The 69,499-nt window shown below is 56.4% G+C and overlaps 2 protein-coding genes and 2 pseudogenes across 4 annotated transcripts; 2 read left to right on the top strand and 2 right to left on the bottom strand.

The window, feature by feature from the left end:
• Positions 1 to 11,894: 11,894 nt before the first annotated feature.
• On the bottom strand, positions 11,895 to 14,017 carry LOC100675034 (tryptase alpha/beta-1-like; annotated as a pseudogene).
• Positions 14,018 to 22,401: 8,384 nt separating this feature from the next.
• LOC100675315 (tryptase alpha/beta-1-like) lies at positions 22,402 to 23,633 on the top strand (annotated as a pseudogene).
• A 2,509-nt stretch (positions 23,634 to 26,142) lies between these two features.
• TPSG1 (tryptase gamma 1) lies at positions 26,143 to 30,708 on the top strand. Its single transcript, XM_064294776.1, is given in 7 exon segments — positions 26,143 to 26,188; positions 27,260 to 27,431; positions 28,036 to 28,301; positions 28,945 to 29,087; positions 29,167 to 29,349; positions 29,351 to 29,409; positions 30,609 to 30,708. Coding segments are annotated over 7 exon segments (969 nt in total).
• Positions 30,709 to 30,880: 172 nt separating this feature from the next.
• CACNA1H (calcium voltage-gated channel subunit alpha1 H) lies at positions 30,881 to 60,578 on the bottom strand. 3 transcript variants are annotated; one of them, XM_064295313.1, is made up of 33 exons: positions 59,981 to 60,578; positions 59,615 to 59,748; positions 59,135 to 59,232; positions 58,782 to 58,941; positions 57,181 to 57,499; positions 56,891 to 56,983; positions 55,407 to 56,151; positions 54,315 to 54,754; positions 53,518 to 53,669; positions 52,549 to 52,734; positions 52,179 to 52,296; positions 51,839 to 51,994; positions 51,323 to 51,413; positions 51,015 to 51,223; positions 44,508 to 44,918; positions 43,939 to 44,039; positions 43,666 to 43,789; positions 43,269 to 43,337; positions 42,990 to 43,174; positions 42,769 to 42,895; positions 42,520 to 42,645; positions 42,089 to 42,145; positions 41,645 to 41,837; positions 39,718 to 39,869; positions 38,054 to 38,163; positions 37,807 to 37,940; positions 37,422 to 37,492; positions 35,931 to 36,009; positions 34,540 to 34,661; positions 33,959 to 34,201; positions 33,663 to 33,846; positions 33,236 to 33,417; positions 30,881 to 32,675 (listed from the first exon to the last, which is right to left on the bottom strand). In XM_064295313.1, the coding sequence occupies exons 1-33, from the start codon at positions 60,530 to 60,532 to the stop codon at positions 31,641 to 31,643; spliced, it is 7,158 nt and encodes a 2,385-aa protein (XP_064151383.1). In that variant the 5' UTR covers positions 60,533 to 60,578; the 3' UTR covers positions 30,881 to 31,640. The 3 variants fall into 3 exon arrangements, with proteins under 3 accessions (XP_064151383.1, XP_064151382.1, XP_064151384.1); XM_064295312.1 differs by having other exon boundaries at positions 42,089 to 42,178; positions 59,981 to 60,564; XM_064295314.1 differs by having other exon boundaries at positions 42,089 to 42,178; positions 59,615 to 59,815; positions 59,981 to 60,079.
• Positions 60,579 to 69,499: the final 8,921 nt, after the last annotated feature.

The following is a 69,499-nucleotide window of genomic DNA, read 5'->3' as shown; positions in this document are numbered from 1 at the left end:
AAAACTCCTGGCACATCCCCTTGCTGTTGAGTTGATTCTGACCCATATCAACCCTACAGGGCAGCTGCATATAAACAGTAGCCCCCAGTGTCCCTGGCCTGGGCTCCAGTGACGGTCCTGTGGCTCCGACTACAACTAGGGCCTGTTCAGCTGGGGACCCAGCAGGAGCAGCATGGAGCCCGCGTGTGGAATAACAAAGCCCTGGTGGTTTAAGCTGCTAAAGGTGGGTTTTCAAACCCTAATCAGTGCTGCATCCCTTAGCCCCGCTGGAGTACCTCTGGGGCCGAACGTTCACAGCCCCACGAGCAAGCCCCTTCTGGTTCTGGGAAGCCAGACCGCCTTGCCCGTGCGGCTCTGACTCTGGGGCTGGTTCTGCCTGTGGGGCCGAGGGATTATTCCTTTGACTCGTCACGGTCCTTGAAGACAGGCATGGGGTTCCATGGAGACCTCTCCAAGACAGAGATCCCTAAGGGCCATCCTGTAGACTGCGGGGCTGAGAGGTGGGCTGGGGTCTGACTGTTGTTCTCGTTTCAATTTCTCAAAGCCCACAGCTCGACACATTCTTACTGCCGGCCTGGGATGCGTTCTAGCAACGTTGCTGTTTCTGGTTTTTAACTTTTGGCATTGAGATAATTGAAGCTACACATGCAGTTGTAAGAAATCATACAGGCCATAAAGAGAAATGAAGTCCTGATGTGTGCTGCAGCACGGATGGACCTTGAAAAGATGATGCTGAGTGAAAGAAGCCAGACACCAAAGGACAAATACGGTATGATCCCACTTACATGAAACAGTCAAATAAATAGAAACCAAAGCTTATTAGTAGTTATCAGAGGTGGGCGAGAGCGAGAAAGGGTTGTGTTAATGGTGGTGGAATAATTAGAAAAGGATAATGAGAATAGTCGCACAGCATGAAGAATGCGATCAATGTGACTGGATTAGACACATATAAATTGTTGAATTGGTAAAAGTTTTGTTATGTGCATCTGTACCACAATCAAAAAAGAAAAAATACAGAGAGATCCTGTTATTTATCCTTTAATTGCTTTCCCTGGATAATACCTTGTAAAACTATAGTCTAAGGTCACACCACGATATTGGCATGGGTAAAACCCACCCATCTTGTGCAAATTTCTCCAGTTCTAGCTGTACTCGTGCTCACAGTTTTATCACACATGTAGGTCTTCGTGGCTTCTGTGGAGCCTCTGGGAAGTAGAGTCAACGGCTGCTAACTGAAAGGTTGGAGGCTCGAGGCCATCCAGAGGTGCCTTAGAAGAAAGGCCTGGTGATATTCTTCCTAAAAATCAGCGATTGAAAACCCTGGGGAGCACAGTTCTACTCTGATACACGTGGGATCTCCGTGAGTGGGGGTGGACTCCGTGGCAACCAGCACTGGTGTGTTTGTGTGTCTACCACCAGAGTGAAGACGCAGAACATCCCATTGTCCTAAGGAGCCCCCATGCTGCCCTTCTATGGCCACATCCCCTACTCTCCCACCCCATCCCTTCCCTCACCCTTGGCAGCCACTGATAATGCTCCCCACTTCTGCCATTTTGTCATCTCAAGAATGTTATGTCATTGGATTCATAGACTATGTGGCCTCTGGGGGTTGGCTTCTTTCTCTCAGGAAAATTCCCTGGAGATTCATCCAAGTTTTTACGTGCGCCAACAGCCTGTTCCTTTTATTGCTGAGTAGTGCCCCAGGGGAGTCCCTGGTGGTGCCACTAATACAGTAGACTGCTAACAGAAAGACTGGAGGCTCAAGTCCACCCAGATGCACCTTGGAAGAAGGGCCCACAATCTACTTCTGAAAAATCAGCCACTGAAAACTCTATGGAGCACAGTTCTACTCTGACATATGTGGGCTGGCTATGAATTGGAGTTGACTCAATTGCAAACGGGTTGGTATTTTTTGGTTACGTAGGTTATGAGTCCCTGAGTGACATAAACAGTTAACATACTCAGCTGTTAATCAAAAGGCTGAAGGCTCAAGACCACCCAGAAGTGCCTTGGAAGAAAGGCCTGGAGAGCTACTTCTGAAAAATCAGGCATCGAAAACCCTATGGAATGCAGTTCTACTCTGACACACATGGGGCCGCCATGAGTCAGGGTTGACTCCATAGCAACTGGTTAGTGCTCCACGGGATGGAGATTCCTCATTTTATTTAGTGCTTCACCCTTTGAAGGACATCTGGCTTGTCTCCAGGTCTTGGTTATTACAAATCAAGCCACTGTGAACATGTGTGCACAGGTGCTTGTGTGAACATAAACCTCCACTTCTCTGGAATCAGTGTCTGTGGGTGCTGTTTTAATCCCATGTTTCAGGTGAGAAAACTGAGGCTCCCGAAGAGATTAAGGATGGAATAAAGAAATTCATAGAATCCAATGAGAACAAAAACACTTCCTATCAGAACCTTTGGGACACAGCAAAAGCGGTGCTCAGAGGCTAATTTATATCAATAAATACACACGTCCAAAAAGAAGAAAGGGCCAAAATCAAAGAACTATCCCTACGACTTGAACAAATAGAAAGAGAGCAACAAAAGAAACCCACAGGCACCAGACGAAAACAAATAATAAATATTAGAGCTGAACTAAATGAAATAGAAAACAGAAAAACAATTGAAAGAATTAACAAGACCAAAAGCTGGTTTTTTGAAAAACTCAACAAAATTGATAAACCATTGGCCAAACTGACAAAAGAAAAACAGGAGAGGAAGCAAATAACCCGAATAAGAAATGAGATGGGCAATATTACAATAGACCCAACTGAAATTTAAAGAATCATATCAGATTACCATGAAAAACTATACTCAAACAAATTTGAAAACCTAGAAGAAATGGATGAATTCCTAGAAACACACTACCTACCTAAACTAACACAAGCAGAGGCAGAACAACTAAATAGACTCGTAACAAAAGAAGAGATTGAAAAGGTAATCAAAAAACTCCCAACAAAAAAAAAAGCCCTGGTCCGGATGGCTTCACTGCAGAGTTCTACAAACTTTCAGAGAAGAGTTAACACCAGTACTACTAAAGGTATTTCAGAGCATAGAAAGGGATGGAATACTACCAAATTCATTCTATGAAGCTACCATATCCCTGATACCAAAACCAGGTAAAGACACCACAAGAAAAGAAAATTATAGACCAATATTCCTCATGAATGTAGATGCAAAAATCCTCAACAAAATTCTAGCCAGTAGAATTCACCAACATGTCAAAAAAATAATTCACCATGACCAAGTGGGATTCATACCAGCTATGCAGGGATGGTTCAACATTAGAAAAACAATTAATGTAATCCACCACATGAATGAAACAAAAGATAAGAATCACGTGATTTTATCAATTGATGAAGAAAAGGCATTTGACAAAGTTCAACACTCATTCATGATAAAAACTCTCAGCGAAATAGGGATAGAAGGAAAATTTCTCAACATAATAAAGGGCGTTTATACAAAGCCAACAGCCAACATCACCCTAAATGGAGAGAGCCTGAAAACATTCCCATTGAGATCGGGAGCCAGACAAGGATGCCCTTTCTCACCACTCTTATTCAACATTGTGCTGGAAGTCCTAGCCAGAGCAATTAGGCTAGACAAAGAAATAAAGGGCATCCAGATTGGCAAGGAAGAAGTCAAAGCATCTCTATTTGCAGATGACATGATCTTAGACACAGAAAACCCTAAGGAATCCTCCAGAAAACTACTGAAACTAATAGAAGAGTTCAGCAGAGTATCGGGATACAAGATAAACACACAAAAATCAGTTGGATTCCTCTGCACCAACAAAAAGAACATCGAAGAGGAAATCACCAAATCAATGCCACTTACAGTAGCCCCCAGGAAGATAAAATACTTAGGAATAAATCTTACCAGAGATGTAAGAGACTTATACAAAGAAAACTACAGTACACTTCTGCGAGAAACCAAGAGACTTACATAAGTGGAAGAACATACCTTGCTCATGGATAGGAAGACTTAACATTCTAAAAATGTCTATTCTACCAAAAGCGATCTATATATTGAATGCAATTCCGATCCAAATCCCAACGACATTCTTTAATGAGATGGAGAAACAGATCACCAATTTCGTATGGAAGGGAAAGAGGCCCCGGATAAATAAGGCATTACTGAAAAAAAAGAACAAAGTGGGAGGCCTTCCTTTACCTGATTTTAGAACCTATTATACCACCACAGTAGTGAAAACAGCCTGGTACTGGTACAACAACAGATACATGGACCAATGGAACAGAATTGAGAATCCAGACATAAATCCACCCACATATGAGCAGCTGATATTTGACAAAGGCCCCAAAACAGTTATAAATGGGGAAAAGACAGTCTTTTTAACAAATGGTGCTGGCATAACTGGATATCCATCTGCAAAAAAATGAAACAAGACCCATACCTCACTCCATGCACAAAAACTAACTCAAAATGGATCAAAGACCTCAATATAAAATCTAAAACGATAAAGACCATGGAAGAAAAAATAGGGACAATGTTAGGAGCCCTAATACATGGCATAAGCCGTATAGAAAACATTATAAAGAACGTAGAAGAAAAACTAGATGACTGGGAGCTCCTAAAAATCGAACACTTAAGCTCATCCAAAGACTTCGCCAAGAGAGTAAAAAGACTACCTACAGACTGGGAAAAAGTTTTTAGCTGTGACATTTCTGATCAGGGCCTGATCTCTAAAATCTACATGATAGTGCAAAAAGACAAATAGCCCAATTAAAAAATGGGCAAAAGATATGAATAGACACTTCGCTAAAGAAGACATTCAGGTAGCTAACAGATATATGAGGAAATGTTCACGATCATCAGCCATTAGAGAAATGCAGAGCAAAACTACAATGAGATTTCATCTCACTCCAACAAGGCTGGCATTAATCCGAAAAACACAAAATAATCAGTGTTGGAGAGGCTGCAGAGAGATTGGAACACTTCTACACTGCTGGTGGGAATGTCAAATGGTACAACCACTTTGGAAATCAATTTGGTGCTTCCTTAAAAAGTTAGAAATAGAACTACCATACAGCAATCCCACTCCTTGGAATATATCCTAGAGAAATAAGAGCCTTTACATGGACAGATATATGCACACCCATGTTTACTGTAGCACTGTTTACAATAGCAAAAACGTGGAAGCAACCAAGGTGCCCATCGACGGATGAATGGATAAATAAATTATGGTATAGTCACACAATGGAATACTATGCATCGATAAAGAACAGTCAGGAATCTGTGAAACATTTCGTAACATGGAGGAACCTGGAAGGCATTATGCTGAGTGAAATTAGTCAGTTGCAAAAGGACAAGTATTATATATGACCACTATTATAAGAACTTGAGAAATAGTTTAAACTGAGAAGAAAACATTCTTTTGTGGTTACGAGAGCGGAGAGGGAGGGAAGGTGGGAGAGGGGTATTCACTAATTAGATAGTAGGTAAGAACTACTTTAGGTGAAGGGCAAGACAGTACACAATACAGGGAAGGTCAGCACAACTGGACTAAACCAAAAGCAAAGAAGTTTCCTGAATAAACTGAATGCTTTGAAGGCCAGCGTAGCAGGGGCAGGGGTCTGGGGACCATGGTTTCAGGGGACATCTAAGTCAATTGGCATAATAAAATCTATTAACAAAACATTCTGCATCTCACATTGAAGAGCAGCGTCTGGGGTCTTAAATGCTAGCAAGCAGCTGTCTAAGATGCATCAATTGGTCTCAACCCACCTGGATCAAAGGAGAATGAAGAACACCAAGAACACAAGGTGATTACGAGCCCAAAAGACCAAAAGGGCCTCATGAACCAGAGACTACATCATCTTGAGACCAGAAGAACTAGATGGTGCCCGGCTACAACCGATGACTGTCCTGACAGGGAACACAACAGAGAACCCCTGAGGGAGCAGGAGAGCAGTGGGATGCAGACCCCAAATTCTCGTAAGACCAGACTTAATGGTCTGACTGAGACTGGAAGGACCCTGGCGGTCATGGCCCCCAGACCTTCTGTTGGCCCAGGACAGGAACCATTCCCGAAGCCAACTCTTCAGACGTGGATTGGACTGGACAATGGGTTGGAGAGGGATGCTGGTGAGGAGTGAGCTTCTTGGATCAGGTGGACGCTTGAGACTATGTTGGCATCTCCTGCCTGGAGGGGAGATGAGAGGGTGGAGGGCGTTAGAAGCTGGCGAAAAGGACACAAAAAGAGAGAGTGGAGGGAGAGAGCAGGCTGTCTCATTAGAGGGAGAGTAACTGGGAGTGTGTAGCAAGGTGTATATGGGTTTTTGTGTGAGAGACTGACTTGATTTGTAAACTTTCACTTAAAGCACAATAAAAATTATTAAAAAAAAAAAACTCCAAAAAAAAAAAACAAAAAAACACTTGTCTGGACAGCTTCACTGCAGAGTTCTACCAAACTTTCAGAGAACAGTTAATACCACTACTACTAAAGGTATTTCAGAGCATAGAAAAGGACGGACTACTACCAAACTCATTCTATGAAGCTACCATAACCCTGATACCAAAACCAGGTAAAGACACCACAAGAAAAGAAAATTATAGACCTATATCCCTCATGAGCGTAGAAGCAAAAATCCTAGCCAATAGAATTCATCTTGGATAGATATCTTCTCATCTTTCACAATACCAGGGAAGTTTTCTGCCAACAAATCTTCAACAATTTTCTCTGTATTTTCTGTTATCCCTCCCTCTTCTGGTACTCCAATCACTCGTAGCTTATTCCTCTTGATAGAGTCCCACGTGATTCTTAAGGTTTCTTTTTTTTTTTTTTAATTCTTTTATCTGATTTTTCTTCAAATATATTAGTGCCAAGTGATTTATCTTCAAGTTCCGAAATTCTAGCTTCTACTTGCTCGATTCTGCTCCTCTGACTTTCTATTGAGTTGCCTGATTCTGGAATTTTATTGTTAATCTTCTGAATTTCCGATTGCTGTCTGTCTATGGATTTTTCCAGCTTATGAAACTTTTCATTATGTTCCTGAATAACCTTTCTAATTTCTTCAGTTGCTTTATCTGTGTGTTCCTTGGCTTGTTCTGCGTATTGCCTCATTTCCTTCCTGATGTCTTGAAGGGTTCTGTACATTAAACTTTTGTATTCTGCATCTGGTAATTCCAGGAATGCACTTCCATCTAGAAGATCCCTGGATTCTTTGTTTTGAGAGCCTGTTGAGGTGATCATGGCCTGTTTCTTTATGTGATTTGATATTGACTGTTGTTTCCAAGCCATCTATAAGTTATTGTATTAGTTTACGCTTGCTTACTGTGTCGTAGCTGCTTGCTTTGTTTTGTTTTGGTATACCCCTATGGGTTGCTTGAGTGAGCTAGCTTGATTATTTTAGCCTTTGGAGCTCTGGTGTCCTGTCCCCAGCTGGCTAGAGCTGTTATCAGTTATATCAGTCTAGGAGTCCATTCAGTTTTCTTGTATGAATTCGGCTCAGGTTTCCAGGTAGGTGATCACCAAGTGTGTGGTACAGTCTCTGTCCTACAGTCTTAGAGGGGCAGAGGTGATTGGCGTATATACCTGTATCTGATTGTAGCAGGGGGTCACGCTCTGAACAAGGCAGGGGGCTGAGAACCGACCCCCAAGTGTCTGTGAGGAAAACGTGTCTCTGTTCCCTAGAGCGTGCTAGTGGGTGGGTTCTGCAGAGGGACCATGGGCACCCAAAGTTTTTGTCGTAAGGACTGGGAGGTACCAGTTATCTTTGGACCCCTGTCATGGGTGGCTGGGTGACCTGAGTGGAGCTAGCAGTCCTTAGGTCCCTGTTGTGGGTAGGTGAGGACCTTGTTTAATAGGCAAAGCAATGTCAAATGTCAAACACCCACCTCTGTACCACACAGCTGAAATGGTTGGAGTTTGCCAGCAAGGGCCTATTCTCAGTAGGGAAATAGGCCCACACAGGTCCATGCAGAAGGGAAAGGTGCTCAAGGTCCGTGAATGGTTTATGCCCGGGCAGGAGCCGCTGCTGTCCGGAGTCCCCCCAGTTAATGGAGCTAGCAAATTATCTTTTCCCCCAGTTGCAAATTTTTTCCTTCCCCAATGCCGGGAGGACGGCTCTAGGTGCTCACCAGGGTCTATCTCAGGCCCAGGGATTCGGCAGCTGAAGCTGGCTTGGGGGTGGGTGGGGGGGCGCGGTAAAATATTCACAAGTACTTAGCTGTTGCTGAGAGTGCCCTTGTGTTCAGGTTCTGGAGGTGTGAGTGGGCTGTGTGGCTGGCTGCTTCTCCCTGAGGAAACTGCGGCAGAACGCTAGGACCAGCCCGCCACCGCCGCAGCTCTGGGAGTGGTGCCTGAGGGCTCCCCACGATTCAGGTCCGGTAACTCCTCTCCACTTCTGAACCATCTCTTCCTCCCCCTGTCCCTCAGTTCATTGTCTAAGCTTGCCTTTGATGCTCAGGGCTCCCAGCTTGTCACAAATATACTCGTTTCATTTTTTTTTTTTTTGGTCTTTGTTGTAAAGAGGGCTTGCCGGAAGCATCTGTCTATTCCACCATCTTGGCTCTGCCCTCGGTGACTGATTTTTCAGAAGTAGATTGTCAGGCCTTTCTTCCAAGGCAAACCTCCAACCTTTTGATTGGCAGCCAAGTGCTGAACTATTTGCACTCCTTGAATGTGTCACACTGGTTCATTAATGATAACAAATGCATTGTAATAACATAAGGTGTTGATAACAGGGGAGAGGGACCGGAGCTGGTTGAATGGACACAGGAAATGCAGGGCGGAAAAAGGAGTGTGCTGTCACATTGTAGGAAGAGCAACTAGGGTCACATAACAATGCATGTACAAGTTTTTGTATGAGAAACTGACTTGAATTGTAAGCTTTCACTTAAAGCACGATAAAAAAAAAATAACGGGAAACTGGCACAGGGTATATGGTATCTGTACTATCTTTGCAATTTTTCTGTATATCTAAAACTAATCTAAAATAAAAGTATATATATATGAATACACATATTTAAAAAGAGAATACAGAGATAAAGTCCTAGGCCCAGACGGAGCCTGGATGAGACAGCTCAGGCCCCCGTGACTGGCACCCTCACCATGGCCCTGCCCCACATCCATTCCCAGGTCCCATAGCCCCACCACAGATCAGAATGATGACTGAGGTGATAGGATCCGTGGCAGGGCCAGGATGTCCCTGCCCTCCAATTCCATGCCACAAGCAGGGTCAGAGCAGCCCTCTGAGACCATCTAGTCCAACGATACCCTTAGATGAGGAGAAACTGAGTCATAAAGAGGTGGATTGCCTGATAATCCACCAGATGCAGTTTTACAGGCAGGACTTGGGTTCCTTTTGGCCAGCTCCTGTGGCCAGAGCCTGTTGACTGCTGGTCTGATTGCGGGTCATGGACACGTTGGCTCCATCCTCTGTAGGCACCGGAGAGGGTGGAGCAGGGTGAGCCCAGTGAGGCCCCACGGCCCAGGCCACCCTCACCCAGCCCAGGAAGCCTGATGTTGGGCAGAGAGGGGGCAGGGGTCTTCCGCCACCCCGTGCCATCCTGGGCCCCATAGGAGGGCATTTCACAGTCCTCCACTTCTCCCAGCTCCATTTGCCTCTAGCCTTGAGGATCTTTTTCCTCCACCGGTACCCACAGGCTCCCTGCAAACCTGGAATGGGAGGTTGTTCCAACTGCAGTGGCCTGACTACCTGGGCCCCTTCTCCTTGGGAGGACCCCGGGGCCTGGCCGCCTCTGGGCTGGAAAGAGGGAAAGATTGGACCCCTCCAATCTTGGCACCCCCCCCATTACAGCCAGCGATCTGTTATCTGTCAACTGTCACTGCCTGAGTTGGCAACCTTTATCAGGGATCCTGGCCAGATAAGGGAAAATCCCTGGGTACCAGCCCTGCGCTGGGCCCTGCTGCCCCCTACGAAGGCCCATGGCTTCTTGTAAAACATGGATTCTCTGGGAGTCAGAAGCCTTTGGATACTCCAACGATAGGGTGTGCAGGAAACGTAGAGCTGTGGGAAGTGTGGGGGGGGGGCAGGGCAAGCGATGAACAGGGGAACCGAAGGGGAGGGGGAAGGGGAGTGGGGGGAGAGGAACGAACGAATGGGGGAACCTGGAGGAAGAGGGAGGGAGTGATGAATGGGGGAGCCCAGGGCTTGAGCAGGATGAACAAGAGGAGCACAGAGCTGAGCAGAGTGGGATGAACAGGGGAGCCTGGGGGAAGAGGGAGGGAGAATGAACAGTGGGAGCCTAGGGCTGGAGGGAGATGAACAAAGGGAGCCCAGCACTAGGCGGGGATGAACAAGGAGAGTCCAAGGCATTTTCAGGGCAGTGGGACTATTCTGTCTTGATGCTGTAATGGTGCACACATGACATGATGCATTTGTCAAACCCACAGGACTGCAGGAGGCAAAGAGCAAGATTGCCCTAGTGTGAACTCTGACTTCAGTGAATTGTTGTGTATCAGTGTTGGTTCATCAATTGTAACAAATGGACCAGGAGAAGAGGAAGTTAGTATAGGAGGAACAGTGCAGGGGAGAGGGATGGGGATGCTCTGTGCTTTCTGCTCAATTTTTCTGTAAACCTAAAACTGCTAAAAAATGTTGTCAGGCACCTTCAAGTTGATTTTCAACTCATAGTGAACCCATGTGACAGAGTAGAACTGCCACATAGGGGTTTCTAGGCTGTAATCTTTACAGGAGCAGATGGCCAGTTCTTTCTCCCATGGAGCCACTGGGCAGGTTCAAACCGACAATGTTTTTTGTTAGTAGATGAGCGCTTAATTGTTGCACAACCAAGGCTCTTTGTTCTAAAAAACAAAGCCTACTTAAAAAAAAAAATCTTTCTGAAATATCAGAACTCAGGTACCAGAATGGAGAAACAGAGAATGAGGCCACTGGATCACTCCCCCACATTGCTGGGGGTGGGAATTTGGCATTTTCTACAATGATCTGAAGCCCAGCAGCCCCCTGGTCCTCTCCCCGCCAGCACATCCACACAGGCAGCCCTTCATGAGAGCATGAATCAGAAACAACCCAGGTGTCCACCACCAGCAGACTGGATAATTTCACAAAAGGGAGGGCTACACATCAATGAGAAATGCATGCTTCAGCATGTGCTGTGGAAGAATGTCACAAAGGCAGGGCTCAGTGAACAAAGCCAGGTGAGAAAGAGTATCACAGTGGGATGGCACTTCCATAAACGTCAGAATGGGGCAAGAGGGAACCCTTACACGCGGGTGTGTGCATGGGAGTGAATACTCAGAGAGAAGCATGGGGATGGTTATGTGGATGTGGGGAGGGGCTTGTGATCTGATGACGTTCTGTCTCTTGCCCTGACTGCTGGCCCTGGGTGTCCTCTGTGACCATCTTCAATGGTGCATGTTGTTTTGTGGTCCCAAGTGTGAGGTGCCACTCATGGAGGAAGAAACACCCACTGTGTGTGGAGAGGGGGCCCGTGGTTGGCCTTGGGGAGATGGCTGTTGAGGGGGGCACCCACAGGGACACACGGTGCCTTGGAGACTCTGCAGTCCAGCTGAGCACCACGCCCTGGACACGTAGTGACACCCACGACCAGAAGCACAGTGACAAGAGCCACACCTGCTTTCCATTCACTTTAATGAGACACAGCAATGGGGAGAGGATGAGGGCCCTCCACCCCCTGCTACCTGGGCAGGTGAGGGTCAGAGGGGATGGAGAGGGGGCTCAGGGTGCAGAGGGGATGAGTGGTTCTCCACCCCCTGCTATGTGGGCAGGTGAGGGTCGGAGGGGTTGGAGAGGGGGCTCAGGGTGGGGAGGGTCATCAGGATGGGAGGGGCTCTGGGTGAGGGAAATGTGGTGGGGCCAGGGGGAGGCCACCTGGGCAGGAAGCTGCAGTGTGGGGGACAGGAGGGAGTGGCAGCCTGGTAGTTCCGGCTCAGGGTTCCTTAGGGACATAGCAGTGGATCCAGGCCAAGTAGTGGCTGACACAGGTCTAAATGCCTGGCTGGTTGGGCTGAGCACAGCCATCACCCCAGCTGAGCATGCCTGCCTGCATCCAGGTGCCATTCACCTTGCAGACCAGAGGCCCTGTGGCATCCGCTGGGGGAGAGGAGGGTTAGCACTGGCTCAAGAGGCCAAGGGGCAGGCAGGGCTGCAGGAGGGTTCACGGGTCTCACCTAGCGGGAGTCGTGCCCCTCCTTCCCAGCACACAGCATGTCATCAAGGACGATGCGGATGTTGTTCCCTGTGTACATGCCACTGTGGCATTTGGTGTCACAAATGGTGTTTTCAATGATAGAGACCTCCACCTCCTTCAGGGGGAACAGTGGTGGCAGATGTACTGAGGGGGGAGAAAAAGGATGGAGAAGGTGGGGCTGGGATCCATGGCACCAGGATGGACTCGGCCAGCCTGACATCTAGTGTGAGGGATGAAGGACTGGAAGAACCCAGAAAAGGACAGTTACAGCAGAGGTATCTGCTGAGTATCTCCACCATACCAGGGCCTCCAGCTCCAGCGACATGGGTGACGGGCACTGCAAACCCAGCCCCTCCCTCACAAGACTCATGCTGGGGTTTTGAGAAGGTCCCCGAGGTGTTGAGGTGCAGAGCTAAAGTCACTGTCTTCCTGTGGCTTGGCTGACTCCACCTCAGAGGGCACCATAGGCCCTGGGTTCAGCCCTGGTTCAACAAGCACAGCCCGGCCCTTGCCCAGGACAGTGTCCCCTCTGTGCATTGGGGTTGGGCAGGAAGCCAAGTCCCACTGGCCCTTCCAGTGACCACAAACTCCACGTGCCAGCACTTAGGGGATATCTTCAGGGCATATGTCACGCAAAGCATCCTGAAGCTTCACCCTTACTTGTGGAAGGAATGGGGACAGGACTTTACAAGAAGTGAGGATGGCATGCTGGGAGGCTCCAGCCCACCCCCAGCACCTCCCTGACCCCAATCCGTGGACGCAGGGGTACAATGTGTCAGCTGCCTGCAGGGGCCTGCCAGGTGCATCGATCTCGCCTTCCTGATTGATACTAAGACCCATGGCACATCTTGGCTCACCTTCTTCTCCTATCTGGTCCAGGAAATAGGAACTGCAAGGGGGCCAGTTCGTGCACAGGAAAGTGAGGCTCAGAGGCACACAAAGTGGGACACCTGGTGAAGCCCTGGGCTCTAGCCCTGCTCCCAGCACATGGGCCTTTCTGGGCCCCCCTCCCTTCCCAGGGTATCCCATTCCCTGAGTTCGCCTATCCAAAAGGGAAACCCTGGAGCTGGGGATGAGGGTGTAGCTGGGTCTGAGTCCTCTGCCACCCTTGACAGTCACTGATTTCCCCCACACCATTCCAGCCAGTCATCCAGTACGGCATCCCCAATGGGAAGGTCTCAGAGGCAGGAGGCAGGGTGACCAGGTGCACATGGCTGGAGATGTTCATGGGGTCCTCAAGCTCCAGCAGGCGATGTCGCTGCCCCCTTGCATGGAGTAGAAGTTGGGGAGCACAATGACCCTGTTGACGGGCAGCAGCAGCTGGACTCTTGGTAGTACAGGTGCTGCTTGCGCAGCTGCACCCTGAGTTTTCCGGGGTCTGCGACCTCCCTAGAGAGGGGAGGGACCTGCTCCAGGGTCTGGTCAGCGTGGGTGCAGCCCTTCACAGCCTGTCGCCGCCCAGCCCCCCAGGCACTCAGGATCCCAGGCAGTGTGCTGTGGGCAGCACCCACTGGGGGTGCATGAGGGAGCTGCCACAGAAGTGTATCCAGTACTCAATGTGTATCCACAGCCAACCTGCCATGGCCACTTGCTCCTGGGGGCCTCCTCACCCCCCACAATGCCCACTCACTCCAGGACTAGGGCTGGGGCAGGGGACAGGGTGGTGTCAGGGGTCAGGACCAGCTCCAGCCCTGGTGCAGCCCTCCCCTGGCCAAGACAGTCCTGGGTGTCACCAATCACCCCACTCCTCTGGGTGTCAGGGTGAGGGGCAGGGACAGGGAGAGCCAGGGTCAAAACTCACCAGGGGCCACGTGGGCCAGGCTCACCAGGAGGGACAGCACCAGCACCAGAAGGGTCGGCATTTGAAGGAGAAAGGAGAGGTGGGTGAATCTGACTGGGAGTCTGCAGAGGACAGGCTCAGAGTGGGAGCTGAGGCTTGGCTGCTGGGCTGCACAGTGGCACCCACCCAGTTGTTGGGGTCTCTGAGGCTGGGGGCCTACCATGACCAGTCTCTGCCACTCTTTGCCCAGCTGCTCTCCCTTCCCCATTTACCCTTCCAGGGGGGATGGAGGAGGGAAACCTCCTCCAATCCAGAAGGAGGCAGGATGAGTCAGACGAATGGGACTCCGTCCACTGGGCCAGGATGGGGGGGTCTGCTCCCCATTAGGCCCAGCAGCAGCCATGACTTGGGGTTATCTGTGAGCCGGGGGGTGAGGCCTGTTATCTGGAGATCAGAAGCCCCAACATCAGAGGAAGTGAAGGGAGAAGGCAGAAGAGGCTAGCTCCTACTCGGGACCCCACCTCCTCTCAGGCCCACAGGCTCCTCCTTGTCCCATGATGGCCAATGTCCCTTCCCTTCCCTCCATCCGTCCCCTGCCTCCCCCTTGGGCCTGCTGGTCACCAGGCCTCCGGCTCCCTCCCGGCCCTGCTCACCCCCTCCGAGTTGGCACATCAGCTGAAATTCCTCCGGGGAGCCTCCCCGGGTACTGGCAGGGGCCTTCCCTCAGGGGAAAACTGCCCCTCATGCATTCATGATGCAAACTCTCCCAGCTCCTGGGTCTGACCCGTAGCCAACAGATGGTCTGGGTACAGGCGCGGGACAGGCCAGTTACAGTCCCAGCACTCAGGCCCACAGGGTGTACCAACAGCCTGCAAGACTGTAAGTCAGGGGGCTTCCCGGACCCCTATCCTCCAAGGGACGCTCTGATTGGCTGAGGCCTGGGAGGCGATGGATAGGATTGGTTCATACTGGACCAATCAGGGCCCGGTTTTGAGGCTGTCCCTCCCCAACAACCTGCCTCTCACCTAGAGGGGATTAGGGGCTGGGTCCTTCTTCTTCACCTAAAGGGGTGGCAGAGGGGGTAGGGAAGAAAGATGTTTGAGGATAGGAAGGACCTGTATCCAAAGTGTGGATCCTGCTGGGAAGACCCTCTCAGACAAATACCCTCAACACCTAAGTACACTCTTAACTCTCCAAAATTCAATAACAGAAATTGAACTCCCTTCATGTAAAATTAGTAACAACCAAAAAGTAAAGATTTCATTGAAGAAATACAAATGGCCATAATAAAAAAGATATAAGGAAGATAAAACAAGGATAATAAACCCATTGCCATTGAGTCGATTCTGAATCATAGTGGCCCTATAGGACAGAGTAGAACTCCCCCACAGGGCTTCCAAGGAGTGGCTTGTGGATTCCACCTGCTGACCTTTTGATTAGCAGCCTGAGCTCTTAATCACTGCACCACCAGGGCTCCATAAGGATAATCATAAATGTATAATAAGGACAATGTAAAATGAATCAGGCAGTCTTTTTTTGCGTTCAAATATACAAAGGCTCTGAGACATAGTACACCTCTGCAAGGATCTAGGGTCCCCTGGACTTGGGATGAGATGATATGGGGCAGGAGGTGTCCATCAGCCAGAAGGATCCATCCCATAAAACCATCTGGGTCTTGAATTTTCTTTGTTTAAAAGGTTTTTGACTACAGATTTAATTTTAAAAACAAGTGTAGGACTACTCAGTTTCTCTATTTCTTCTTGAGTGTTTTCTGGCAGTTTGTCTCTTTCAAGGGAGTTCAGTTCATCCAAGCAGTCAAATTTATGGCTTTGGAACTGTTCATAATATTCTTTATTATCCTTTTAATGTCCCTGGGGTCTGTATAATGTCTCCTCTTTGATTCCTGATATTGGTGATTTGTGCCTTCTCTCTGGCATTCTTCATCTGTCTGGCTAACAGTAATCGATTCTGTTGATCTTTACGAAGAACCAGCTTTTGGTGTCCTTGATTTTTCTGTAGTTGTTTGTCTGTAGTCAATGCCATTGATTTCTGCTCCTATCTTGATTTTTTCCCTTCTTCTGCATGCTTCACATTCAGTTCACTCTTCTTTTCCCTGTTTCTCCAAGCAATCAAGTGCTCACATCTTGTCTCTCCCCTGTGCCTCCTTAGATTTCAGGACAGTTGGCTGCCCTGTGACCTCAGGTCTCTGTGGGCTCAAGAAAAGTCACGAACCCGCAATTCGTCGTGTGCGTGTGAGTGTGCATGTGTGTGATGGTGGGAGTGAGGACCTTTCCAGGTCTCTGCTCCCCTGGGCAGCAATGATATCATGACTTCATTTTCTGTGTGCTCAGTGCCTCCAATTCTAGTCCTGAAAGGGGGACCCTCAGCATCTCAGGGGTCTGAGTCCAAATCCCCTCAATTTTCCACACTTGCTGACCTTGTAACCGAATGAGGCTTCTTGTTCTGTCCGATTAGCTGACTGAAATAAAACGAATGCCACACCACTAGTTGCAAGGGAAAGAGAAAGTGGAAATTTATTGTCTATGCAGACAAGGAGCAACACGGGGTCTAAGGACCATAAGGCCTCGTGCTCACTGTCTGAGGGGGTTGGGGAGCTTTGTATTTCTAGTGGTGCCTGGGGGTTGGGTTTGGTGCCCTGAATCCTCCACCCTTAGCCCTCCTATGTCCACATTTGGAGGTCCGGGATGTTGAATCATGTCTGTGATGTTCAGGTCCAAGGTCAGACTGAGGATACAGCTCTTCAGGCCTTGCGCATGCGCCAAAAATCTCGGTTCACACATGCGCAGGATTCTGGCACCAAATTCAAAATGTGGTTATGGCCGCAGCATGGTCGGGCCAAACCGCAGTTAGAAGCTGTGGCTTGGAGGGCTGTGAGTGGGGGTCAGAGAACCGCGGCGGAGCGGAGGGAAAGCCTCAGGGGAGGCTTCAAACTCCTGCAGTCCCCTCACATCTGGGGGCGTATCATACCCAGGACTATGTCCACTTAAGAGGACACCTGTATGAGGCCTGGGGAAGCATGTGTGTGAGTACCTCAGCCTGTCCCCATCTGGTGTTATGGGCCTGCTGGTCCCTGGGGACACAGGTGGTGGTGCTGAGAAAAAGGCAAACAGCCTGGATCCAGCTCTGATGATGACCCAGGGGAATCAGGGCTGCAGTGGAGATGAGGAGAGGCAGAGGGGGAGGCCTAGGCCAGAAGGGCCAGTCTGCCCTCCTCAACTTTTCTCCCACCCTCTGCATGCTCAGCCCTGGGCATCACAGACCTCTGCCCCAACTAGCCATATGGTTTCCTGTATAAGGACCACCCCTCTGTGACACTGGCCTTGATGTCTCTGACCACGAGGACCCCTGCCCCAGATGAACAGAGAGGAGAGTGTGGCCTGGAAAACATGAGACCAAAAGGCTCAAGGGTCTGGGGAACGAGCCCCCCACCATCACAGGACCCTCTCTGAGAGATGGAGGTGAAAAGCCCTGTTAACGGAGCCCCTCAGGCTCAGCAGGCTCTCCCATGCCATCAGGGGCAGTGAGCTGCAGCAGGGTGGTTGGCGCCGAGTGTGCCAGAGGTCCTGGAGCCTGAGTGTCCTCCTGGCTGGAAGGAGGTTGGTCATGTTTGCCCTGGGGGGTGGGGGTGTCTCAGGGTCTTTTAGGAGGCTGAAGTCCCAGCAGGAGGCAGGGCTGGGCAGCTTCTTGTTTAAGAGAGGAGAGGGGGGAGGCGTCTGAGCCAGGCCCCTCTCTTTTTGGATCCCCAGACCTGCCCCCACCCCCAGAGAGGGCAGAGGCCAGGTAAATGGAGGGAAGGTGGATGGCTGCAGGGAGGAAGCTGCCCACTGGCTGTAAGATTTGAGGCCAGTGACATCCCCTCTTTGTGGATGTCCCTTCATGGGGCTCGGTAGGGCTTTGGGGAGCCAGGCAGGGCAGGGGGTTAGTACCCAGGCTTTCCCCTTATCTGGCCCAGATCCCTGATAAATGGCGACGGCTTAGTCAATAAGAGCTGACAAATAACTGAGTGTTGGCTCTAATGGGGAGGGAGGGGCCAAGGCTGGACGTCCACAGGGTTAGGCCAAGCGGGATAAGCCAGACCGGGCTAGAGAGAGTCCAACCCCTCCCTCTGTTGCCAGCTGAAGGTGCGACGATCAGGGGGTCCTCCTGAGGGGAAGGGCCCCAGGTGGTCAGGCCACTGCTCCAGGCCCTTGAGTTCCCAGGCAAGAGGAGATCCCATGTGGTGGAGGGGTGGTACAGCAAGACCAGGGTTGTGCTGTGCCCAGGCAGGAAGCCCCTCTGTGCCTGTTTTCAGTGTCATCATCTATTAAATGAGGAGGGATAGCATCTGTGTGGGGGCTCACACGAGATGGTGTTGGGCCCGCATCACAGCGCCACCCTTTGCTCAGAAGGGCCCTTGCTTGGCTGGTTTAATGCTTTGCTGTCGCCATTTTGAAATGTTGAACAAGAGGCCCTCGTTGCCGCTTTGGACAGGATCCCACAAATGCTGCCATGGCCCTGGGCGGAGTGTACAGAGCTTCCTTCTAGCAGCATGGCATCTAGGATGTGACAAGGGCTGTGTGGGAGCTCGTTGAACAGGTTTCCCCTGCTATCCAAAAGTAGATCGTTCCTATGAAAATTTTGTAAGCCGAAGCGGTGTAAAGTGGAGAAGTAATTACCATTAATTTATACTGGAAAAAAATTTGAGTGTTCCCAGAACCAAAATATAAGCTACCAATCGTACCAAATAACATAAAACCTGGGAGGGAGCTGTGGAGGATGTGGAGCATGACCAGGAGCCATTAGGCAAGGGGCCAGCAGACACCGCCACCTGCCCCACACTGTTGGAGGACAACGGGAAGGAGCCAGAGGAAGAGGAGGAGGAGGAGGCAGCAGTGGAGCAAGGAGAGATGGCATCGGGAGCGGAACTGCTGGGCTTTCTGACCAGGCTGCCCCCTCCTCCCCCCAGCCCCACTGGCCTGGACCAGCAGCCCCCTTTGGACACGTTGCACTTCGAGTTCCCAGACTACTGCACCCCTGAGGTTTCCGAGATGGCTGCAGGGGACTGGAGCCCATCTAGCATTGCCTCCCTGGTTTTCGCCTACTGAGCCCACTGTCAGTGGGGCGAGAAGGCCACCAAACCAACTGTTTACATATAGGAACATTATTTTCGCTTTCACCTTTTTTTCATAAAAGCGAAAGTCCTGTTTGGGTTTCTTTCAGTTAGCAAGAACAAGTACTAATGTAGGTCTTTCTTAAAAGCAAAGTGGTATAAGGCGGACTTTCAGAGAGCAGGGAAAATCTGCATTCGCTTCCTGTGGCTGCTATAAGAAATCCTCACGCACTTCGTGGTTTAAACAACACAGATTTATCGTCGTGCAGTCCTTGAGTTCAGAGGTCAGAGGTCCAACGTGGTCTCCCTGGGCTAAACCAAGGCATCTCAGAGCTGCTTCCTTCTGGAGGCCCCAGGGGGAATCCTGTTTCCTTGCCTTGCCTTTTCTAGCTGCTAGACACCACCAGCCCACATTCCCTGCTCATGCCCCTCCTCATCCCTAAATCCAGCAGCACAGCTTTCTGGTCCCGCTTCTGCCGTCACTTCTCTCCCTGACCGCAGCCGTGAAGGTTCTCTCATTTTGAGGACCCTTGTGATTACATGGGGCCCACCCGCACAATCCAGGAGAACCCCACACCCATCTCAAACTTCCGTAATCTTAGTCATGTCAGCAAAGTTCCTTTCTCTGGGTAAACTCATATATTCACAGGTTCTGTAGATAAGGGCATGGATATATTTGAGGGGCTCTTATTCTGGGTTCCACACATGTGATGGGGTCCAAGTGGGGGACAGAATCCCCAATGCTGGAGGCGAGTCAAGCTGGGGCAGATGGGGCCCCTGAAGTCCCCTCCTACAGGGCCAGGGATTGCACTGGGGGTGGGAAGACCGCTGATCAGGAGCCTAGACCCCCAACCCCTTTCATGGGCAATATCAGGGCAACCTGGGTCATGGGGTACCACCTGGGCTCACCTAGCTCCCACCTCCCAGGGGTGCCAGTAGGGAGGGCCAGCCCAGCATGCACAGAGGATGGAGCTAACATGGTGTGACCCACATCAGACAAGGCGGTCAAGACGCTCCTGAGCCAAAGCCATGGCCAGTGCTGGAGTGAAGGAGCCCAGGTTCCACCCTTGAAGCTGCATCCTGGTAACTTTGTGATTCAGTTTCCTCCCTGTCTAAGGGGATCGTTGGACTAGAGGGTCTCACAAGGCCCCTCTGACCTTGCCTGTGGCTTAGAGCTGTGAGGCAAGAATGTCCCGGCCCTACCCTGGCCCTTATCAGCTCAGTCATCCTCTCGGTGGACAGAAGGCATTAGAAAGATGCCCACCCAGGCTGGGCAGCTATGTGATAGTGCCCATCTGATCTGTGGTGGGGCCACGGGAACTGAGGATGGACATGGGGCAGGGACATGGGGGGGTGGGGGGCACCAAGATGCTAGTCACAGGGGCCTGAGCTGTCTTATCCAGGCTGTCTGGGCCTAAGGCTGTATTTTTGTATTCCTTTTTTAAAAATACACTTTTCATTTTAGAATAGTTTTAATTGTGTAGAAAAATTGTAAAGATACTATGTTGTTATTTAAAAAAATTAAAAAAACATCCATTGGCATCCAGTCGATTCCAACACATAGTGACCTTTGTAGTGCAGAGTAGAACTGCCCCTAGGGTTTTCAAGGCTGTAATCTTTATGGAAGCTGGCTGTCACATCTTTCTCCCTCAGAGCAGTTATCAGCCGATCTCTTAGCCATTGCACCACCAGCTCCTTAAAGATACTACACAAAACCAAAAACCAAACCAAAAAAAAAAAAAAAACCATTGCCATTGAGTTGATTCCAACTCATAGTGACCCTATAGAACAGAGTAGAACTGCCCCGTAGGGTTTCCAAGAAGCGGCTAGTGAACTCAAACTGATGACCTTTTGGTTAACAGCCAGGCTCTTAACCACTGCACCACCAGGACTCCAAAGGTGTTATAGAGATACCCATATACCCAGCACCCAGTTTTCTCTGCTAGTAACATCTTACACTGGTATGGTATGACTGGTATAACAATCGTTACAACTAGTGAACCAATATGATACATCATATGAACTAAAGTCCATACTTTATTTAGATTTTCTTACATTTTACCTAATCGTTTTTCTGTCCTAGGATCCCATCTAGAATACCACATCACATTGAGTCCTCTGAGAAGCAGGACCCCTGCCTGCCCCCAGGGGAAGCTGCCCAGGGAATGTACTCCAGGGGTTCCAAAAGGGCAGGCAGGGAGCCAGGCAAGGGCAGCTTGAGGAGGGGCTGGAGGCCCTAGTGGCCAGCTGGCCCACAAGGGAGGCAAAGGTGGATGACGACCTGGCAGGAACAGTGGTCAGCCTGGGGGAGGCGGAGCACAGAGGAAGAGGGGCACCTGTGGGCAGGTGGGGTCCTGGGTAAGGGGCTGCCTTCTTCTGCTCTCTCCACTCATTTCCCCCGTTAATGGGGGCTCTAATCCCAGATAACAGCCCCCTATAGATGCACAGATAACCCCTGACATGGTCCTCATGGGGAGCTGGGGCCCACTCCTGGCCGAGGACATGGGCCTTATTTCCCTCCAGGGCTCAGTTTCCTTATCTGACCAGGAGGCCTTACGGGAGCCCTTCCCTCCCAGTTCGAAGGGAGGGCTGAGGAGGGCTACATGTGAATGTGGAGCACTAGGGGGAGGGGTCTCTGGTGAGTGTCACCCTCCGAGGGGCAACCCCTCCACTGAGGGCTGTGTACACAGGCTCAGGAAGCAGGTTGGGACGGGAGCATTTGTCACTCACAGGAAAAGTCCTGGATGCAGCTGTGCCTGAAGCCTCCCTTGGGGTTCAGCATCTGGGAGGGGGCCGCTCTAGTTCCCAAGATCCCCTACTGATGAAGGCAGGGGTGCCCAGAGGTCCAGTCCCCTCCCCTCACAGCAAGGCCACCTGGGTGTTCATTACACAGAAGGGGTCGAGCCTGTGCTGAAAGGAGACTCAAATCCCACACACCCCACCCAGACTGGTTTGGGGATCTCACATTGCCATGCCCTGAGAAGCCCAGGACCCCTGAGGTATGTTATCCTCCATGCAGGCTTGTGGGCACCAAATGGGTGTCTGGGTAGCTGGAGCCCTTGCAACATGGGCCCTGCATCTGAGGTATCTTGCCCTCTGGATTGGAGGAGGTTGTACCCTCCTCTACCCTTACCCCTCTGAAGGATAAATGTGGGGGCGGGGGAGAGTGGCCAGGCAGAGAACAGAAGAGACTGGCTGGGGTAGGTCCTCACCCTCAGAGACCCCAACGTCTGGGTGTTGCTGTGGAGCTGAGTGGAGTGCTGAGAACTCAGACCCCCAAGGATGGATTGGGCCCTGATCCCCTTGATCCTGTCCTCTGTAGACTCCCAGCAGGGCTCATCTGCTCCTCCTTGCTCCTCCAGATGCTGACCCTGGTGGTACTGGCACTGCTCTTCCTGGCCCACGCAGCCCCTGGTGAGTCCTGGCCCCTGTAGGGCAGGGCAGTCAAAGACGCCCAGGACTGTCCCAGCAGGGGGCTGGGGTCAGGGCTGCACCAGTGCTGGAGCTGGTGCTGGCCCCTGACACCACCCTCTCCCCCCTCAGTCCCAGCCCTGGAGTGAACAGGCATCGTGTAGGGGCCGGAGGCCCCTGGGACCAAGTGGCCTTGGCAGGTCAGCCTGCGGTTACACATCGGGTACTGGATGTACTTCTGCAGGGGCTCTCTCGTGCACTCCCGGTGGGTGCTGATTGCAGGGCACTGTGTAAGTACCAGGGGGCTGGGCAGTGGTGAGCCGTACTGGGCTGCATCCATGCTGACCAGACCCTCCAACAGGCTCCTCCTCTCCCCAGGGAGGTTGAAGACCTTGGAAAACTCAGGGTGCAGCTGGGTGAGCAGCACCTGTACTACCATGACCAGCTGCTACCCCTCAACAGGGCCACCATGCACCCCAACTTCTACTCTGCCCAGGAGGGCGCTGACATTGCCCTGCTGGAGCTCAAGGATCCTGTGAACATCTCCAGCCACTTGCAGCTGGTTGCCCTGCCCCCTGCCTCTGAAACTTTCCCGTCAGGGACACCATGCTGGGTGACTGGCTGGAGTGATGTGGACAATGGAAGTGAGCCTCGGGGGTGGTAGAGAGTTGGGGGGCAGGGACAGTCACTTTGGGAGGACCCACTCAGGGAGTGGACACTGATCCCTTCTGTCCCCACATCCTCCATCCTTCCTCTCCTCTTGTCCCCCAGTTGCCCTGCTACCACCATACCCCTTGAAACAGGTGAAGGTCCCCATTGTGGAAAACAGCCTTTGTGACACCAAATACCACAGTGGTCTCTACATGGGGGACAACATCCACATCATCCGTGTTGACATGATGTGGGCTGGGAAGACCCAAAAGGACTCCTGCCAGGTGGGACCCTGCATGTGTCCCCTGCAGCCCTACCTGCCCCTCAGCCCCTTGAGCCAGTGGTAACCCTCCCCTCCCCCAGGGCAACTCCAGAGTTCCCCTGGTCTGCAAGGTGAAAGTCACCTGGATGCTGCCGGGCGTGGTCAGCTGGGGTGTTGGCTGCGCTCAGCTAAACTGGCCAGGCATGTATACACGTCACCCGCTACTTAGACTGGATCCACTGCTATGTCCCCAAGGAGCCCTGAGCCCAAGCCACCAGGCTGCCACTCCCTCCTGTCCCCCACACTGCAGCTTCCTGCCCAGGTGGCCTCCCCCTGGCCCCACCACATTTCCCTCACCCAGAGCCCCTCCCATCCTGATGACCCTCCCCACCCTGAGCCCCCTCTCCAACCCCTCCGACCCTCACCTGCCCACATAGCAGGGGGTGGAGAACCACTCATCCCCTCTGCACCCTGAGCCCCCTCTCCATCCCCTCTGACCCTCACCTGCCCAGGTAGCAGGGGGTGGAGGGCCCTCATCCTCTCCCCATTGCTGTGTCTCATTAAAGTGAATGGAAAGCAGGTGTGGCTCTTGTCACTGTGTTTCTGGTCGTGGGTGTCACTACGTGTCCAGGGCGTGGTGCTCAGCTGGACTGCAGAGTCTCCAAGGCACCGTGTGTCCCTGTGGGTGCCCCCCTCAACAGCCATCTCCCCAGGGCCAACCACGGGCCCCCTCTCCACACACAGTGGGTGTTTCTTCCTCCATGAGTGGCACCTCACACTTGGGACCACAAAACAACATGCACCATTGAAGATGGTCACAGAGGACACCCAGGGCCAGCAGTCAGGGCAAGAGACAGAACGTCATCAGATCACAAGCCCCTCCCCACATCCACATAACCATCCCCATGCTTCTCTCTGAGTATTCACTCCCATGCACACACCCGCGTGTAAGGGTTCCCTCTTGCCCCATTCTGACGTTTATGGAAGTGCCATCCCACTGTGATACTCTTTCTCACCTGGCTTTGTTCACTGAGCCCTGCCTTTGTGACATTCTTCCACAGCACATGCTGAAGCATGCATTTCTCATTGATGTGTAGCCCTCCCTTTTGTGAAATTATCCAGTCTGCTGGTGGTGGACACCTGGATTGTTTCCGATTTGATCTCTTATGAAGGGATGTCAAGAGGTTCTGTGTGGCACCTTGGCTCCTGTGTGGGTGTGCTGGGAGGGGGGAGGATCAGGGGGCTGCTGGGCTTCAGATCATTCTAGAAAATGCTAACCTTCCACCCCCAGCAATGTGGGGGAGTGAACATTGTACTTCCACCTCGTCAACATTTGATATTGTCAGATTTTTTTCCTTCTAGTGTGTGCGTGTATTGGCATGTGTGTGTGCATACATGTGTGTGTGTTTGCATGTTGTTGCTATTGTGGTTAGTTGCTGTCCAGTCAGCCCTGTTCTATAGGGCTTTCAAGGCTGTGACCTTTTGGAAGCAGATCACCAGACCTTTCTTTCAAGGCATCTCTGGGTAGGTTTTAACTGCCAACCTTTCGGCTAGCAGTTGAGTGCTTAACGGTTTGCGCCACCCAGGGACTCCCTCTGTGTGTGTGTGTGTGTGTGTGTGGTGCTATTTATTTACTGAATGCATCCCTTCATTATGATGGCTGAGGCTGAGCACCTGCTAAGGTGTAACACACCTGCTCAGGTGTAGCACACCCCTGGCATGGGATAGCTGTTCCCTTCTGCTGTCATGAGACCTGGTTCCCCAAGGCCTTTCAGCTCAGGGAAGTGTCTGTGTCTGATTGTCTTTCATAAGAAATGCATGCTGTGTCCTGACTTTGCTTGTAGGAGGGATGCTGTGATTGACAGGTACTCTTTGGATCCTTTTACGATTTTCTTCCTTGGAGCAAATTCCCAGAGAGCTCTCCGTGGCAATGCTAAGATATTTCTAGAAAGGTTGTTCCCATTTTTTCTCCCACAAGTCTCAGAGGAGTCCTCTGACCCTGGCCTGTGGCTTGGAGCTAGGGCAGGAGCTGGGGGGCAGGAACATCCCAGCTCAGGCCGGGTCCCTATCAGCTTGATCAGTGCCCTAGGCACACAGGGGGCATCAGGGAGATGCCGGCCCCAATTGGGCAGTTGTGTGACTGTGCCCATCTAATCTGTGGTGGGGCCACGGGACCTGGGGACGGATGTGGGACAGGGAAATGGTGGTGGCAGGGGGCACCAAGATGCTGGTCATGGGGGCCTCAGCTATCTTGTCCCAGCTCCATCTGCTGCTTGGGCTGGTACACTCTTCCCAGGAGCCCAGAGACCAGGTATTGGTGGACAGAAGAGTGGGATCAGTGTGCACGGGGTAACCAGGGAGGACTTCCTGGAGGGGCCAGCACTGGACCCTCCCACCCTGATGAGTAGTGTGCACCGAGGTGACCAGGGGAGCTTTCTGGAGGGGATGGCACTGACCCCCCACCCTGGTGAGGAACAGAGAGGAGGCTCAAGTCGGCTGTGGGGTGCCTGGGTTCCACCCTGCCTATTGTGCTCTCACTGTGTGACCCTGAGCCAGTCACTGCCCACCTGGGCTGCGGCATCCACGCTGGGACAAACAAGGTGATAATCCTCTTTGGGATGTGCAGGAGGAGTGGTAGTCTGTCAGTGCTGGCCCAGAGGTGGCCTTCGGACCCTCCTCCTGCTCTGACAGCTGGCAGAAGGGGCCCCTCCCATGCTCCAGGGTCCAGGACTCAGGGCAGCCCCTCCCCTTCTTCCAGCACTTCGGAGGCACCATGGCCCTTGGACCCTGCAGCGTCCTGCTGCTCCTGACCCTGCGCAGTGGGTGACCTGGCCTGGGCTTGAGGGTGCAGTTGGGGATGAGTGGAGGGAGGGTGGGTGGGAAGTCTGCTCATGTCTGGGACTGGGTGGGACCCACCACTGTTCCCCCAACCTCTCCCAGAAGCTGAAGTCCTCCCCCCAGTTACCAAGGGAGTGTCCTAGCTGGACACTGGGATGCTGGCCCAGGGGAGCTGGGAGCCTGGCAGGAGGTGGCATACACTTAGGGGCCGGGCTGAGAGAGGGAGTATCAGCTCCCCTCATCTAGGAGCCTTTGCAGGGCAGGGGCAGCCTGGATACAGAGGGGAGACCGAGGCATGGTTGGGATGACGCTGCCCCCCAGATGTGTTCCCACTGTGAGCTTCAGGGACCTGGGCCTGAGCTGCTTGGAGCCTCCAAGCTGCCCATTTATAGCCATCTGTGGTCGCACCTGGGGACAGAGCCTGGATGGCAGCTGTCAGGTCCTGGCCCCACCCACTGGCCCCACCCTCCTGCAGGATGCAGCTCCAGCCGCTCAGCAGGAGGTGACCCCAGGTGACCCCAGGCCCTGCCCCCTCCCCAGGGGCCTGGGGAGGGGGTCAAGTAGGTCCGTCCCTCCCACTTTCACCCTTAGGCCTACCCCTCTCCTCCCCTCAGGTGTCTTGGCAGAGGTTCTGCAGGCAGGTAAGTTTCACCAGGTGTGTTGGGAGGGGGCAGGGTGTCTGCTTCAGGAAGACACCAGGGGTGACTCCAAGCCCTCTCAGGTCTCCCATCAGGCTCCGTTTTCTCCTCGCAGTGGTCTTCCTGTAGCTCCCTGGGCAGCTGCAGCCTTCTCCCTGTGAAGCGACTGCATTGCCTTTGCAGCTACTGAGTGTTTAGTGGAAGACAGTGTTTAGAAACAAAAATCTGGGCCTGGGAGTGTGCATGGCTCCTGGGCTGTCATTTCTGTTAGGTCCATGATACCCCTGGGTAAGGTCCAGCAGAAGGATGATAAAGGACATGGAGGAAACCCCAGAGGGTTGAGGGGATAGTCATGAAAGTCTTCCTGCAGGCCTCTCAGATCCCCCACCAAGGATCTCTCCTTCTTTGGATCAGGATGTGGCTGGCCCCAGGTTTCAGAGGCTGGGGAACGCATCGTAGGGGGCCACAAGGCCGGTGCTGGGGCATGGCCATGGCAGACCAGCCTGAGCCTGCAGAAGGTACACGTGTGTGGAGGGACCCTGCTCAGCCCTCAGTGGGTGCTAACTGCTACCCACTGCTTCTTAGGGTGAGTGTGTGCGGTTGAGGGGGCAGTAGCCTAGGCCTGGTGAGGGTGGAGGGGCAGTGTGGAGACTTTAGCTCTGCCTTTAATATGCTCCTACCCTGGAATCTCATCTTCCTCTCGGGGCCTCAGTTTCCCCTCCGGCAGAAACGGTGGGACTATATCACCACCTGCCCAGCCGATGGCAGTGTGGAGCCCCAGGGCTTGGAGGGCCACACTGGCCTAGGGCGTTTCCTGAGCCAACCCTGTGGGAGGCTTCTTCTGGGTATCTTTGCATGCCTCTCTGAGTGGGCAGCTCACTCCCTCCCCACTGCCTGCTACTCTGAAATTCCCCCTCACTCCTCCAGGGTTTTAGGTTGTTACAGCACACTTCCATTTCCTCCAAGTGGGAGGGACAGGAACCCATGATCTCATAGTCCATGGGCCATGGAGAGTGGGACTGCTGCCAGCTCCCAGGCCCCAGCCCCAGTGCCCAGAGTAGCTGTGGAGGGAAGAGTGGGGTACTGGATCCTCACAGGGCAGGGTGGGGTGGGCCGACTCTGACCTCTGGCCTCTCAGCTGGCTGCTCTGAAATCAGGGTCACTCCTCAGCCCACACCCTTTCCTCCCAGGTCCCTGAACTTGTCTGACTGCCAGGCCCACCTGGGGGAGCTGAGGGTCACTCTGTCTCCCTGATTCTCCACCATGAGGCGGATCATTCTGTACACAGGCCGCCCAGTGCTGCTGGGCATCAGTGGTGACATTGCCCTAGTGCAGCTGAGTGCCCCTGTGCACTTCTCCCACTGGGTCCTGCCCATCTGCCTACCGGAGGCCTCAGCCAACTTCTGACCTGGGGTGCGGTGCTGGGTGACTGGCTGGGGCTACACGAGGGAGAGAGGTGAGGAGCCCCCCACAGCCCCTTATATGGCTCTACAAGGATGTAGGCAGGCAAGGCCCACCCAGAGAGAGGCTGGTAAGAAAGATGAAGGGAAATGGGACCACCCTGCTCCCAACAGCCCAGAGACCCCAGCCAAGGCTGCTGGCAGCAGCTCTCCCATATCAGAGTCTAAAATGTCAATGTCTATCTACCACCAATATGTTCTTTATACATTAATTCATACTAAGTGTCAATAAGAAGCTCTGGTAGTACAGTGGTTACAGCTGTGATCGACTGCCAACCAGAAGGTACGCAGTTCGAAACCACCAGCCACTCTACTCTGTGGGTGAAAGATGTGGCAGTTTGCTTCCTTAGCGATTTACAGCCTTGGAAACCTTATGGGGTCGCTATGAGTCAGAATTGACTCAATGGCAGTGGATTTGGTTTTTGTTTTTTATAAGATGTCAGTGTCTATCTACCACCAGTGTATCTATTACACATTAGTTTACACTAAGGTGTCAACGTCTAACCATACACAGTATGTCAGTGACTTGCATTACCTGGTGAGAAATTTGTATCTTAACTGGGTTGGGTCACCCACTCCCCAACTCTCCACACTGCTGGGACCCAGACTCCCCTGCAGCCTATCTCCCCTCTCCCCCAGAGCCTCTGCCACCCCTGTACGCCCTGCAGGAGGTAGAAGACTCCATCGTGGACACAGAGACCTGCAGACAGGACTACAGCAACACAGGTGGCACCATCTGGTCAGACATGCTGTATGCCCAGGACCCCAGGGATGCCTGCCAAGCGAGCAGACTAGGTGTGGGGAGGGTTGGGAAACTAAAGCCCTGTGAGGGGCGCCCCAACACTCCCTGCTCTGCCCCAGGAGGACTCCAGGGGGCCTCTGGTCTGTCAGGTGGATGGCATTTGGCTGCAGGTAGGCGTGGTGAGCTGGGGCAAGGGCTGTGGCCGCCCTGACCGGCTTGGTATCTACACCCTTGTCCTTGCCTATGTGAACTGGATCTGCCTCCACGTCCCAGCAGCACAGGGCTTCGGGCCCAACCCACTGCCTCTCTGGCTGGCTTCTTCCTCCCCAACTTCTCCACATCTCCTGTATCCTGGAGGCCAAGTGCTCTCTTTGCAGAGCCATCTCCCTCCCCCCAACCTCTGGCCCTTGACCACTGGTCAACAACCCCTCCCTGCCCCCTCTTCCACGCAAGGAATGGAGGGTGAGGGCCACCCACTGAACGGGGAACTACTGCCCAGGGCCTGCAGAAGTCCTGGCTCATTTCCCTACAGGGAAACTGAGAGGGTGTAATGACCCATTCAAGGCTATGTGGTAGGAGGCATCTACAGCCCAATGTGCCTGCTCCACCCCACAGGGCTCTGCGGGCCCTTGGGGGTTTCCAGCTCTGGGTGCCCTGCCATGACCTGCAGTCCTCTGTATCTCCACCGGAGAGAGCCCTCACAAGGCAAACCAGAGTCCCTTAGCAAGCTCTGGAGCAGGGCTGGCAGTTGCCAGGTGGGGAGTTTTATACTGGCTCTGCCCACCCCTTTCCGGTCCACAGGGTCTGGGTCAGGGAGCCAGGTCAGCCTCATTGTCCACCTGGATCAGGGCAAGCTGGACCTGCCCTAGAGCCTCTGGGAGGAGCATGGCCCTACCAATGCCCTGAATTTGGGCTTCTGGCCTCCAGACTTCAAGAAAATAAATGTCTGTCCTAAGTCACCTGCCTTGTGGTCCTTTGTCATGGCGGCCCCAGGATGCGTATACGACAATCTTGAGCTTTGATCCAAATGACCTACATAAGGGAAGTGGGGCAGCTGTCACAGGCTGTGCCAGCCGCCAAGCCACCCTGTGTGCAGGGTGAGGGGGACAGGAGAGGTGGACAGCTGCCCTCGCTGAGGCCTGGGAAACCTCCGGGCTGGACCCCAGGTGGGGGGCTGTATGCAGCCAGAGTCGATCTACCTGCAGCATGAGCCCCCCGAATCAGGTGGACTGTATGATCTTTGTACCCTTGAGCCTCCAGGACAGCAATGACGGGGGACAATGTGGGAAGGGAAGGAAGGAGTGCTGGTGCTGCCTGACACAGAGGAGGGAGGGTGGACAAGTGGGTGAGGGGGCACCCCTGCCTCCCCCAACAACACACACCGGCCAGTGGTCCCAGCTTTTACAGTCCAATATGCTCAAGACAAGGTACGAGGTACGAGGGCCTAGGCGGAGGGAGGGAGGCACAGCCTTTGGAGACTGTGGGCTAGTGGCCACCTTGTGGGGTACCACTGAGGCCCTGTGGGTGCAGCGGGCACCATGGGCTACTTTCTCCATTACAGGAGAACTTACCAGCTCCCTGTGGCCAACAAAGAGGCTGGTGGGGTCAGTGCTCGGGAGGGGATGGGCCACAGCTTGGCGGAAATCCGGCAGCCCTGCTGAGGCCAGCCATCCCCCTACGGGTGGCTGGAGCTGGGCACGCAGCTGGGTAGGGGTGGTTTCACTCCAGGGTGCTCTCTCTACAGAGCAACTGGTTACATGCAGATGGATGGCAGGATTCTCCAGGACAGCATCTACCACCCACCTACACTTGGACTGAGGTCAGCACAACATGTTTCTTAAATAAGTTAACATTTATTCTGCTTCACCTGCTCCCCCGCCCTGACTTGAGAAGTGGAAAGTTTTCTGCATCAGATTATTGCAACATGTAACCTGAATTGATCAAATAGAGGGGCGTCATCTGAAACTCCGCAGCGCAAGCCCAGGTGAGTTGGCGGCCCCGGGGAGGCAGGCCCCTCATTGCACCATCACAGCTCAGTAGTGACCTAGCTGCATCCCGGGAGGGGGTGGTGTCTTTTAAAACACCTGACTGGAATGGGATGCGGGCGGGGAGATGGAGAGAGACCCAAAGCTTCCAGTGACAGTGGGGCGTGACGAGGGAGTGAGGACAGGCAGACATGGAGGGCTTGGATGGTGATGGAGTGAGCTGGGCCGTGGTGGCCACGGGGCCCGAGCGCGTGTTCCCTAGAAAAATACGTGTTCTATGTGGACTGAGTCTGGGGGGTGGGTTCTGTCTGCCCTTTTTGGTCATTTTTGGCCATTGTCCGCCATCTCTCTTGGCTACGGGATGGCCCACGGAGTCGGGTGGGCAGGCTTGGCCATAGTGCGGAGCCCTGGGCATCTGGGCTCATTCCGGCTGGGAGGCTGCTTCCTGTTTCGCTGCCTCCCACTCCCATGGGGATGGGTCCTCCCAGGCTCCACAGCCACAGAAGGGGCCCCGAACCGGGGTCCAGCATGGCCCGACGCCAAGCTGCTGACCCCCTGGGCACACCCCAGATCCCAGAACAAAGCCCTTCACAGCATCAACCCTAGAGCTACACAGGATCCTCTATGCTGTCATCTGGGGCAGGGGTGGCTGGGAGGGACCCTAGTTTCTTTGGGGAGCTCTCGGGAGCTGTGAGGAGCACCCCCTGCCCCTTCTCTGGGGGGTCAATGGAGGGCACAGGAGGCTCTATATTGTGGGGTTCCAGAGGCATCATGGCCCCCAAGGAGGAAGCGTGAGGTTCTGGGGCTACATCCTGACCACTGTCCAAAACGGAGTCCCCACTGGGGGGCCCTGCATCCAGTGGCTCAAAGGCAAAGTTCGGGACAGTCAGGTGCTCTGCCCAGGCTGGGGCCTGGCCCCACCGCTCTCCCTTACCGGAGGGGTCGACCCCAGCCCCCGGGCCCTCCATAGGCTCCAGTGGGTCCCTGTGGGGGGCGGCTGGGCCCAGGGGGGCCTCACAGGATGGGGTTCTCCGCCGCAGGGTAGTGCTGCCGCCCTCAGATGCAGGGGCTCGGCTGGCACCCTCATCCTCTGCAGGGGGGTCGATAGAGATGCAGGGGGGACTCATCTTCTTCTTGCGGCGCGTGCCCAGTGCTGGCTCAGCCTCGGGGGCCTCATCTCGACTGCTGTCCCCGCCTGGCTCCATGACCAGCTGCCTCTGGCCATCTGCCCAGCCAGGCCCTGCCCGGCAGTTCCAGCCATCAGCGCTGCAGAGGTGGTACAGGCCCCCTAGGACGGCTGGGGAGGCAGTGGGGGAGGCCTGGGGGCTGTGGGGCTCCGGCTCAGGCAGCCAGGGCTGCACCACGCTGGTGATGTACCGCACCTCTTCATCAGCCGGGTCTGCAGCCTCATCAGCGCCTGGTGCCCGGCTGGCCACGCAGCGCTGTCCGAACGTGTGCCTGAGGGTGAGCACACTGGAGGGCCTTGGGGAGCTGAAAGGCCTCGGGGAGCGGGGCGGGGTCCACAGAGGAGCCCCCAGTGGCACCGGCCGGCCTGCAGCCTTCTCCCCAAGCTCGCCCGGTCCCGAGGCGCTGTCCTGGGAGCCGTCCATCTGTCCTTCCAGGGAGTCCATGCGAACGGGCTCCTGCACGAGGTGCGGAATCAGGTTGAGGGGGGAGCCCCAGGGTGCAGGGACCCCATCCCTCACCCCAGCCACAGTGGACAGGTCTCTGGTTGTTGGGAGTCTCCAAAGTGGGGCTTGTGAGTGGAGCCTGTATGGGGTCCACCAAGTTGCAGGTCATGGCTGGGGAAGGGGCTATGAGGAGGAGAGGGCAGGGCTCTGAGCACCCTCCCTAGTGCTGACCCCCTACCAGCTCAGCTTGGCGCCCTAAGGGTGAGGTTCTCCCAGCAGCACCCCAGGGTACAGATGGGGTTCTCATCACAGGCTGGGCTAGCGAGGAGGCGGTGGGGGCTGCAGGGGGAACTGAGCCTTGCTGGCTCCAGAGTGGGGGGCTCGGTTCCCATATGGGAGCCCCAGTCATCATAGACTGCAGAGACCCCCATGATGTGGCCACACTGGGCTCCATGCCTAGGACTTCCTTTGACCTGCAGGCACAGAAAAGCCCAGAGCCCAGGGACACGGCCCCTCCTCTGTTACCCTCCAAATGGTAGAGAAGTTCCCCAAAGGCCCAGGCACCCCCATACCTGTCTGCAGAGCAGTTGGCTAAGGCCAGGGGAGCAGGGTGCAGCCTGCGGGGAGGGGGCCTGCAGGGTGTTGCTGGACCTCACCGGGGAAGGAGTGGATGGGGTTGGTATACGCATCGTCTCAGGTGGGACCTGGAGAGTGGCACGGGACGCCCCGGGCGAGCTGGCAGGGGGAACAGCGCCTGGAGGAGGACAGCGTTCACATGGCACGCCCGTCCCACTCTCCTGGCCTTCCTGGCCCCTACACCGGAGGCTGCTATACTTGAGGACCCCGGTACCCGGGGCCCCCACACCCAAGGCCCCCGTACCCAAGGCCCCCACACCCGAGGCCCCCACACCCGAGGCCCCCACACCCAAGGGTCCCATACCTGAGGCCCCCACACCCGAGGCCCCCACACCCAAGGCCCCCGTACCCAAGGCCCCGTACCTGAGGCTTCCACAATTGAGGCTTCCACACCCGAGGCCGCCACGCCTGTGTATGTCTCCATCTCCATCTCCTGCAGCATCTGCGGGGCCGCGGGCGCCACAGGCCGGAACATGTAGCTGTCATTGGGCAGCGAGAGCATGCGGGACACAGACACCTTGCGCACCACCAGCAAGCTTGGGGCCTCCTGGGTCAGAGGAGCTGTGTCAATGCACCACCTCTCCAAGGGGACCCTGCCTGCCGCATCAGCCCACTGCCCCTCCTGGGCACCCCATGCCCACAGGTCCCCAGCATAGTACTGGCGTGGTGGTGGCAGCGGCAGGTGGGACTCGGGCCATCTCCAGCTCCAGCTCGGTGTCCAGCTCAGCGTCCTCACGTGCCTCCTTGTTGCTTTCCTCCAGATGCTTCATGAGCACGGCCACCACCACATTGACCAGCACGAACTGGGCAACGAGCACGAAGGTGACGAAGTAGATGGGTGAGATGACCGGCAGGTAGCTGAGACAGTGCTTGTCCTCACGCACACACTCACGGAGCGTGTCCTGTGGGTGGGTGGCAGGGCCCCTTTGTCTGCAACCCTATCTCTTGGTGGCCTAGCACCAACCCTGGAGACCGCTAAGCCCGCCACCCTCTGGGGGACCCCTCAAGTAGCCCCCAAGCACTCACTTGACCCTGAGCAGCCCCTTAAGGCCCCTGCCCTCTGGGGGACTCCCCCCAAATGACCCGAGTCCCTGCCTGACCCTGGGGAGCCCCTCAAGCCCTCCACCTTCCAGAAGACCCTCTGAGTGGCCCACAAGCCCCCACTTGACCCTGGGCAGCCTCTCAAGCCCCTCTACCCTGTGGAGGACCCCAGTGGCCCCCAAGCCCCGCCTGGCAGTACCTTCATGATCCCATTCCAGTTGTCACCGGTGGACACGCGGAATAGCGTGAGGAAGGCCATGCCGAAGTTGGTGAAGGTTGCGTGTCTGCTCAGACCCTCGCAGGGGTTGTCCTCGCTGCAGTCTGTGAGGGGACAGAGACCCCACCTATCAGCCTGGGACAGCTGGGCAGGGACACACAGGAGGCCCCATGTAACCTGCCGTGGGTCCTGTCCCTCCACAAGGGAGATGCCCGCACCCTCTTGGTGACCTGTCTCTGTGGCTCTTGCAGATAAGGGCCTGCAGGTGGAAGCCCCTTCCCTTCAAAGCAGTGAGTGGAGGCCCTTCCCATAGGCAGAGCCAGGTCCCCCCCCGACCGCCTCCACCTAGCACAGGCCATGGAGAGAAGTGTGGTGGCTGGCTTGGAGGGTAGAGGGTTTCAGATATGGACATATAGGCAAGCCCTCTACTTATGAACCTGGCTATGACTCATCCTTAATGAACAGCGCTGTCTGCTCTCCAGCTTCCTGTTCCCCAGGACCAGTCTGGCCTCAGGCCTCTTCAGAGTGAAGGGGTCTCCTTAACATGTGGGAATCACTAGATTTGGCCTGGCCAGGCGGGGTCCCAAGAGATCAGGCTGGGTGGGGGGGACTCTGGGCTTCCTGGAAAGGTGGCACAAGCTTCCTTGGCTGTGAGCTCATTCATGGGGTATCTGGTTAACAGCTAATGCCCGTGAGCACTCTCGCTACCTATAGGCACTTCACAAAGGTCCTGTGGGTGGCCTTGGAAGCCATCAGAGGGTCAGTGACTTGCCCCAGGAAACACTGTGGTACAGGGGACCCAATGGAGACTGTGCTGCCCCAGAGAGGGATGGGGGCACCCAGGAGAAAGGCAGAGGCCCCTACCCCCACCCCCCGAGCCCACAGTGGGTAGACCCACAGGCCTGTGGGAAGGGGCTTAGGAATCCTTGGTGACAATGAATAAGGACACAGCACCAGCATTTGTCCCTGGGACTGTGGTGGTGTGACTTTTGGCATGTGCATGTTGACAGGTGCACACTCACACGTGCATGTTAGCACATGCGTGTTGGTGTGTGCGTGTTGGCATTTGTGTTGGCATGTGCACACTCATTCATCCTTGCCTGTGGCACAGGCCTGTGGCACAGGCCTGTTTGCTGGTCCACAGGTCCGAGTCATAGTCCTGGAGCCACCTCTCTGTGTGCCCATTCACGTGTGTGCATGCCAGTTTGTCAGGATGGGTGTCTGTGTGTATACCTGCTGGGATTGTTGGTAGGTGGGCCTGGGCAAGGACACACCGACAGCTGCACCCTTGCACTGTGTATGTCACACCCTCCCAGGTCCCCGGTCCCCGGTCCCCGCTCCCGTTCACGAGGGGCTCCAGCTGCTGCACTCACCTAGCCTCCCAAACAGCTCCACTCCCAGGGCAGCATAGATAAAAAACAGGAGCATGAAAAGTAGGCCAAGGTTCCCTACCTACACGGAGAGAAGTACAAGAGTGTCACGCGTGCTTCCGCCTCAAGGCACCTGCACGCCTCCACTGGCCACCGTCAGAGCCGGGACCCCTACCGCTTTCCCATCACCACTGTTCCCAATAGGCCTGGGCCAGGCAGGGGTTCCAGAGATGGGCTTGAACCTGGGATCATACCTCCCATGGCTCCCTGGGCCTCCCTCCCAACCTGCCCACCCCTTGCCCAGCCCGTTGCCCCCCCACCACAGGACTACCACTCTCCTGCCACTGCCCATGGCCACCCCATATCTCCTCCGCCCTAGCTGTCCAGGAAGGCCTCTGCCGGCTCCAGCCCGCCCTGTGCAGGGACCACCCCATGTCAGGGACAGGGCTTATGCTCAGCAGACTGGGGGCGCCATCAGGTAGGCCCCTGAGCCACACAGCTGCCCACACCCTCGCCCACGCTTTCCTGCTGAGCCTGCCCCGTCCACACGCCAAGCACTGGCTTGGGCTATGCTCTGGGCCCAGGCACCCCATCTTCCTTTATGCCCCCACCCCTGGTGCAGCTGCTCCCCCACTCCAGCACCTGCCCCTCGAATCCTCCACTGTGGCAGCCCCTGGCCCCACGGCCTATCACTCCCAACAGCCAAGCAGTGATTCTGACAGGAAACTGAAGGGACACTGCTGAGGTGACATGTGGGGGTGGTTGCAGGTGGAGGGCACAATGGTGGGCTAGGTGGATGCATGGACAGACACGTGAACAAGCAGATGAGTAGCTGCTGGGTGGAGAGATAGCTGTGAGGGTGAAGGGTGATTGGAAGGTGGTCAGTAGCTGAGTGTTTGGGGAGGTAGCTGGGTGAACAGAAACATGGCTGTGCTAGATGCATGGGCAGATGGATCTATGGGTGGCTGGCTGGACGGATGGCTGGTTGGGCACCTGGAAAGTGGCTGGACAGAGGGACTAAGTGCTGCCCAGGTGCGGGAACAAGTGTCTCTTTCAGCTCAAGAGGCCACAGAGGATGAGGTAGGCACAGGAAGTGAGGACTCTGGGTCTGAGCTGGCTCCAAGGAGGATGTAAGGGTAGTCCTCCACCTGTGGACAAGCCCACCTCCGCCACATCATGCTGGGAAATCTTTGCTGCCTGAACTCAATCCCTCAGCTATCTGTGTCCTACCTGTGTCTGAACTGGACCATATGAAGTGGATGAGATCATGGGTCTCCCCTGAGTACTGAAGCCCCAAAGGCAGGCAGCTCGTTTCTATCACCCCCACATGGCCAGGCCATTTGCTGTGCACCAAGGGAGCGGTGAACACTAGCAGCCGCATAACAAACGAACGAACAAATGAATGAATGATGGCGGTGAGGCTAGCCCTGCAGCCTTCTCCTCTTGGAGGCATCTGGGATGCCCACTCTTGCCTGGAGCTGGCCACCAACCTACCTGGGGCAGGGCTTGAACCACTGTGTCCAGCAGTGCCCGCATGCCCACGGCCATCTTGAGCAGCTTCAACACTAGGGTGAGGGGTGGGTGTTAGTGGGTGGGCAGGGGGTAGGGGACCTCTCCTGGCAGTCCCTGGATGGCCCCAGTGCCCCCCATTTTCCCACCTGGAATCGGGAACAACCACCCTTGGCCTGCAGACTTCTGGGGGGGGGGCGGGTGACAGCAAGGACCAGATGCAAACCCAGGAACGATGCTGGGGATGGGGCTGAGTTCTTGGAACCCGTTGGCAACTGCCTGTTCCTGCTCACCCAGCCCACAGGGGCACCCAGGGCTCCTCTGACTGCCCTGGGGGCCCACTAGCTGGGGAGGAACCAGGAGTGCCTACCCCGGGCGATGCGGAGCACGCGCATGATGCGAATGATGGTGGGGTTGATGGGCAGTGCCGCGTTCATCTCGATCTCCTCCAGCGTGATGCCCATGATGGACAGCAGCACAATGGCCAGGTCCAGCTGATTCCACCTGGCAGGTGGCAGGCAGGTGGGCTCAGCATCGACTGTGCCTCCCAGCACCCAGCAGGAAGCTCCTCCCAGCACATCCCCCAGGGGCATGTCCCGTCACCTGAGGCCACCCACCTGTCCTTGAAAAACCGCCGAAACCCAAATGCCACCAGCTTCAGCATGGCCTCGACTATGAAGACGATGGTGAACACATAGTTGCAGTACTTGAGGGCCTCGTCCAGTGACTGGGAGAGAGGGCTGAGCTGTCAAGGAGGCCGCCCTGGCAGGGGCTTCCCCCACTCTCACCTGCTGTCCAGTGGGGCCCACGTAGTCTCCCCGTGTCTTCTGAGCACCCCTGATGGCCCTCCTTTTCAGCCTCAGAGCTGGCCAGCATGGTACACAGGTGGTGCCCAGTAAGCGTGTCCTGACGGAGTCATGAGTGAAAGGTGCCCTCCCAGCACTGGCTGGACCCTCCGCAGCCACCTGGCCCAGCTGAATGCCACCATATCCAGGAAGTCACCCTGACTGCTTCCCCAGTGCACCTCACTCTGGCCCCTCTCCTCCCCTTACCTGGTACCTCTGAAACACAACTATTGAGCACTTACTGTATGGAAAGGCCTATACCAGGTCAGGGGTGCATTGTCTCCATGAACCCTCTACAGCCCTCTGGGGACAGCCCTCAGGTGGGGAGAAACCTGGAACCCTGGGACATCAAAGTGGAGCAGGGTGCGGGCCCCACCCACCTGCTTATCAGTGCTCCCCACACACAGCCTGGGAAGGGGCAGGCCCATGCCAGATGGCCTCAGCTTTGCGCAGTGATGCTTTTCACAAAGTGAAATGTGGTCGGGAGTCCCTGGGTACTATGAACAGTTAAGGTCCTTGACTGCTAACTAAAAGGTTGGCAGTTCGAATCTACCCACAGGTACCTCAGAAGAAAGGCCTAGTCATCTACTTCCAAAAAACCAGCCACTGAAAACCCTATGGAGAACAGTTCTACTCTGACATACATGGGGTCACCATGAGTCGGGGTCGACTTGACGGCAGCTAGTGTGTTTGGATATAGGACCCATTTAAACATCCACCTTGTCAGTCCGTCATCGTGGTAGCTTGAGTGTTGCTGTGATGCTGGAAGCTATGCAACCAGTATTTCAAACACCAGCAGGGTCACTTGGGGTGAAAAGGTTTCAGTGGCACTTCCAGACTAAGACAAACCAGCAAGTCACACCTGGTGACTGACTTTAGAATATTAGCTATTGAAACCCTATGGAGCACAGTTCTACTCTGACACAAAAGGTCACTGGTTGGTCAGTGTCCTCAGATGAAACAGCTCCCCATTATTGATATCATACCCTGCCTGCGAGGAGGCTTTCTTTAATGAGATGATGAAATGCAGATGTAATTGGAAGTCAACCCCCTTTATCTCTCATGTCTTTTTGCTGCCTGTGAGACTCTCTAGAGTCTGGAAAGCTGGCCTCATTGGTGAACGTTCAAGGAGCCACAGACCATGGCAAGCATTTCGAGGGTTAGCTCCTCACAGGCTGGGGGGGTTCTCATGGGCAGAGCAGTGGCCCTGGCAGCTGCCACTGTATTAAGAAGAGGAGAACTTTGGCTCATATAAGATTTCCCATGCACCCCATGAAGGCTCGGCACTGTTCCGGGGTGCATCCCCTGTTCCAAGCCCTGACAGGTGAGCATGGCCCAGGGAGGGGGGTGTTGGGGGGTGGGTTCCTGTTCCAGGCCCTTCCAGGTAAGCATGGCCCAGGGAGGAGTGCTGGGGGGCGGGTCCCTGGCTAGCCCACCTTGGGCTGGTCGTAGTGCTCCATGGACATGGTGATGACGTTGACCCCGATGATGAAGGTGATGAACAGGTCGAGGTAGTGGCTGGTGCAGAGCGAATGGATGGCTTGGCGGGTGGGTGAATACTCGGCGTAGTAGGGCCGGCGCTGGGCCTCTGCGGGGACAGGTGCTGTGAACCCTGGGATGCCCCTGACTCAGGCTCCAGGGGGCTGGAGATACCATGTCTGGGGGCAAACTAGGGAGGTCCTGGACTCCAGGCTGAGCCGCCCTGCCCTCAGTTGTGAAGATGGGGCCGAAGCGCCTCCAGCTCCAGGGTCTGGCCTCTCTGGGGGCTTGCATGAGGCTGGAGAAAGGGTTCTTTTGGGCAAGAGACCCCACCCTAGGTAAGGACGGGGCTCCCTGTAAGTCTGTCTGGAAAAAGTGGGCAGAGAGGGGGTGTGCCGGGGAGGCTGGGGAAAGAGTGGCTTTAGGGCCAGGCTGGCCTACAGCCCTGTCTTCCTTCATGGGGTCCCACCCCAGGTCAGGCCCAGGAGGGGGCCTGGAAGCTGAAATGGCCTGTCTACATTCCACTGGGACTCCCTGCCCTAAGGTAGGCTTTCTCATGCCCGGCATCTGGGGTTTGAGGACACCTCACTGACGGAGGGCAGGCAGATAAGAGCTTCCTCATCCCAGATCAGGGCCGTGTGACCCGCTCCCCTCACCTCCTGGTCTGTGCCTTGCAGGCCCTTCTGAGCAGTCAGGGGACACCAACTCCCCCTCTGGCCAAACAGCCAGAGTCCTTGCTTTCCTCGTAGAGGACAGTGGGGCTGCCTGTCGTTTGGGGTCTGGTGGAATCTAGCCTGCCTGAGGTTGCGTTCTGTGACAAGGAGAAATGACCCTACCTGGGGTGGCCCTGACCTGCATGCACCCCCATGGGGTGGGCATGTCTGCACTAGGCTCTGCCTGGAGTGTCCCCATTAGCGCACACTAATGCCTGCCAACGTGTTCCCGCTGGGTAAGGCTGGCTGCCATCACGCGCTTGTGGTGGGAGGTGGTAGTGTGGGGGCTGAGAGCCCCTGGCCAGCTCACGGTTTGGGAGAGCAGGGGATGATGGGAAATGACCCTCCCCCCCGCCCCGTAGCCCACCCCAGTGCAGCCTGAGGGCCTAGAACACGCGCCTTGGCCCGCATGCATTTCTAGGAGCAGATCTTGCAGCCAGTGGGTCGGGGGACACGCAGTGGCAGTGGGTGGCCAGCAGGGAACTGTGGGGGGCAAGCTGGGCAGGGGGAGGCTTCGTGGGGGCAGGCGGGCAGCAGCATGACCCCGGTGAAGCCACAGAGAGGCCAGGCTAGTGAGCCGGCAGCCCGTGTAGCTGCAGCCAGTGGAAGCAGGCTAAGGCATGCAGGCCGGTACCTGGGCTGGGAAATGTGCCTGGAAAACAAGGACATGTCTGAGGGCCGTAGGCAGGACCCTGCCCGAAGGAAGCCCCTTGCCCTCTCTGGAGGCCCCCGTCTCAAGAGAGGCCTGCTGGTTCCCGGGGGGGAGACCACATGGGGTGAAGCTGCCCCTGTGGGCTTGGTGATGGGCTCAGCATCTGGGAGCCATGACTGACTACAGTGGGGGTACCTGTCCCAAGCTTCGTAGACCTGCTCTCTCTGGAGCCCATCTCTGTCTCACAAGGGGCCTGCTGGCTGCTGTTGGGGAGACCCTATGGGGGTGACTCTGGCCCTGGGGTCTGGAGGCTGGGGCACACATTTCAGGATCGCCACTCGGAGGGTACCTTCCTCCGGCCGCAGTGCCAGCCTCCCCTGCCAGGCCCTGCCTTCGCTGTCCCCATGCAGCCCCCCGGGGTGGCCAGCAGCGTGCAAAGCCATTCAAGGGGCTGGGCGGGTAAACTGCAGGCCGGTGGGCAGGTGCATAGGTACCGACCCGCCACCGGGAGCGCCTTACTCCTTCGCCTCCGCTCCAGGTGCCGCAGCCGCTTCGCCTCGCGCCGCCGTGCCTCCTCAGCCTCCTGGTGCTGCCGGCACTTGTGGAAGTTCTCCACCACGACGCCCACAAACATGTTGAGCACGAAGAAGCTGACGATGAGCAGGAAGGAGATGAAGTACAGCAACATCCAGGGATTGTGGTTCTGCACGGGCTGTGGGCATAGAGCTTATTCGCTGGTGTCCAGCCCATGGTGCCTGCCCAGCACAGGCTCCATGGCCAAAGCTGGACACTATGGCACCAGAATGGGGGACTCTTTGGAGGTGCCTGAGACACCAGAGGTCCCCGAGACAACCCACTGCAACCCTGAGACACATGGGGCTGGGCTGGGGTCATACAAAGAAGGGTCCTTGTGGATCGCCAGGCCAGGCTGCCCACTGCCTGCCCTCACTCCTGCTGACGCACCTGTTGGTCAATGCCCACGGCGTCCAGCCCATCATACATGATGTTCACCCAGCCGTCCTTGGACGAGAGCACAAACAGGGCCATCAGGGCCTGGAGACCAGAACAAAGGGTGCTGACTGCGAGCTGGGGCTGGGCCCAGCTCCCTACCACTGCTAAGCTCCCACCCCAGGGCCCTGAGACCCCAGCCGGAGCCATGAACCCTCCCCAGGGTGGGGAAAGGCCCTGACATGCCTCCTGAACACTGGCCCCTGAGCCCTCTGCTCTGGGCACTGGGACATACCTGTCCCCATTTCATAGATGGGTAAAGTGAGCCTCAGAGAAAGGCCTGTGGTCCAGGTTTTGGGCAGACAATGTCAGACCCCCATCAGCCCATAGGCCCTGCTGCCACCCCAGGCAGCCAGGCTGTTACAGCCCCCAGCCCCTGCGCCCACCTGGCCCAGGTTGTCGAAGTTGTACTTGCGCCGCACCCAGCGGTAGTGTGCAGCATGGCACTCGGCCTTGGTGGAGATGTTCCTGGTATCGGCACCCTCGCAGTAGTGGAACTTGCCCTTGAAGAGCTGACCAGGGAGGGGAAGGTCACCCCCACGGGCCTCCCAGCCTCACCACTCTGTGGGGACCACACACCCACTTGGGAGGGACCAGAGCTCCCTCCCACCATGGGAGGAGATGACGGCCCCCACCTGCACGCCCAGGATGCCAAAGATGATGAAGAAGGCACAGCAGATGAGAACAATGTTTCCTATAGGCCTGAGCGAGGAGATGAGCGTCTCCACCACCAGCTTGAGGCCTGGCGCACGGCTGATGACCCTGAGAAGGGCAGAGGGAATGCTGCTGGGCCCACCAGCAGGGCAGGGGGAGAGGAGAATGCCTGTGGAGGCCCCAAATCCCCCCACCCGCCCACCTGAGGGGTCGCAGTGTCCTCAGCAGCCGCAGCACCCGAAGCACACCCAGGATCTTGGCACCGCCAGCTGAGGCCACGGCCACCACGATGTCAACCAGGGACACCAGGACCAGCAGCCCGTCCAGCACATTCCAGCTGCTTTGCAGGTAGGCATGCTCGCCTGAGACCAGGCCCAGGGCCACCACCTGTGGGACCGGCCCGGTGGGTGTCATAGGAGAGCCCTAGGTGGGCAGACAGGCCCCCCGGGGCTGCTCCCCGCCGACCTGGAGCCACCATTACCTTCACCATCATCTCCGCCACGAAGATCGCTGTGAAGATGTAGTTGGAGACGCTGAGGAAGACACGCTCCTGCGGGGAGAGAGCAGAGGTTGGGTTGGAGCCAGGGTGGCCTGGGCACCATTGGGCTTGGGGTGGCAGGAGGGGCTGGGTGGGACCCTGCTGTGGGTGCGGGCCAGGGAGTGGGCGGGGCCGGGGTAGGGCACTGCTGAGGGGGTGGGAGGGGAGCAGTGGGTGGGGCACGGCTGAGCAGGGATGGGGGTGGGGCCGGGGCAGTGGGTGGGGCACCACAGGGGGGCCATTGGGCAGGGCTGGGGGGGCAGTGAGCGGACCCGGATGGGGCATGGCTGAGCCAGGGTCAGGTGGGGCTGGGCAGTGGGCCGGCCGGACTGGCACTCACAGTGCTGCCTGGATCGATGTCGGGCCGCTCAAGCGCGATGGTGATGCAGTTGAGGAAGATGAAGACCAGCACCACATGGTCAAACATCTTGTGGGCGATGACTTTCTGGCAGACAACTCGGAACCTGGGGGAGGCGGGCCGGCCAGACAGGGGAAGTTGAGTGGGGAGACTCACGCTGTGGAGTGAGGGATCCCGGGAGTTCACCCCACCAAGCGCCTGGGATGGGGACAGACTCCATCCAGGCCTTCCCTCCGGACGCTGGCCTGTGCTCACCAGTTCTGTGGCGAGAAGACATAAAGTGCCCAGGGCTCGTGGTGGCGGCACCACTGGGGCTTGTAGCGGCCCAGCACTGCGCAGAGGCGGAAGCAGCAACTCTGGGGGAGGGGAGCACCAGTCACTCACCTCTGACCCTGGCCCTGCCACCCAGCACTTCTAGGCCCTTCTCCCAGTGGCTTCTTACAGGAAGTGCATCCAGACTCTCCTGCCTCTCCCGCCCTTATGGCCTGCAACGTCCTTCTGGCCCCAAGGTCCGAGCTGCCCAGCCTCACCTTTCCCACTAAAGCGATGTACCAGTAACCCTTGCACAGCATTGTTGGTGTCAGGTGGGTGGACACTGGGGGGCACCATCTAAGCTCTTTACCAGGTGAGTGCCTGCCCTAGATGCTGGAGGATTGGCTGCTCCAGGCGGCTCACATTCTAGAGCTCTCTGTGGGGTCAGGCTGAGCCCACATCCACCCCAGCTTGTCCTGCTTCCACTCCCCTTCTCTGAGTCTCCCCTAAAGACAGGAGATGAGGCAGTGGCCGAGGGCCAGGGCATGGGGGTCAGGGGCTCCCCCACTCACGTCTTCCATGTCGTCTTCCAGGTCGGCCAGGTCCTCCTTGTGGCTGTCGATACGCAGGAAGAACTCGCTGGGCAGGGCCACTGTCTGCCCATTCCAGTCTTGGAACTTGGCAGGCAGAAGGGTGATCGGCTGCGGGGGCCTCAGGTCCAGTGTGCTGTGGTGGTCCAGAGACTCAGTGTGCCGCAGTGGGGTGGCGCGCACCCCTGGGGCAGCCCCTGTGCTGGGCCTGCCATCCTCGGCCTCGTCGTCTGTGCTGCCCCTACCCTCGCCCGACAGCAGCGACTCGCGCTCTCCACACTGACTCCGACGCTTGAGGCTGGGCGCACGGCCCAGGCTGTTCCAACTTGAGCGCCGGCTGCTCCAGGTGCTGTTGGGGCCCCAGGGGGCGCAGGGCGAGCTGCGGGGGCTGGACTGAGGGGGTGGGGGCGTGGTGAGCTGGGGCCTGGAGCAGTCTTGGGGCATCTGCCTAGATGGGCTCCCCAAACCGCCCAGGCTCCCAGGACTGAAAGGGCTTTTCCTGACTGGTGCCATCACTAGTAACACCAAAAGCTGGCATTTATGGAACCCCTGGTGGCGTAGTGGTTAGGAGATACGACTGCTAACCAAAAGGTTGGCAGTTTGAATCCACCAGGCACTCCTTGGAAACGCTATGGGGCAGTTCTACTCTGTCCTATAGGGTCGCTATGAGTTGGAATTGACTCGATGGCAAGGGGACTGCATGTACATAGACCAAGAGGCAGTCATTCAAACAGAACAAGGGGATACTGCATGGTTTAAAGTCAGAAAAGATGTGTGTCAGGGTTGTATCCTTTCACCATTCTTATTTAATGTGCATGCTGAGCAAATAATCTGAGAAGGTGGACTATATGAAGAAGAACACAGCATCAGGACTGGAGGAAGGCTCATTAACAACCTACGATATGTAGATGACACAACCTTGCTTGCTAAAATGAAGAGTACTTGAAGTACTTACTGATGAAGATCAAAGACTACAACCTTCAGTATGGATTACTGACAAATATTGAAGTAGTCAAGAATTTCATTTTACTTGCATCCACAATCAACAACCATGAAAACAGTAGTCAAGAAACCAAATGACATATTGCATTGGGCAAATCTGCTGCAAAAGACCTCTTGAAAGTGTTAAAAAGCAAAGACGTCATAGAGAGATGAGAGCCATCACAATAGCAAAAAGATGGGGACAACCTAGATGCCCGTCGACAGATGAATGGATAAACAAACTATGGTACATACACACAATGGAATATCACGCAATGAAAAAGATGTCACTTTAAGGACTAAGGCGCACCTGACCCAAACCATGGTTGCCTCATATGCACGCAAAAGCTGGACAACAGATAAGGAAGACCGAAGAAAAATTGACAACTTCGAATTATGGTGTTGGTGAAAAATATTGAATACACCGTGGACTGCCAAAAGAAAGAACAAATTTGTCTTGGGAGAAGTACTGCCAGAATGCTCATTAGAAGCAAGGATGGCAAGACTTGGTCTCACGTACTTTGAACATGTTATCAGGAGGGACCAGTCCCTGGAGAAGGACATTGTGCTTGGTAAAGTAGAAGGTCGGTAAGAAAGAGGAAGACCCTCGAGGAGATGGATTGACAGAGCAACGACTGTGAGGATGGCGCAGGATGGGGCAATGTTTTGTTCTGTTGTATAGGGTTGCTATAGGTTGGAACCAACTCAGTGGTACCTACCACCACCAGCACTTCGTGTCTAAGGAGCCCTAGTAGTGGGCTAGTGCTCAGCTGCTATCCAAAAGGTTGGTGGAATCCACCAGCTGCCACTCTGTGGGAGAAAAGACCTGGCAATCTGCTTCCGTAAAGATTACAGCCTAGGAAACCCTATGGGGCAGTTCTACTCTGTCCTATGTGGTCACTATGAGGCAAAATTGACTCCACGGCACCTGACAACAACACTGCATACCCAGGCACATGAGAATCATCTCTCCTGTTGGGGAGATGCTACCAACATCAAGGGGGCAGTGGTGGTTCAGAGATAGAATTTTTGCCTTCCATAGGGGAGACCTGGGTTCCATTCCCAGCCAACACACCTTATGTGCAACCACCACCTGTTTGTCACTGGAGGATTGTGTGGTATTGTGATGCTGAACAGGTTTCAGGAAGAAAGCCCGCTGAATGATTTCCAAAAAATCAGCCAATGAAAACCCTGTGGAGCATAAGGGTTTGATCAGAAACTGATCCAGGGATGGCACAGGACCAGGTGGCGTTTTGTCTCGTTGTGCAGGGGTTTGCCATGAGTCAGGGGCCGATTTGACAGGGGCTAACAACCACTAAATCACCAATTGAATTGTGTCCCCCCAAATGTGTGTCAACTTGGCTAAGGCCATGATTCCAAGTATCGTGTGGTTGTCCTCCATTTTGTGATCTGATGCGATTTTTCTGTGTTGTAAACCCTAACCTCTATGATGTTAACAAGGCAGGATTAGAGGCAGGTATGTTAACGAGGCAGGGCACAATCCAGGATTAGGTTGTATCTCGAGTCAATCTCAAGATATAAAAGGGAAGTGAGCAGAGAGGAGAGGGACCTCCTACCACCACGAAAGAAGAGCTGGGAGCACAGCACATCCCTTGTCCTTTGGACCTGGGGTCCCTGTGCTGAGAAACTTCTAGACCCAGGGGAAGATTGATGACAAGGACCATCCCCCAGAACCAACAGAGAGAGAAAGCCTTCCCCTGGAGCTGGCACCCTGAAATCAGGCTTCTAGCCTCCTAATCTGTGAGAGAATAAATTTGTTTGTTAAAGCCATCCACTTGTGGTATGTGTTAGAGGAGTACTATAGGATCACTATGAGTCTGAATTGACTTGATGGCACTGATTAGATAACTAAGACAGAATTTGGTACCGAGAGTGGGGTGCTGCTCAAACGGATACCTACAATGTGGAAGCAGTATTGGAACTGAGTGAAAGGCAGAGGCTAGAGGAGTTTTAAAGTGCCTAATAGTAAAAGAAGGAGCCCTGGTGGCATAGTGGTTAAGAGTTTGGCTGCTAACCAAACTCAGTTTGAACCCACCAGGTGCTCCTTGGAAACCCTATAGGGCAGTTCTGCTCCGCCTTATAGGGTCACTATGAGTCAGAATCAAATCGACGGCACACAACAACAACAACCGCAAAAGTGTAGATTGCCCTGAAGAGACTGTTGGTGGAACTATGGACATAAAAGACAATTATGGTGAGGGCTCAGAAGGGAGTGAGGAAAGCTGTAACATCAGAGATGGTGCTGATGGTGAGAAGCAGCAGCAGAGAAATGGCAGCAGCAGAACCAAGAGATTGGTGCAAGATGGTATGGGAGCTGACCCACGAAGTGAGAGAGCTGAGGGCCTTTGCACAGGAGGCTTCCTGGCAGAGCAGGGTGCCTCAAGGCACTTACAGGTGGAGCTAGGCTTGCCGACTCACGGAGGAAGAGAGCCGAGTGCCTTCTGGCTGAGGTTTACTGGCAGAATAGGGTGCCTCTGGGCACTCACTGGTGGAGCTAAAGGGCTTTGTAGCACTTGCCTTAGCAGGGCAGAGGCCAGGCTGGCCCACGAGGCCTCAGGGGCCAAGATGCCGAAAGACCAAGGAACCAGGAAATGGACGCTGAAGAGACAAGGAGCACAGGAAACAGAGCTGCCTTGGTTTCAAAGGGTGAAGCCACAGCCTCTGAGGTTTGAAAGAGTCAGATCTTCACCAACTCAGTTCCTGAGTGTGGGGCTGCTGTTCAAGAGTGCCAGTGGGATGGGGTTGGATCTGCTGCCCAAAGCTGAGGGGTCGGCTGCCATGCCCAAGGGGCAGAAGAATAGGGTGGGGATGCCACTCAAATGTACTAAGAGAATGGGGCTGCCCAAACCTCAGAAGCAGTGTTGCCATCCCAGTGGGACTGGAAGGTAGAACTGAAGCCCAGGGCTGAAGTATCACCACCCAGAATCCAGACAGCATGGCCAACACCCAGAGTTTGGAGGACAAGGCCACTGCCTAGATGGTCTCAGAAAACAGAGGATTATTTTCAAGTCTTGAGAGCTAATGTAAATTGTTCTATTGGGCTTTTGACTTACTTAGTTCCGGTTATTCCTTTTTTACCCTTCAATTTCTCCCATTTGTAATTTAAATGTCTACTTTGTGCCTATTTCACCATTGTACTTTGGAAGCAAGTAACTTGTGGTGTAGATTTCACAGATTAAGAGAAATTTTGCAGAAGATGAGATTTTGAACTTGGAGTTGATTCAAGGGATATAATGGGGTGAATGTGTTCTACATGTGGCAAGGACATGAATTTTGGGGGGCGAAAGGGTGGAATGTTATGGATTGAATTGTGTCCCCCAAAATGTGTGTCAACTTGACTAGGCTATGATTCCCAGTATTGTGTGGTTGTCCACCATTTTGTGATCTAATGTTATTATCCTATGTGTTGTAAATCCTAACCTCTATGGTGTTAATGAGGCAGGGTTCAAGGCAGTTATGTTAATGAGGCAGAACATAATCTATGGGATTAGGTTTGTCATGGATTGAATTCTGTCCTCCCCAAAAAATGTGTGTATCAATTTGCTGGGCCATGATTCCCGTATTGTGTGGTTTTCCGACTTGTTGTAAATCCTGCCTCTATGATGTTAACAAGGGAGGATGGGCGGCAGTTGTGTTAGTGAGGCAGGACTCAGTCTACAAGATTGGATTGTGTCTTGAGGCAATCTCTTGAGATATAAAAGAACGAAGAAAGTAGAGAGACAGTGGGACCTCATACCACCAAGACAGCAGTGCTGGAAGCAGAGTCTTCCTTTGGACGCAGGGTCCCTGTGTAGATAAACTCCTAATTCAGGGAAAGATTGATGAGGAGGCTGACAGAGAGAGAAAGCCTTCCCTCAGAGCTGACACTCTGAATTTGGACTTTTAGCCTACTATACTGTGAGAAAATAAGCTTCTCTTTGTTACAGCCATCTACTAGTGGCACTTCTGCTAGATGACTAAACCAAGGCTGTATTTCGAGTTAATCTCTTTTGAAATATAAAAGAGAGAAGTGAGCAGAGAGGAGAGGGACCTCCTACTACCAAGAAAGCAAGCCAGGAATGGAGTGTGTCCTTTGGACCCAGGGTCCCTAAACTGAGAAGCTTCTAGACCCAGGAGAAGATTGGTGACAAGGGCCTTCCCCAGCGCTGACAGAGACTGCAAGCATTCCCTGGGAGCTGGTACCCTGAAGTTGACTTCTAGCCTTCTAAACTGTGAGACGATAAATTTCTGTTTGTTAAAGCCACCCATCTGTAGTATTTATTATAGCAGCACTAGATAACTAAGACAATCCCTGAGACTCAGAGACCACCCAGCTCAAGACCCAGCTATTAAGTACTGCAGTGGCTGACAGCCATTGCTGGGCTGGGGTCCTGCTCTGCCTATCCCTCACCTCGACCCTACAGAGAAGCCAGTTTTGACTGTGTCTGCCGGGGGTGGCGTTGCATGGAGGTTTGTTTGTTTTTAATATTCTATTGCATGGATATGCCACATTTTGTTTATTCATTCATCTGTTGATGGACACTTGGGTTGTTTCCACCTTTTAGCTATTGTGATCAGTGCTACAGTGAACATTGGTGTGCAAGTATGTGAGTCCCTGCTGTCAATTCTTTAGAGTTGATACCTAGGAGTGGAATTGCTGGATCATATAGTAATTCTGTACTTAATGTTTTGAGGAACCCCCGAACTGTTTTCCACAGCGACTGCACCATTCTAAATTCCCACCAGACATGGCTGAGGTTCAGTTTCTCCACATCCTTACCAATACTTATTTTTCCTTATCTTTGATAACAGCTGTCCTAGCCAGTTGCCACGAGTCAACTCAGACTCATGGTGATCCCACATGTGTCAGAGTAGAACTGTGCTCCACAGGGTTTTCGATGGCTGATTGTTCAGAAGGAGATTGCCAGGCCTTTCTTCTGAGTTACCTCTGGGTGGACTCCACCTTCCAACCTTTATGTTAGCAGCCGAGTATGTTAACTGTGTGCACCACCCGTGGACTCCAAATAACCACCTTAAAGGATGTGGGGTGGTGCTTCGTTGTGGTTTGGACCTCCATTTTCCTCATGACTAATGGGGTTTGTTTTGAAATCCCACGTGAGCCGATCTGGCTGTAACTGGAACAAGCTGTTTTTTGTTTCTGGAGACCCCCGGAAGCCCCGCCTGACCTGTCATCCTTTCCATGCACTGTTATGCATCTTTGCTGTCACTGTTCTGTGTCTCTCTCTGATACACGCTGTAAGCTCGGCCAGCTTTTACCTTTCATTGTGATTTGGAAGATAAACTTCCTGTGTTACATCCTACTGGAAATTCTAAAGGACCTGCTTCCAATATGGAAAACAAGGCCCTCACTTAATGGGTCTTCGCAAGGCTGGGGTGGGGATGGGGTTCCACAGGTGTGAGGAGGTGGAGGGCTCTGGCTCTTCCGGGGGAGGGGCTATACAGAGCCGGCTGGTGGGGACGGTGTGCTGGAGGGGGGGGTGTCCCTACCAGAGACTTCTGGTCTCCCAGCTGGGGATCCATGGAGCCGCTGCTGCCACGCCGAGATTCCAGCAGCCCAGGGGCTGAGTCCAGGTGGGGGGACCCCTTGGGGGTGGGCATGGGAGTGGCCGCTGTGTGCATGATGAGGGGAGGGGGCAGGCTGCCCCGGCCCTCCAGGTGCCCGTTGGGGGTCATTGCCAGGGAGCATATCTTCATCTCTGAGGGGAGGAGGAGGAGGGGGAAGGCGTGGGCTGTGCCTCCAGTGCTGCGGGAACTGCCCGAGGTACTTGCCCAGGAGCCCCCACCCCCACTCGTACCTGTGGCCGGCAGGTTCCTGAGCTTGTCCAAGTCCTCCTCCAAGTGTGCTGATGTCTTGTCTTCATCCGTGTCAGACCTGCTGGCATCACCCTGGCCCAGAGCAGGAGGGTGTCTGCTAAGCTCCCCAGCGACAGAATGCCCGTCGGGGGTGGGAGAGGGGAGGAAACGGGAGGGCCATCTAGGCCACAGTCCAGGGCAGGGGCAGGGTCACTGAGAAATCTAGCCTCTCTAACTGCCCAGGCTCCCACCCCCTCACCAACCCCCACAACCTCCCACCCTGGCACCTCCACCTGAAGGTCACAGTGTCTAGGCTCCCACTCCTCACATCTCCACCCCATCCACCCCCCCATGTCCACCTGCCCCTCCCCTTCACTGGAGGACCTCCTCTCCTCGCCCTGCCTCACCTCCATCTGGAAGCTCTCATCCCTCCTCTCACCTCCACCTGAAAGCCCTCCCCTCCCCTCCCCCCAAGTCCTTCCCCTCCACCAGGAAGCTCTTCCCTCACGCCCCCTCACCTCTGCCTGGAAGCCCTCCACCAGGATGGCCACCAGCAGGTTGAAGAGCACGTAGTTGCCAAAGGTCATCAGAGCCACAAAGTAGAGGGCAGCCCAGGAGGAGGTGGAGGCCATGCCATTGTAGAGGACGACGTTCCAGTCCTCTTGAGTGAGGATCTGGGGGGAGCAGGGAGGCAGCGGTGCCCAGCGGGGGTGGGGTCACGTCCCGCACTGCCGGACCATGCAAATCCCTCAGCACAGGAAGGGCTCTGAGTGCATGGCTGCCATGCTCCCTTCCTGGCAGCATGGCTGAATCACCCCCTGCATCCATGCCAGAGACTGCACCTGCCCCAGGCCTTACCTGGAACACGGTGACGATGGCCCACAGCAGGGAGTCGAAATTCTTTCTGTCGGGGACGGTGTCTCCTGTGTCTGTTTTCAGACTGAACTTACAGCCAAAAAGATGCATGCCCAGGATGCTGGGGAGAGGGGCAGGGGGCCATGAGCAGGATGGGCGCCAAGGGGTCATGAGCAGGTCAGGGGTGGGAGCAGGGGCCATGAGTGGGATGGGGGGCAGCAGGGGGCCGTGAGCAGGATATGGGGGGCAGTGGGGTCAGAGAAGGAGTCTAGGCCTGGAGCTGCCTCGGCCCCACCCACCTGCCCTGGGTGTGGCCCATCCCACCTGTTCTGGGTGTGGCCCTGCCCCCCTGCCCCGGCTGTAGCCCGCCCACCTGAAGATGAAGATGAAGAGCATGAGCAGCATGCAGAAGGTGGCCACATTGTCCATGGTCTTCATGAGCACCACCAGCTGGCGCCGTAGTGCGGGCATGAAGCGCACCAGCTTCAGTACCCGCAGCAGCCGGAAGGTCCGCAGCACTGACAGGCCACCGTCTGCCTGCCCAATGATTTCCCAGACGCTGTGAGTAGGGGTGTGGGAGACACAGTCAGAAAGGCCTCGTTCTCACACCCTGGGGTCCCGTGTCCACCCAAACCCCAGGAGCAGAAACTCTGAGAGCCACATGCGTGGTCTCTGTTCAATCCCGTGACAGAAAGCAGGTCCAGCTGCATCAAGGTGCCAAGGGGCAGAGGGGCTTTGGCAGCACCTTGGAAGCTTTGGCAGCACCTTGGAAGCAGCCTAATCAGCCCCCACCCAGAAGCTCTGGTGAAGCTTCTTGATTGAGGGCTTTCCCCTGTCCCATGCGTTTCACAGCCTCTCTGGCTCTTGTGTTCCTGCTCAGACCCCCTCCCGACTAGGGCAGGAAACTCCATGATTCCTGAGGGTCCTGCCTCCTTCTGGAGGAAGATTTGGGGAAGTTCTCCAAATTCTCCTGTTCCTTTCTATATTGACTTTGATGCAGAAGTTCACTCCTGAAGCAAATATAACTCGGCACTTTAGCCAGATTTCCTCGTGGGGCTAAATCTAAGTTGGGAACAGCTCCACCAAGATTCCAGAAGCTTCCATTTGAGAGGCAGCAGACCTAACTGTGTATGTCTAATGGCATCTGCAGGGAGGAGCTAAGGGCCCAGGCAGGGGACTGCCCAGGACAGTGCTCTGGCCACCAGGGCCCCAGGGCGGCTCCCGTTTGAACCATCACTCTTCACAGCCCTTCACAAAATGCTGCCATGAGCACTCCTCCTCTGCTTGTGGGCGTGCTCTGCGGGTGGGTCACCCAAAGTGCAACCTGGCAGGGACCGCCAACCTGATGACCACAATGACACCATCGAAGATGTTGTATGGGTTGCGGATGTAGCACAGCAGCCCGCAGGCCAGCAGCTTCAGCAGCATCTCCAAAGCAAAGAGGCTGGTGAAGACGACGTTGCTGATCTCCAGGGCACTGGTCAGCTCGTCAGGCTGTGGAGGGTGGTAGGCATGGTCAGGGCCCCACTATGGCTCCACCCCCACGCTTGGTGGAGGAGACCTAGACAGTGCCTCCCCCCACTTCCTGTCCCCTCACTTCCTGCCTTACTGAGGGGTCCATGACTCAGGGGGCCAAATGCTACCCCCATGAGTCCTTCTCTGGGGCCCAGAAGGGGTCCTTCTCTTGGGACCTCTCCCTGCCGCCCAGGAGCACTGCAGTGGGCACAGCCGGGGCAGGGGTGAGGTCTGTGTCACTTGTGGGGGCGGTGTTCTCTCTGCAGAAGCTAGGCCAGGCAAGCCCCACACCTGAGGGGTGCTTGCCCACAGGCTGGGGTGGCCTGCTGAACACCCTCACTGCTATACCCTCACAGCGGTCCCCACCTTCTGACTGGGAGAACTTTTGTCTCCCTAGTTGCCACTCAGTAGTGTCTCCAACCCAGGGAGACACCTGGGTGTTTGTCGGGTGACTGATTAAAATCCCATATCTGATACCATGCTGTCCCCAATGCCATTCCTGCACCCAGCCCCCACGAACCCCCTCTCTGGGGTTCCCCAAGAGGCTGAAGTCTACAGAAGGACACAGAGGGACTTGACCCTGGGGCTGATGATGGTGGCCCCTGGGCCACCCACACTGCCCACCTGCTCGTGGTACTCGACACCCATGCTCAGTGTGTTGACCAGGATGGCCACCATGATGCCACGGTTGAAGTACTTGCTGTCCACAATGCGCTGCAGCTTGCCGTTGAAGGCGGCCCAGATGCGGCCTGGCCCACCCGGCTCACCCGCCGCCTGCTCACGTGCCCACTGCCGAGGTCTACCACCTTGGCTGGGTGTCTCAGCAGCAGGTGGCTGCAGGGGGTCACGGCGGTCACCGCACTGCACATCCTGCGTGAACTCATAGATGCCGTTGCTGTCTGAGTCACTGCTCTCGGAGCCACTGACCTCGAGCTCAGGGTCGTCCAGGGCACTGGCACAGTAGGGGCAGCTCTTAAGCTCACAGGCTAGCGTGCCTGCCTGGGGGCTGGGCAGCAGGCAGGGCACACTCAGGCCCGACAGGCGGCTGGGGGTTCGGCCCAGTCCTGCAGGGAGGGACACACTCAGGGGTGCTGCATCTGGGCACCCCGGAAACCCACGCCCGCCCCCCCATGCTGTGGGTTGAACTGTGTCCCCAAAATAGTCACATCAAAGTCTTAACGCCTAATAACTCAATGTGGCTTCGTATGGAAATACGGGCCTTTGCAGATGTAGGTAGTTAACATGAGGTCACCCTGATGTGGGGTGGGGCCTAATCCAATGAGTGGTGTTGTCATCAGAAGAGAAGAGACAGAGAAACGCGGGGCTTGGGCAATGGGCCTCAGCCTAGCGGGTTTGGGGGATTTCCTTTGCCAGATTCGGAATCCCCAGATCGACAGAGCAAACTCTGCGCTCCCCTAGCTGCCAGCTGCTTGGGGCTAGGCTATGAACAGAGTGGGGCCCGTGGGGTAGAGAAGTGGGTCTTCTCTCCTCCCCTGCCCTGTCAGAGCCCTGGGGTACACAAGCCCCTTCCCAACCCACTCCCTCCTTACAGGACAAGAAGATGTAACCATACCCATTTCACAGAAGAGGAAACTGGGGGCTTGTGAGGGTGCCCCCACCTGGTGGGCACAGAGGCAAGGGCCAGGACAATACCCAGGAACCCCACCCCCAACTACCAGTCACCTCCCCCAGTGCCTGGGCAGGTGGGGACCTCACCATGCTCCCCGACCAAGTGCTGGATCTTCTCGTAGGGGTCGGGGCTGCTCAGGCCCGTGGGGCTGTGCACCCCAGTGCCTGGCGGCCCCTCAGACCCAGGGCTGGCGCTGCCCTTGCCATGCGTTCCTGAGGGCAGGATGGTGGGGTAGTTCATGATGCCCAGACCTGAGGCCAGCTTGAGGCCAGTGGCGGTGGTGTGGACTGCCCGGACACGCTCCTGTGGCCCCTCCACACGGCAGTTGGCATGATAGACACTGTGCACGGCATCGGGGGGTGCAGGGCCAGGGGCGGGGGTCGAGGCTGGGGCGCTGGTACGCACCAGCTTACAGTTTCGGTCGCCTGGCCGGCGCGGGCTGCCGTGGCTGAAGTGGTAGTGGTGGTGGTGATGGTGGTGGTGGTAGACCAGGTGGTGGATGGAGGCCATGCGCCGGCCTGCCCGGCTCTGCCGCCGCCCGGGTCCCTGGCCGGGGAGCGTGGCATCTGAGCCCACCCGCTTGCGCCAGCGGCTCTGCCAGTGGGCGTAGAGGCGCAGGCCGCGCCGCTGTACCTTGCGTACCACATGGCCCACGTACTTGAGCAACTCTTCGTAGCAGCTGCCTGGTTCAGAGAAGCTGGCCAGGGTGCTGTCATTGGACAGGTAGCGGGCTCGCTGCTCACGCATAAGCTGGTTTTCCCGCTGCTTGGTCTCCGAAAACTGTGTGGCGATCACCACCAGACATAGGTTGATCATGAAAAAGGAGCCCACCTGCAACAGGCAGGAGGGCGTGGACAGGTGAGCTGGCCCTGGGTGCCGCTGCCTTGCTGAGCCCGTGTGCTGCCCCCTCCTGGGGGGCTGGGATTCAGCAGTGAGTATGCTGGGGGTGGGAGGGATGGGCTACAGGAATTTGGGTCTCTGCTTTGCTCAGTGCCTCTGGGGGACAGACACCTACGATGTGGAGGGTGGTTCCTGGGCCTCCCCTGCTTGCCTGCTGGGGCATCCCAAGTGCAGACCCAGGTCTCTGCTGCCCCTGTATCCCCACCCCGTGACCTGGCCATGTACAAGGGGCCACAATGAGGGCAATGAGGCTGGAATGGAGCTGGAACTCAGCTGGTGCTGGAGGGGCACAGGAGGGACCCCAGGGGACAGGGAGGAACATCCTGCTGACAAAGCAGCTGAGGATATGGGACAAAAGTCCTGATGCACAGAGGTCTCGACCCTGCACCCATGGAGCCCCTGCACCTGCTGAGCCCCTGTGCCTTAGCCTCTGCCCCTAAGCCCTGGCCTGCTGAGCCCCTGTACCCAAGTCCCTGCCTGTGAAGCCCCTGTCCCCGAGCCCCTGCCTGCCAGGCCCCCACCTATAGAGCCCATCTGCCTGAGCCCCTGCCCACCAAACCCCTGCGCCTGAGCCTCCACCTGCTGAGCCCCTATGCCTGCGCCCCTGCCTGAGGAGCCCCTGCCCACTAAGCTCCCCCCCCAGCCAAGCCCCCACATGCCCCACACTCACGATGATGAGCAGGATGAAGTAGATGAAGTTGTAGAAAGAGTGGGCGTCCATGACGTAGTACATGATGTCTACCCAGCCCTCCAGCGTGATTACCTGGGGCGTGGTGACGGACCCCTGAGCACCTGGGCTGCATGGCATGTCCCCCCCACCTTGCCCCAGTGGGGCCAGCCTCCCCCGCCAGCAATGAGGGTGATGCCACAGAAACCCCATTTGCCAGCATGCTCCTCTCCTGAGGGTCTGCACCATGGCGCCATTTATAGGTGGGAAGCTGAGGCCCTGGCTCTGCTCACCTGGAAGATGGCGATCCAGGCATAGCCGATGTTGTCAAAGTTGATGGCACCGTTGTGGGGGTTAGTGCCCCCTGAGCGGCACACGTTGTAGTACTGGTTCCAGTTGATGCAGCCGTTATGGCTGGTGCCCCCTGCCTCCTCGGCAGGTGGCTGTGTGAAGGCTTCCCAGCCCAGCGTACACTCACGGCGCAGCTCACGGCGGCTAGGGATATGTGAGCACTTCTGCATGCCGTTGTCGCGGTGCGAGGAACAGATGAAGGGGTTCTCCTCGCCCTCCTCCGGCTGGTAGTACGGCCTCAGGAAGCTCAGGTTGTCATTCCTGCGGGCAGCCAAAGTCAAGGTGGCAGGGGTGGGCGCCTTGCAGGGCACACGTGTGTGTGTATAGGGGAGCTCTGGTCCCTCAGATCATACAGGGACCTCGCACACACCTCCCCCACCATGTCCCTGGCCATTCAATCTGTCTCTTAGGAGCAGGGCAGTTCCTACTGCGAGTGGGTGGGACATGAAACCAAGGCCCCTCTGGACCTGAATCCTCCCACCCATAGACCCCACTCCCTCACCTGTGAAATGGGCCCACCTGGGTACTGGGATCTGGTCCGTGCAGTGAGAGACAATTAGGTGGAGTGCCCAAGGGCATACACAAATTTTGCAAAACAGACCCCTCCCCTGGAGCTCCCTCCACGTGCCCTGCCTTCTTCGATTTACAGCGCTCCCCTGCCAAGCCAGCGGCCAGTGACATGGCAGCCAGAGACATGGGCAGCCCATGACATGCCGGTCAGTGATATGGGCGGGGCATCACAACCCCTGCCTGGGTGCCTAGGATAGGAGGGCAGCCTGGACAGCTGGAGGAGGGCTCTGAGATCCATCGTGCTCCATGCATTACTGGGGTCTTCTTGTAGGGTCCTAGGCCCTCCCCCACCTGCCCTGAGCAGATGTGTGAGTGAGTGGGCCCTTACCCTGCCTTGACCTCCTCATTCCCCTTAGTACCAGTCCTGGCTGGGGCAGTCCCAGATACTGGGTGCCCAGAGAGAGACACAGGGAGACACAAAGAGACAGAGAAAGAGACACAGACAGAAACAGAAAGACAACGGAGACAGAAACAGATTAACATAATAGAGACAGAGGGAAAAGCAAAATGGAAAATGGAGAAAAATAAATATATATATGTACAGAAAGAAAAAGACAGGCACACACCAACATCACTCCACAAACTGTAGAAACTGTTAAACTGGAATCCGATTTACTGTGTAAACTTTCATCAAAAACACGATAAAACATTGCGTAATAAAAGAGAGACAGACACATTAGCAGAAGAAAAAGAAATTGAGAGAAACATGCGTAAAAGGGATGAGGCGGGGACCCAGAACCTAGAACCTTCCCCCAACTCAGCGCTGAACATTCCAGGTAGAGCCACGCTTGCTGGGGGTGGGGCCTGCCCGCCGGGGGCGGGGCCTGCTGGGTGGGTGCGTCCTTAAGGTGGGTGGGGCCTTTCAGTGAGCTTGGCTTTCTGGTTGGGTGGGGCCTGCAGGGTGCGCTCTCTGACTGGACGTGACCTTTAGTGGGGCGTGGCCTGCCGGGAGCCGGGGTTGGGGCCTGCGCACCTGGCGAAGGCACTGTCCAGGAAGCAGCGGTTGCGCAGCAGGCCGGCCCAGAGCTGCACGCCGATGATGCCGAAGATGAAAAAGACGAAGAAACAGAGCAGGAGGACATTCCCGAGCATAGGCAGCGTGTCCAGCAGCAACGTGACCAGGATGCGCATGCCTGGGAGGGCAGGGGTCAGGACGGCGAACCTCCCCACGCTCCTGGATGCCCCGTCCCCACTCAACACATGGATCTTGACTACCTGCTGAGGGCCGGGCCTGGGACTCCCGCTGCGCCCCAGTGTGGACCGGAGCCCCCCACCCAAGCAGGCTCCCCGTGGCCAGCAGCGGGGCAGGGTGGAGAGATCACTCACTGGGCACGCGGTTGATGGCACGTAAGGGCCGTAGCACGCGCACGGTTCGGATGGCCGAGAGGCTCACGTTGTGTCCATCCAGGGAGTACTCCAACATGCTGGGGGAGTGCGAGGATGAGGGAGGACTCTGATCCACCCGACCTCAGCCCGAACCCCCTCTGCTGTGGCCGCAGCTCCCAGGACAGCTGGGCAGCCCCCTGTCCCCAGGCCCCCTCTGATCCTGCCCCAGCCCAGGATGCTCCTTCTAGCAGGCCGCTTTCCAGTCAAGTGCATAGGACTGTGGGGCACGTGGCCATACCCGCAGGAAGGCCTGGTACCCCGAGGGGCTGGGTGCCGGGCGATGCTGGGGAGCCCTCACACTGCACTGGTTGCCCCATGTCTGTTCAGCTGCGGCGCCCCCCACCCCAGAGGGACCCCTATCCACGCACGCCCCTCCCTCCATTCCTCCCAGGACCGTACGCCCCCCTCCTGGGGGTGTACCCCGCCATGACGATGAAGAAGTCCAGCCTGTTCCAGGTGTCGCCCAGGTAACACTTCTGCCCGAACAGCCCCAGGGCGATCATCTTGATGACCATCTCCACCGCGAAGAAGGCGAAGATGAAGTCGTCGAAGGCCTGGGGGGAGGCGGAGGGAGCCCCAGAGGCGTGAACTGCATCCCCCACGCCCCAAGGGGCCGTCTCTCTGAGACAGGACAGCCACATCACTTAAGGGAAGAGCGACCCAGCCCTCTGCCCCATGTGCTTACCCTCCCTGACCATCTCCTGGTCTCAGGGCCCTGCCCCTCTCACCTCCAGGCCCCTCCCCTCCCGTGACTGCACCCCCTCACTCCGCCACACCACGCCCCACCTCCAGAATGTTGCAGCGCTCCGAACGGCACTCGACGTCCTCGCAGGGCCGGAACATGCCCAAGGTAACGCAATTGAGCAGGATGACCAGCATGCTGACCTGCTCGAACCACGTGCAGGCGGGCACGCGAGTTAAGGATCCACGGGAAGAGAAGGGTGGGAGAGACCTGCCCTCAGCGCTCTGCAACTTCCACAGGCTGGGTCCCGCTCCAGGCAGGGACCCTCCTTTGCCGGGTGCCAACCCTGAAAGTCCAGCATGCCACCGAAGCACGCAGCACCAACGGACTGAGGCCCCGACCTGCTTGTGGCACAGTGAGGAGATCCAGGCCAGGCCCCTCATGACACTCTCTCCCCAAACTCTCGCCCAGGTGGGCACCCCTAACCACAGGCTCCTTGACACCCTGGACACCCACCGCCAATGCCTGTATACAGAGGTGTAAACCAAGGCACCATGGGAGCAAAGACCAGCTGCTGCCCCTTCCCAGGCTCTCGGTACACCCCCTCCCTCCCGGGCTACGTCTCCCACACACATCCATCCCTTAATGTACCCCATCCTCTAATGCACCCCATCCCCTAATGCACCCCCATCCCCTAATGCACCCCTATCCCCTAATGCGCCCCATCCTCCAATGTACCCCCATTCCTTAATGCACCCCATCATCTAATGCACCCCATCCCCTAATGCACCCTCATTCCCTAATGCACCTCATCCACTTATGCACCCTATCCTCTAATGCACCCCCATCCTCTCATGCACCCCCATCCTCCAATCCCCAACCCCAAATAGGGTCGGAAACGTGGTGAACCGGCAGTGGCAGGGTGCTTGCTTCCTTGCGCTCTTCACAGCTCTGAGGTTATCTGCTCCCCACCCCATCCTGCCCAAGGTGGACCCCAAAAGGACAGCTCTAGCAACAGACGCCTAGCCAGGGCTGGGGTCTTCAGGGTCCCAGCGAGGGGAGGAAGGTTAGGCCAGGTCAGCCATAGGCAGAGCCGGTACTGCAGAAAGGGGCTGGGGAAGGGTCTCATACTTTTAAACTGACACCCATTGGAAAAGCGGACATATGGGCGTGCATGTGCCTGCGTGTCTCTTCACGGATCCACACCCACATCTTCATGAGCGCCCACCTGCAGATGCTGCGTGTGCGCCCCGCAAAGCTCCCCCAATGCAGGGAACCCACCAACCCCCACTCTGCGCCGCTGGGGGTAAAAACACCGCCCATTCTTGGAATGGCCACCAGGTGGCGCCATGGCTCCACACACGGCCCCTGACAGCAGGCTGGTTCCCATGCCCACTGCCAAGCTGGGCAACCTGCCCCAGGTGGTTCACCAGGAAAACGGGGTGCCGGTAGGGCAGAAGCAAGGCCCCAGGTCTCCCAGATGGGGGCCAGGCTGCATGGGGGTCCTGAGCTGGGGGTTCCCACCTGTGAGGAAAATGCAGACACCCACCAGCGCAGCTGCAGGCATGGTGTCCCCCACAGGTGGGGAGCATTCCCCCCAGCCAGGACCCACCCAGACACATCCCACCCCAGAGATCCCACACACACAGAGGAGGCATCCGACTCTGTGGGGCACCTTCTTCCAGTGGGACGGAGGCCCCAGTCCCCCCAGAGGCCTGGCCCTTGCTGAGAGGAGAAAAGCCTTCCGCGACTCAGCTCCCCAGCCATCTGAGGGTGTACCATGGGGACAGGTGCAGGCAGGTTGGGCCAGCCGGCAGGACGTGTACCTCAGCCTGGCCACTGAGGACTTTGTAATTACACTTAATGGGTTCAGCAGTAACAAGTGCCTCTGTGGTAACTGGGCTGTGGAAAAACAGAGCCCAGCCTCACCGCTGAGCCCTGGGCCAGACACACGCACTTGAGGGTAGGGGGTGACAGAGGCCGGGAGAGGGGCTGCAGGTCTCCAGGTCAAGGTCCTCCCCAGTGGGTGGGGCAGAGGGAGCGTGTAAAGGCCCTCAGCTAAGAGCAGCCACAAATTTGGGCCCAACTCCACACCCATCCACACACCTGGGAACCTACTCAGCTGTTACCACCCTGCTTGATCAATAAGGAAGCCCAGGAGTGTGGTGACTTGCCTGAGGTCACATGAGTGGGTGCAGCAATGCTGGGCTTAGACCGGACATCGGGCGCCACGACTGCCGGGCTGTGCTCACCAGGAGACCCTGGAAGCTGAGCCCTGCACCCCGCACTCAGCTTCTTTGGCCCCCTGACCGCACCCCCCCCCCCCCCCCCCCGGCTACAGCTCCAAGAGGTTGGCCCTCCCTGCAGGGTATCTTTGTCCCTTAATTGGGGCAACGAGCACATTTCTGGGGAGGGCCTGTCTCTGTTTGTCTCCAGAGCCGTAATTTTCCCAGGGGGGTGGTGGTGGTGTTTTGCTTGGGCAGGAGCAGCACAAAGGCTTCGAGAGACCAAAGGGGTGGCCGTGTGGGGGAGGGGGAGTGGGGACATGGCAGCTCTGGGCCTGGACCTGGTTGGAGCTGGCCCTTGCAGGTGGTTCAGCCACCCCCACCCGGCCTCTATCTGCCTATCCACCCAATGGGGTGTGGGAGCATCCATCCCATTGGCAGCTGGGCTGCTCCTCCTCTGCATGCCCTCCCCCCATCCCATGCCCCTCCAGCAGGCAGCCTCCATCCCTCCATCCCCTGAAAGCACCCCTGCCCGAGAGGCCCCCACGTCAGCCCCCAGCTCCCCTGTCCTCCACCAACCCAGGGGTGGGCCCGCCTCCTGATGTCTCTGGCCCATTGCCTGATTTCTCTGGGTCAGCTCTGTGTCCACTCTGAGGCCATCCCCAAGATCCTCTTGGAGGCCGCAGGGGACACAGGGCCCTTCTCATGGGGCGACAAATATTCATGCCTGCCCTGCACTTGGCTTTTTGCCAAGAGTCCTCGGTGGCGCCCAGAGCCAGCCTGCTGCCTGCCCCCCTCCCCGCCACCCCCCAAGATTCTCACTAAGGTAAGGCTAAACAGGGCCTCCCTGGGTGCCAAGTGAGGGCTGGATCCTGAAGCCAAGGGCTGGGAAAGGCAGGGAGGCATAGAGTCTCCTGGGCTGAATGGGGTGGATGCTGGGGGGCGGGCAAGCCTGACCAGGGTCCTGGAACCAGCGTCTGGCAAGCTGACCACCAGAGGAAGTGTTACCTTATGTCTACTCTTCAGCCCTCCTGCTGCAGAGTGTGCTCCCTACCCTCCTTCCCATTCCAGCTCCCCTGCCGCCCAGGGACTCACAGGAGAGGACAGTGCCTGGAGCCTCAAAGGTTCTGCACAGAGACCTGAGTGCTGCTCAGACCCCTGCCTGACCCTCCGAGAGTGCAGACAGGAAGTGGGCTGGGGGGGTCAAGCCCACTCCCCATATCTCCACAGTCTGACCAGATAGCTGAGCACCTGGTTCTAGGTCAGACCCCTGGCCACCCAGCCTGTACCACCCCAGGGAGGGGCTGCCAGACCACAAGGCCCACCAGCCACATGCCCAACCAGCTCCCTGAACACACTAAGGGGTGGGGCTCTCCTTCCACATCACAGCCTGGCTCTGTGGTCATGTTCTGTGGACAGCTGAGGACATGAGCCCTGGCCACCCGCAAGCCCTGGGACTTCTGGAGCCTTAATTACACAGGTGGGTTTGTCAAGTTCTAATTAAAAATCTTCTAGGTTTTGAACCAGGCTCTGCTAATCAGAGCTGATTTCCACTCAGGGACCAAGGAAGCTGGGCTGACTTGAGGCCAGAGGAGGCGGCTGTGCTGGCACTGGGAGGGGACATGCATGCTGCCCAGACCTGGTGGCAGGACAAGCAGCCAGGGACATCCCAGTTCCAGGGACCAGGGGAGGGCGCGGGGGCTGCAGCTCGGAGATGGCCTGTCCCATGGGGTCCCTGGAGCCAGGGAGCCTCTGTCCCACGGCCGAGGCCCAGCGAGCCGCCCTGTGCTCACTGCCCATCCCCCCCACTCCTTGGTGCCCCTGGCCTCACCTCAGGAACCTCGCTGATGCTCCCCATTCTGCAGACATACAGGCAGGGACCCCAGGCACTACCCCCCACCATTCAGAGACCCTCTGTTCAGCCTGGGTGGAGAGTTCCTGGAGGGCCCCGGCTGGGCACAGGCTGGGAGACCCCATCAGCAGCAGGGGACATAGACTCTGTCTCAGAACCCCCCCAGTGCTGCACCCACCCCGCCGGTCCTATGCGCCACACTCAGAGTCCCCCAGGTGTGCTGCCTCCTCGGCACAGTGCCAATCACCTCCCCCATCCCCCAGGCCTGTGCACTTCCAAATGCAAAGCCAACTTCCCACACCAAGGTTGCCCACCGGCGGGCCCAGGCCTCCACCAGCAGGGAACCATCCCACTCCATGATCTCTCCAGGGGAAGTGCTACCTTATGTCTACTCTTCAGCCCTCCTGCTGCAGAGTGTGCTCCCTACCCTCCTTCCCATTCCAGCTCCCCTGCCGCCCAGGGACTCAGCCACTGTGGTGCCGGCCAAAGCCCACAGCATTCTCAGGCCGCTGGGCCGTGGCTGGGGTGCTCTCCAAGGGGCATGTTCCCCTGCACCCTAAATAAACCCCTCAAGCAGGAGGGGAGAGGGGAGGAAAGCCAGGCAGCTGTCCGTGGTGCTGAATCAGCAGCCATCAGTGTCTGTCCTGGGGTGCTGGAGTGGGGGGAGCCTGGGGGAGGTAGGGCTGGGGACATAGCCAAAGTGGGGGCTCACCCAAACAGACCCACCCAGGATTAACATGGTGCTGGCTGCTCTCACAGCTTTATGGGAAACCACATCATCGATCAACCTTTCTCATGGCAGGGAGTGGGGAGCAAATGACCCACACCAGGTTCCTCTCCCAGACATGGGCCAGCTGGTTAAGAGCGCTGTGTCTCTCTCTTGATTGCATGGGTCCAAGGAGTCTCCTGGAGTGAACGCCCTGCCCTTCCTCGAGGCCTGTAGCCCCTATGAAGGTGGGGGAGATGCCTTGCCTGTGGGATTGGCCTGGGAGGGGGTGGCCAGGGCAGCACCACCTTCTCTGCACTGAAGATGTCCACCAGCGGGAACCTCAGGGCTGCGCTGCCATGAGTACTTGTGGAAGCCTGGGCAGGGGTGTCAGAACCACTCCGCAGACATGAGGGGTTGCTGGCCCCCCATGGGGTACCCGAGTCCCATGAAATCACCTCTCACTAGAGGTGGTGGCCCTAGGGTCCACGGACGGGATGAGGGTCTCAGAGGAGCCTGTGCAGGGTGGGACAGTGTGGCCTAGAGGGTGGTCCCAGACCCCCTGAGCCCAAAGCCTCATTGTTAACAGGCAGGTCTCCAGGGCAGCTTGGGCCCCCACCCCAGTGATGCTGAGCCTGGGCTGAGTGAGCAGACAATGGCCTGAACCCCGATTCTACCACCAACTGCCCCTCTGCATCTCCAGCCTGTTTCCCCATCTGTACAACGGGGGTGATGATACTGCCCAGGGGGTTGTGTGGACCCTTCTTGTGACACATCTTCACCCACCTGCCCGCTTCATCCAACGGCACACCTGCACTGGGCCCTCAATGCGCTCTGCTCCTCCCCTGCTGGCTCAGGTCACTCAAAGGGAGGGAATGCATGTTTGCAGGAAGAAGGTCAGGACAGACAGTGCTGTTCCAGGGAGACACAGACAGAGGAGCCCCCAGCCCCAGGTGAGGGGAGGGATCTCTAGGTCTGGCTGCTGCCCTGCTCTCCTGGGTCTATGGACCGAGTGGCCCCCATCCCATACTGGGCAGGAGGGGATGAGGCCCTGACCCTACAGGCAAGGTGTCCTTCAGGGCTGCGTCACAAACCACGCAGAAGTCACTGAGCTACTGTGTCAGGGAGGATTAGGGGCTCCAAGAGGCCCCACGCCCCCTGCCTGCCCTCCAGAACAATCTGCTTAGCTGGCTAAGCTCCATCAGGCAAATCCAGAACAGCCAGGTGGAAGGCAGTGAGGGGGCAGAGGCCACAGCACAAAGCGGGGGTCCAAGCCCTCCACTTGGGCCATCCCCGCCCCCCCCACCTTGTGAGGCACTGCCCAAGCACCCACCCCAGACCTGTCCCCTGGTCATCTTCTGGGCCATGAGTTCGCTGACCCTACTTCCTCCCGTCAGACCCCTCCTCACCCAGGCCACAGCTGCCGCCCGGGGCAGCCACGCCATCTTGTACTGGGACCACTGCAGAAGCCCCCACAGTCTCCTGCTGTCTGTCCTATACCCAGGGGAGCCCCCCGGCCCCCTGCCACCACCAGGACCTCCTGACCTGGAGACACACAGACCAAAGAGGTGGTTCTGCTCAGCCAGCCCCTCCCAGACAGGGGCCCCAGGCGAAGCCCTCGGGGATTGGCACTAAGGACGGTGGGCTCTGCCCAGACCCCTGCCAACCTCAACCCCAATCAGCCTCAGCAGCACCCGCTTCCCTGGTGGACAGGGTGACATAAGGCCACACTCACATGGGGTCACCAGGCCCAACCAGGGCCTCAATCACAGGTATACCTGGCAGCAGATGTGGCTCCACCTGCCCACCAACCAGCAGCTGCTTCCACAGACCATCCCCCACCCCACTAGCATCAGCAGGACCCTCAGGCCATGCCCTGGCCAGGTGTGGCCCCAGGTGCAGCCAGCTTGCCCAAAGCCCCTGCAAGCCACGCAGGTTGAACACACCTTGCCCTTAGGCTGAGGGCAATTATCCCATAAGCACCCTGATTACTAAGGTAATTAATCAATTAAGGCTCCCACTGTGGTGACCCAGGCCCAGCCTGGAGTGCGGTGTTCTGTCTGTAGCTCTTCCCCCTCTGCCCCAGCACCCGGATGGGAGAGGGGCCCCTCAAGGGGCCAGGACTCGCATACACATGCTCCTGCACACGCTTGCACATGCTCACAGGCTGCCCTGACACATGGGGGCTGGGCCCTCCCGGGGATGACTCCCTGACCTCCCCTCAGCCCTGCACTCACCCCCTCCTGCTCTCAGCAAGGTTGCCAGGAGCCCCAACCTCAGCGGTGCATGCACCAGGACACCCTGCAGCCCAGAGTCATGCGGTGGCTCAGACACTGACCAGCTCCAAGAGCTCCCCCGCTCCGGGACCCGGTGCCCAGGTTTCTCTGCCTGAGATTTGTCCATCCTCACAGCCTCAAATGCCTGCTCCTCGAGGACACCAAGCTCCTGTTCCAGCTCCAACTGTGCAAGGCCCAAAGGTTCCACCGCAGACCGTGGGGTCACCGCATGTAATGGGATGTCCCCGTCCCCCCAGTGCTGCCAGGCCACATGCACCATCACCCCTCCCCTGGCCTTGGGCTCGGCGTGTCCCCTCCAGGCCCCCCTAGCTTGGCCCCTGCTCCAGCCCCTCCGTGGCCTTACACCTGAGGTACCTAATTCCATATCCCAGAGTTGACCCCCACCTTCCTGTGCCAGCTATACCCCCATACCCAGGTGGTCATCACAGCTAGGGGTCTCCAAAGGGGCCCCATAGGGAGAGAGGGAGGTGGCTACCCCAGCCCCCAGGATGTGCTGATAGCAGGAGGTTCCTCTTCCTCCCCCAGGCTGTTGCCATGGCAACAAGTGCTGCTCACAAGGTGAGGTGGAACCTTGGTGCAGACAGTGATGCTCAGAAGCTGGGGGGCTGTGGGAGGGGGGTCCCCAGCCCCTCCATCCCTCGGAACCCAGGGAGCTTGCTGGGCCCAGGATCCCCACAGCCCAGCTCCCCACACACCCCAAGTCTCCAGCTTCCTTCACTGAGGAAGCCACTGGAGAAGGTTTAAATGGGGAGAGCAATGGGGTGTCCTGGAAAGAGGGGAGGGTTGGGGTGGGGCTGGAGGCAGGTCACTTTGAAGGGAGGAGACCTGAAGTGGCCCTGTAGAGTCATTAGGAGGAGTCCCTGGTGGCAGAAACGGTTAAGCACTTGGCTGCTAACTGAAAGGTTGGCAGTTCAAACCCACCCAGCAGCTCCTCAGGAGAAAAGACCTGGAGATCTGCTCCTGTAAAGATTTACAGCCTAGAAAACCGTATGGGGCAGTTCTACTCTGTCATACAAGGTCAGTCGGAGTTGGAATTGACTCAACGGTGCCCAGAAATAACAAGAGGGTCATTAGGAGAACCCTCCCCCTCCTCTCACGGAAGGACAACCCCCACAGGAACTGGTAGTCCAGAACAGCTCAACCTCTCCATCCATCTGCACCTGTGGCTGCTCCCCTCCCACAGCCCACCTTGCCACAAGGTGAGCCGGGCCCGTTCTACAACTTCACCACCCGGCCAATACAGGTGCAGAAGTGTCCCCACCCTTCCCTGCCGCTCACAGGCTGAAGTCACAGGCAGGGGCAGCTGATCCAGAGCCCACTGCCCAAGGACCTTCAGGGCTGCAGCCCCCTCTGATGGCCTGTCATCCACAGGGACCAGCATCTCCGAATGACCTTCACATCTGTCCAGGACAGATAAGGGGTAAAGGCTGCCCAGGAGAGCATCAAGGGAGGGCCAGGCGAGGGGCCCAGGTCACGAGGAGGTGGCATGGACCCCCAGCAGGGTCGGGAGCAGGCCAAGAGAACTGAGGTGTGATGTGGGGTCACAGACCAACAGTGGGGCACCTGGTGGCCCCTGACCCTCTCTGAGCTACTCTGGCTCCTATGGCCCCCACCTGTGGGACCCCCACCTGCAGGACTCCTCCTGGCCTCTGTACCCGGCCACCTTCCCTCTCTGCTGTGATCCCCAGCTTTCTCCAAAAGATCCTGCTGCAGGAAGCTCTCTTCCCCTACCCCTCAATGCCCCAGCCGCCCCCAGCCTGGCCCAGGGAACATGGCTGAGAGCCTCCCCACCCTCGGCCTGAATGACTCACGCTGGGCGCAGACTCAGGCAGGGGTGGGGAGGCCGGGGGAGCTGGCCAAACATGGAGCTATTTGTTCCTGCCGCCGGCTAGGGGTGAGGGGTCACAGCGGGGGTGCTGGGCTGTCCCTGGGAGTATCTCGAGGGGGCCTCCTCCTGGGAGGCCCGAGGTGCAGCTCACCACTGGACAACAGGAATCCATCACTCCACTGGTGGGTGGCTCCCACTTCCAGAATGTTCTTCCTCATCCCAGGCCCAAGGGCGTGTTCTGAGAGCTTCTCCTTGTGCTGGTGGCTGCCAGAAGGCCTTCACAGACAACCTTCCCCTCCTCTGGCGATGCCCATCCGTCGCCTCTGCTCAAATCCCACCTGTCTGTGGAGACTCACTAGAGCTGGCTCTGACCCCCAATCCCCAGCCTGCACCAAACCCACCCTCCACACTCCAGTACTGGGGGCTCTGGGGCTTGTAGGATAGGGTGGGCGACTGACAAACCCCTTCTGGGTGGTTAGGGCCTGAGTCTCCCATCTCCTGTGGTGGCCATGGGCTGTACAAGCCATGTTGGTCTGTGGGAGCAGCTCACCGCATAGATGCCCCACCTCCGCTATAATCACTGAGCTAATCTGGCCAACACATTGTTCTTACCCTGGAAGTGGGATCTGTGCCCATCTGTCATGGGGGGGAGGTGGTGAAGAGGGAAGGCAGCTTCTCTCAGCCACAGCCAGATAGGTCCTCAGCTAAATCCCAG

Source organism: Loxodonta africana, chromosome 12 (assembly GCF_030014295.1).
Source record: "Loxodonta africana isolate mLoxAfr1 chromosome 12, mLoxAfr1.hap2, whole genome shotgun sequence".
NCBI lineage: Eukaryota > Metazoa > Chordata > Mammalia > Proboscidea > Elephantidae > Loxodonta > Loxodonta africana.
Note: the sequence above shows the minus strand (reverse complement) of the source record. Positions and strands in the feature narration are given on the sequence as shown.

Coding starts and splice junctions, on each gene's coding strand:
- CACNA1H (XM_064295312.1), bottom strand. CDS start 60,532: ATGGGGTACATTAAGGGATGGATGTGTGTGGGAGACGTAGCCCGGGAG. Junction 58,942..59,134: donor TGCCATCAACCGCGTGCCCA/GTGAGTGATCTC, acceptor CTGCCCTCCCAG/GCATGCGCATCCTGGTCACG. Junction 51,995..52,178: donor CCATCGTCACCGTGTTCCAG/GTAAGGCCTGGG, acceptor TGCTCCCCCCAG/ATCCTCACTCAAGAGGACTG.